Genomic DNA, 72,089 nt, shown 5'->3' on the forward strand with positions numbered 1-72,089 from the left:
TGGGGCAAAGACAGCATCTTCAACAAATGGTGCTGGCACAATTGGATGAGGGTGTGTAGAAGACTGCAGATAGACCCATGTCTGTCGCCATGCACAAAACTCAAGTCCAAATGGATCAAAGACCTCAACATCAATCCAGCCACATTGAACCTCTTAGAAGAGAAAGTAGGAGGTACCCTTGAACAAATTGGTATAGGAGACCTCTTCTTGAACATAACTCCAGGGGTACAGACACTGAAAGAAACAATTAATAAATGGGACCTCTTCAAACTTAGAAGCTTCTTTAAGGCAAAGGACACAGTTGACAAGACCAAACGGCAGCCCACTGACTGGGAAAAGATTTTCACTAATCCTATATCCGACAAAGGGCTGATCTCCAAAATATACAAAGAACTCAAGAAACTAGTCAACAAAACACCAAATAACCCTATTAAAAAATGGGGTACAGAACTGAAGAAAGAATTCTCAATGGAGGAAATCAAAAAGGCTGAAAGACACTTAAGAAAATGCTCCACATCCTTAGCTATCAGGGAAATGCAAATCAAAACAACTTTGAAATACCATCTTACCCCTGCCAGAATGGCTAAAATTAGAAACACCAGTGATGACTTATGTTGGAGAGGATGTGGAGAAAGTGGAACACTCCTCCACTGCTGGTGGGAGTGCAAACTCATACAGCCACTTTGGAGGTCAGTATGGCGGTTCCTCAGGAAAATGGGAATTAGTTTACCACAGGACCCGGCAATCCCCCTCTTAGGCATATACCCAAAGGATTCACATCAATGCAACAAAGACATGTTCAACTATGTTCATAGCAGCACTATTTGTAATAGCAAGAACCTGGAAGCAACCTAGATGCCCTTCAATTGAAGAATGGTTAATGAAGATGTGGCACATCTACACAATGGAATACTACTCTGCAGAAAAAAATAATGGCATCTTGAAATTCGCAGGCAAGTGGATGGCACTTGAAGAAACCATCCTGATTGAGGTAACCCAGTCACAAAAAGAGGAACACAGTATGTACTCACTCATATATGGATTTTAGACCTAGATCAAATGATCACCAGCCTATAATTCACATCACCAGAGGAACTAGGATACAAGTTGTATTCTAAGAGATTCATATAAAGTCCCTCACAGAACTGGGAAGGGACAAGTCCCCCAGACCTTAGGTATAGTGGGGGAGCACAGCTAATGGAGAGAGAAGTAGGAGAAAATGAGAGGGAGGAGAGGAAGGCATGTGCGACCAGGAGGATTGAGCCTGGTTAGGAATGGAAAATAGGAAAGAGAGAGAGAGACAGAGACACAGAGAGAGAACATAAAAGAGGGAGCCAATATTGGTTTGAAGATAAAGTTGAACACAAAGAAAGGTCGAGAGAACTACAAGACTGCTCCCAACTAACAATCTCAGCTTCCGTGGAAAGGCTATCATAAATGCCCTGCCCGGAGAGTGAGATCAACAACTAACTTCTCCATGGAGTCCTCAACTAATGCCTGTTGAAAACAGGAGCAAACACCCATACATAAACACTGAGTCAAACTAGAATCCAGAAGCAGATGGAGAGGACAAGACCATGCGGTAGAAGTACATAGAGACAGCTTACCTGAACAAGGAGGAGCTAAGGGCCACTAGACTGATAGCTGGGAAGCCAACAGGGGTCTGACTCGGACCCCCCTGAATATGGGTCTCAGCCAGAAGGTCTGAGCAGCCTAAGAGACCTCAGACAGTGGAGCCAGGATGTATCCCTGGTGCACAAAAGGACTTTGCAAACATATCTCCCATGGAGGGATAACTGCCTTATTCTAGAGATAGGAGAGAAGCCCTAGTCCCTACTTCACAGGACCTGTCAGATCTACATGACCCCAACTGGATGGCATTCCCCTACATATTGTATTGTGGTGGGGGGTTGGGACGGGAGGGTGTTTAGAGTGCATGGGAGAGGGTAGAGAGGGCAAAAGGGAGGGAAGGAGGGAGGGAGGGAGGGAGAGGGAACTGGGATCGACATGTAAAATAATAATAATAAAAAAAAAAAAAAAAAAACGCTTTGACTCCAAAATTTAAGTTGAAGAACAAGTTACTGGGGAAAAGTATTTCTATTTTTGTTTCCACAGAAAATGAAAAGATGTGGATTCCTTCCAGACTAATGTGGTTTTATCACACCAGACCGCCTGAAACAGAGTACAAGCTGATCCTACATTCCAAACAGCTGGACAAAACAGCCCTACAGACTACAGCTAGGATATCTGAATCTTCTTCGAATCCCCCAAGACAGCGCCCCTTACCAGCAGGAAGTAGTTTGGAAAGAACGATGCCCAAATTCCCAAATATTGTGTATAAATGTTTGTTTTCATTTAATTGGACTTTGTTATATAAAATTAAATAAAAAATACTGTATATGCATAAAAAAAATAAAAACCTCACAACATTAAAAAAAAAAAAAAAAAGAAAACTCCATATGCCAAGCTACTTTCTGATTCAGTTTAGGAAATATGAGGCTATGGGAAGACACTGAAATATAGGGAAATAAAACATTGTTGGTGGTAGGGTTATATTTGTTGTTACTGCATTCCTTTATATACTGACATATCCCAATTTCTGATGATGTCACAGCAATGTAAATTATATAACTTTCCTTTGTCTCATTATTTCCAGGTGAGGACAGGTTTCAGGTATAACTTACATTCATTATTACTATTGTGCTGTCCTGTATGTGCCCTTGAGTTCTTCCTCCCTTTCCATCTAGTACCCCAATCAAATTCCTGTATTGAAGAGCATGTCTCCCTATTGACAGATAAATTGGCTTAAGACATTTGCTATTATAAAGATATTAATGTGTAGTGTCTTATTGTAGTGCTTCCCTCAGATGTGAAGAACCTGTAGTCTGTTGTGGACTAGAATATTTGTTTAACTATGTAAAGTTGTGTTGCTTTTATATATTCATTCTGTAGTTGTTTAACTACATAAAGATGTATTGCTCTTTTACCTTGCTTTCCTAAAGCATCTGATTGTTTAGATAAAAAAGCTGAATGTCCAGTAGCGGGGCATAGGGGGATAGGTTGGGCTGGCAAACAAAAAGAATATGGGAACTAGCCAGCCAGACACAGTGAACACAAAAAAGTGGGATGTATAGTATGTAGATAAGGTAAATGAGCCAAGAGCAGTACATAAATTAATAGAAATAGGTTAATTTAAGTTTAAAAAACTAGCTAGAAACAATCTCAAGCTAAGTCTGAACTTTCATAATTAATAACAAATATGCTTGTCATGATTTGAGGGCTGGCAGTCTAAGAAAGCCTGCTATAGTAGTATATCCACACAAATTATGTAAAGTTATTATTGAAACAAATTATATATTTCCTTATTATATGCATTTATAAGCCCTTTAATCTGTCATTTTTATAAGTGAGTTTTTTTGTGATTGAATTATTAATCAGCTTTCTGTTATATTAGCAAAACTGCAAGATAAATCACCTTACATGTGAGGGATATTTATTGCTTAAATTAAAGTTTAGAGGTTGCAATACAATACATGATTAGTTGGCCTCTCTAGTTTTGAGACTGTGGCAAGGCAGCTTATAGACCGTATAAACTGCAAAAGTTGCTTACTTCATTGTAGCCTAGAAGCAGGGTCCAGGGTTTCATTGTCCTCATAAAAGGCAGTCTTTCATATGACTAAAAGATTTCCAACTAACTCCTACCTTTTAAGGTTTGCACCATCTCCCAGGAGTTTAAGAAACAAGAGACCACATCATTATATCATGGCCCTTTCTATGATGTCCTATTTCCCAATGATAGCTGGTTTCAACAATTTTTTAATTCTTATTCTCTCATACATTGTATACTGACTGAAGATTCCCCTCCTTTCAATCCTCCTAACCCTCCCAAAGTTCCTCTTTCCCAGGTTCACTCCACCTCTCTTTCTTTTCAACTGAATATGATCTAACAAGTTACAGTAAACAAGGTTTCAAAATATTAGCACCATGGCTTCCCTTATTAAATAATAATCCTCAGTGAAGAGGAATTGAACACTGAGGTGCTAAGAAATGATACATGGTATATATCTGAACATCCAGATATCTTCTGTGAAGGCAAGGGCAAGCTTATAACATACACATTAACTACTGTTAGTTTCTGTGAAGTTCAATATAGATTACATAGTGGACAAATGAATGCCACAATGATACACTGACACCCACTGTAATTATCATAAGGTCAAACAATAGAAGTAAAAATTTAATTGCTACTTCCCAATAATAGTTTGATTATAAGAAACCAAAACTGTCCATAAATGAGAAATATAGTTCAGTGGCAGAACACAAGCAAAGAGAGATAGTGTTTGTGTAATGTATAGTCCAGGAAATTAATCATTAGAAGTTTATTATTATTATTGTTATTATTATTATTACAAATGCATTCTCTTCATACAGGAGTACTGATAATAAGCACTACTATGTATGCACTTCCCCTATCATATCATAGTTTAGGAAAAGGGAGCCCATACACAGCCTTGTTGGTTGGTGTCATTGTGTCTATGAAAAATTTCAATGTACAGATGTAAATCCGAGTTTACCTTTCTCAAAATTCCATGCCTTGAACTTTGTTTCGGGTTATATGACTGTTATGTAACACAACTTTAAATTTCTATTTTAAAATAAGCAGTTTATTTTTTTTCAAAAGTAAAGGAAAGTGGTTAAGCTTATAATATAAGAAACAAAGATTAGGTTTTCCACAAAGTGAGATAGTGTTTAGGAAATGTTGCAAACTTTATATATCCAGGAAAGTGCTGTGGCTAGTAGAGAGCAGCTCAAATTCAGCCACATGTACTAGGCATGACTGCAAACTATGTAACTACATAAGTTCTGTTTCTGTGACCATTTATAGACCAGATGTCAATACCCAGAGATTATTCTTCTTTTTCCAAAATTATTCACAATGTCTGGGGCTGTAGACTCAGAACAGCTTCAGACATTCAAATATCAATTTCTTCCTCAGCTGGGGAATGCAGATTAATCAGACTGGCAAGTTAAACCAAAGTCACACAAAGGGTAATATTTGATGTGCTTAACAAGAAACCTTTATGCAACTGTTCCCATCAGTCAGACTTAAGATAATACGATGCTATTTTTACTGCAGCTTGGCTTTCTGCAGCAACTCTAAAAGGCTTATGATCAGTTCTAATTGTCCATAGATATTTCCCTACTCTGTCAGGAATCATGGCTGAATTGTGTTAAGAAAGACATAGATAAGAATGTACAAACAAAGCTACATTCACTCCATCTTTGACTGAAATGAAAAAGGCATAACCAATAACCAGCTTCCTTCCTCTTCATTCAGTTCCATTTAGAAAGACCCTTAAGCCTCATCAAAAGTGTGATGTTTCTTGATTAATATAAAATATATTGAAAATTTATTTTATTATTAGTTGTAGTGGTTGGCATTATGGAGAGAAAAAGAAAAAAAAACAATTGACATATTTTGAAGAGTTTTCCCAAAGTGAGGGAGGATAAATTTTAGTAGTATAATTTTATTTCATTTGTCTATCTACCTATATATACATATTTAAAATTTTTATGGAAAATAGATTATTATCTCAGACAAAACATCCTCCCTCCCTCCACTCCTCCCAGCTTTCCCTACTCTTCCTTTCTGCTCCAGATCCAGTATCCCACGGTTTCTTTTCAGAAAAGAACAAGCATCTAAGAAAGAGCAACCAAACACAACAAAACAAGACACAATAAGACAAGGCAAAAGACCTCATATTGAGGCTGGACAAGGCAAACAAGTAGAGGAATCTCCCTGAGAGGAGATAAAGGAGTCAGAGAAGCACTTGCTTCCATAGTAAGGAGTCCCATTAAATCACCAAGATAATAGCCATAATATATATGATTTACTCTTGTGCTTTCTGTAATAGACTGTGACCAGCTCTCACTTGGACTGCTGCTGTCATCCTTAACATAATATTGGTCCTATTTCAATTAAAATTTCATTTGAATTAGACATACACCCTGAAATTACACAATTCACAATTGGACAACTTCACAGATAATTGTAATGTGTACTTGATTATCTAGCATTTTTCCATGGATCGTGATGGGGGGAATATCTTCAGTCTTAGAAGTGACCTCATCCCTGATTGTACTTACTGCCCTTCTCAAAAACAACTGGTATACTAGTAAACTGGGAGCACACAAGCAGTATAAACCTGGATTTAAATTTTACACAAATGTTTTCATATGGCCAACTTTCTTCAACATTTGGCATCTTTGTTGAACTATTTGATGTTAATCCTCAATATTGTTCATTGTAACAATTACTTTTATTGCTATAAATAATATTTTTATACTTTATTTAAGCATCCAATCTACACTGTGGAAATATACTTTTGGTTTCTGAGAAAGATAATGGATGTAATTCTGCTATTAACTACAAGTATATTTGTTTTGGTGTACATGTATGTGTATGCATGTTGGATAAAACAGCTAAAATAAAAATTAATGAGCAACATGCTGACAGTTTTATTCAAATTTAGTATTGTGGCTAGTCTCTAGTTCTTATACCCTTGTAAGAATACATGGAAATTTTGTAAATATAGTTTAGTAAGTATTCAATCTGGGGTTAGCAAGATGTTCCAGTGACTAAAATTACTTTCTGTGTAGGCTTAAATAACTATCAGAATTTAATCCCTAGAATTCACATATATGGAGTAAGAAAACTGAGTGCAGAAATTAGTACTCAGATCTTTATCAACATGCTGTGGAACACACCATGTACAAGCACAATAATTATAATTAAAAAAATTAAATAATAATTGGTTTACTTATGTATGATTATGTAATGGCCAGTTTTAATAACTGCACACTGGCCTTACAATAATGCTAATAATTCACTGGTCATTCAAAGGCATGAACAATTATTCCTCTATTTCTCAGTTACCTTTTTATCAATTATTCTAATTGAACACACAATTTAAATTTTTTGTACATATAAGTCTTATTATACAGACTTGCCTGTCAGAAAATAGCTCATAATAGGCTATATAAATTGGCATAGGACACTCAGTACATTTTGTGGAGCTCATCTTTATTTCCAAATGTGTATTCTAGCATTTGACACAAGCTGTATTTTGTAAGAGGAATTTAGATTTCTTTTCCCTGGAAAGGTGGAGAAGGAACTGCTGACATAAACTCTGGTAAAGCAAGCCTGATAATATGTGATGATTTTAGTTTCCATGTCTTACATGAGCCACAGAAAAACATTTTATATAATTAATTTGTAGTGGCCCTGGATTGCATATTCTGAAGACTCAATATCCAATACATAAAAACACTCTACCTCCAAATATAGAAAAATCTGAACAGTTCATACACAACTCACAAAAGAAACTCCTTTCCATCACATCTACCTCGGCCAGCAAGGAAACACGACCACGACTCTTCTTCAAGCAGTTTATTCAGGAACCTTGAACATCAGCTTCTCCCTCCCCCAGCCCCATCAAGCCCTTAAATGTGTGCTCACTGCCCAATCAGCTCATGCCACCTGGCGATCCCGGATAGGCCACAGAAGGAGGAAGCACACCAGATCCATCATACACTTCCAAATAAGGCTTGTTTACAGCTAGGCTCAGACTACCTGCCATCCAGTCAGGCACCATCTTGGAGCTGTGGCTTCCCACACCTTTCCTCTTATGTAGTGTTTCTACACACACACAAACACAGACATGCATGCGCATATACACATATGCAGACACATGCGCACATGTATACACATAGGCATATGCAGGCACAGACATATGCACACCAGTTCAGTCATACTTCCAATTAAATTAAAAAAATCACAAGCATTTATCTTCATATAACTTTCATATAACTTTCAAGACTATATCCATTTCCCTCGTTCCACTAAAGAGGGTGAGAAGAATACAAGCCTAGTGATGGGCACCTGATGAAAAAAGAAATTATTAATGTGAAACACTTGGTTTCATTTTAAGTAACTCAAAAGATGGCTAAAAGCATTCATTCAGATGCAGACTATGTTCAAGCCAGAAATTCTCCAGCTCTGTCATTAAATGTGAAATGGTAGAAAGAACACTTTATTTTATTGTGCTCTGGTTTCCTGATCTATTTCACAAATCCATACATAAAATTATTTTAAATAGTTTCTGACAATTATTTTTTTTTAATCTGAGTGAATTTCATATCCCAAGTGTTACTATCATTGACTAAGAACTATATGGGTAAATTCCAATAGTTTAATTGTTTTGGTAAAACAAAGAATTTTTTGAAAATATATACTATAAGAATAACAGCTACTACTAAAAATTACTATTACACTTTAGTTCTCTACACCAGTTGATCTTGCAGTCACATGCCTTGCAATAAGAAAAAAAAGGTTACTAAACAAAAAAAAAAAATCAATCCTTTTTGAAACGAATCACAAAGATCCTATTGTGGTAGACATTATAGAAAAGAAATGAAGGTGTGGTCAATTTAGTGATTATGATGGATTGAATAACAATGGATTCCATAGGCACATATATTTAACTACTTAGTCATAGTGAGTGGAAATCTTTGAAGGGATTAGGGGGATTAGGAGGACTGAAGTGTGACCTTATTGGAGGAAATGTGTCACTAGGATTTAAAAAGCCCATGATAGCCCTAACCCCATCTCTGTGGTTCAGTATATAGCTCTCAGCTTCTGCTACTGTACCATGTTTCCTGTTATGAAGATAATAGACCAAACTTCTGAAACTGCAAATAAGACCCCAATTCAATGCTTTCTTCATATGAGTGCCATTGGTTATGATGTCTCTCCCCTGAAATAGAACAATTACTAAACCAGTTACCTTTTCATGATGCAATATACAAAGAGTGGCCTCTACCAATGTTTTTGAAAACATGGATTCCATACTACTGATGAAGTATGAGTTATCTATGTTCAAGGTGAGCTGGGTATGTTAAAATTCATGACATTGCCATTTAGAATTTTATCACTCATTCAACACTTCTAACTTCATTAACCAGAAGAGCCCTTTTGGTTATAGCTGTTAATATCACTTTACAATGGCTTCCATGTAGGACAAACAAATGATTCTGGTTATATTGCAATTGCATTAAGGCTATCTATTCTTTATCTTTAAAGATAGGTTCTCATTCATAACTTAAATGTGTGTTTCTTAATATAAATATATTATCATTCGTAGGTTGAGTAAATATATTAAGGATATTTTAGGAGCTACATGAGTATAAAAATCATGGAAACTGTGATAGTCAAAAGCCTCAATTAGACGTGCAATTGTGCAGAGAGGAAAAATATTTAGCAGGTAGATTAGAGAGAAATTTCTAATTTATTTGAAAAACAAAACAAAAAAACTGTAAATAGCCAACTATGTACTTGGCTGCAGGTCTATACCAAGACATTAGGAAGAATATATGGCAGCAAACCTTTTTCTGACTCATGCTATCCCTGTCCACTAACCATACGACTCTGAAAGCTCATCCACATAATGTATCTAAAAGTTACAATGTTATAAATGAACAAGTCGAGTCTACATATCATGGCATATTTTAAGAAAGTTTCTCAAAGAAATGCCATTTTGAAGAGTCTGAAGTTAATAATAGTGATGTCTGTATTAAAAATGATTTATTTGTCAAGTGATTCCAAGAAAAATTTAATGGGATAAGGAATAGCCTTGAAAAAAGAACATTTCATGTCATTGGTGTCTTATCTCCTAAATGCTATTTCTGTCTTACATTATGATATTATTTTATATGAGAAGTATTTCTGAGACTCCATTTCTGTCAAAGTTGATTAAATTAACATTAAGGCATTAGTGCATTTAATGGCACTGTAGTTGTATATAGATAGTCCCTGTTGATATATTGATACACCCTATTAACGGAATATTGAAGGTACATTTTCCAGAATGGTACTGTTGAGTGGTAGTGGAAACTTTAGAAAATGAGGCCTGATGGAATGTCTTGGTTATTAGTGCAAAGGGAATATGTGGGAAAGGAAACTGCAATCCATCTTCTTCCCTTTTTCTTTCTGAGTACAGCATTTTGTGTGAATCTTTCATCCCAGATACAATGCCTACTTATTGGCTCAGAAGCAAAGAGGACATACAACCATGGACTGAACCTTCAGAAAAGTGAGACAAAAACACTTCCCTATTTTTACATCAGTTATCTTGAGTGTTCTGATACAGCAATGGGAAGCTAATATATCCAACAAGGCATATAACTAACTGTGTTGACTTAAGACTATTATTGAACAAAATACAATCTCATGATGTCTTGTTTTCAAAATAAACTATTTGTAATGTATACCTTACAGGTTAATTAAAAATATATAAAAAATTTGCCAGTAACTTTGATGAAATTAAATAAAGAAAATATTTTAGTCTATTAATTGATAATATTATAGATTTGGAAATACATACTCTTATTTGTAATTATGCCCACTGTTACCAATTGGAATATATCCTTGGATGTCTTTTAGTTTTCCATCCAAAAACGTTAAATGAGACTTTCCTGCCTACTCATAGCCATCTGCCTATGTATATAGAGGGAAGTCGTAAGCCTGAAACTATTCATGCTTCAAAATATTTGCTTTAGAGGACCTCTAAGTGTAAAATTCTTAGCAATTTTTGACCATACTTTCTCAATTTTTATAGTCTTTTTTCTAAAATAACTCAAAGTATCTGTAATAATTCTTAATACGCCCAAATACAATACTCTTGAGTTGTGTTTCACTTCTCTATTGGTCTTTGCAACTGTAGGTTGTAGATAATCTTTGTTTCATTTACCACTGAATATCATATACAGCTCAGAAGAACTGCTTAGTTTTTTTCTGGAACTTTCTAGGCAACCCATACTGTATAAATAAACATTAAATCCCATGGACTTCTTTTCCAAAGCCCAAGAGCTCAGAGCACAAGGCATACAGATGTCTTCACAAAATACCTTCAAGAACAAAATGATGAATCATCTCTTCAATGGATGAACCCTTCAGATTTTCTTTCCTTATTGTAGTACTAAATATAACCAAGATCATGAAAATGAATTCCTACTGAACAATATTTTGGAAAAGAATCAGTGAATGAATGGATAGGAAGATGAATAGAAATACTCAGCTCTGCATTCACAGGGTTAGATATACTCATATGTGTGCATCCGTAATCTTCCCCTGGAGTTACTATGACTACAAGCAGCTGAACTGCCAAATTTCTGCCTGAAACTCTAAATAAGATTCCAGGTGAGGAAGCATCCTTGGCAGAGACCCAGCAGACCCAACAGTGGTTAACAGGAGGTAATCTTCACAAAACTAAGTGAAAATCAGATTCATCCAACTGGAACTAATCTGTGACTAGAAAGAAATCACTAGCCACCATAGTTGGTCAGAAACAGAACTGAAACAACATAATTTAATATGGTCATATATAAGAGGTAGTTTCAAAAGCAAGTATTTTAATTGTTACTAGAAAGCCACAGCTCAATCCTCTTTATTGTACCAAGGGAAGACTATTCTAAGTCTGCAAAACCAATTGGAAGAAATAAATAATTAAAACCATGCCTCTCACTGTAAAGATACTTGATTTTACTCTAAGGAAAAAAAATGGGAGTTATTAATGGGGAGCTTTATCAACATCTATTATGAAAGTTCTAAGGTTCAAGACAGACTCAGATGTGATTTTTGTTCTAGGTAATATATTTATTGAACAAATTATTTATTGAATAAATATATAACATAGTAGTAGTCTGGAAAAAGTTAAAGTCTATGAGGAAGAGAATGAGTCCATTTAAAGGTATCAGATAGAGTGCTGAAGTCCTTTACTATATAGTTGTTGAGTAGCCTGCAGAACATGTTTTCAGCCAAGCTGTCAGATTACTGTCAGGGAGAACGATAAAGTTTAGCATTTTATTGAACATTCTATGGGACATATCACTTTTAGCCTTTGATGACTTAAGATGCGTGTTAAACTTTCTTTGGGGAAGAAAAATGTACAGATTCACAGACAGTGACAATATTGTGTCAGACATTTCTTTACCAACAGTTTGCTATAGTAGAACTAGAAGGAGGCTGTTTCACATGAAGGTGGCCCTAAGATCCCCTACCTAATACCAGAATTGTCAGTCTTTATGTTGGTGTCATGGCAAAAAGAAAATAATCTCTGGGAGAACAACTTCATCACCATCAACTCATAATGAAGTTCTGATCTTCTGGCATGAGTGTTGCTGCCAAAATATTATTGGGAAAATGTCAGTTCCTTGTTCGTTTGTTTTTTATCTTGTTCATTCTTTACTAATTTTCTTCATTTCTCTCTTAAGAAATGAAAATGTTAAGAATCCTTCATTCTCTAATCACCTAAATAACATTCAAGATTGAAGGTAGTCTCTTGAGCCATAGTTTGACTCATTCTTTCCACATAGCGCCTTATACAAGTACTCAAAGTTTTTACTACTTATCATTATAACTCTTATTCCAAGTCAGTCTTAAATTCATCATCATCTGTAAAATAAAAAGACAGAAAATTACATATTCACTTTGTCTCCTTCTGTGGCACTCCAGCAAGCACAATGCCCATTGGGTGGTAGAGCCAGGGGCAGAAGTGGCCTGTGGAACTAGGTCTGAGGAGGAGCCGGGGAACGTTCTTGCTGGAGGACGCAGAGAGGAGAGCATCAGGTGGAACTTGTTGGTTTCTAGGTTTTAAGTTATTTCTCCCTGAATAAACATCTATTTGGCCTATCTGTTTATCCTGGTCCTTATTAAACCGCACTATACAAGTATTATGGATGCAGTTCATTCAACATCAGAACAATTTACCAAATATTATTCTCAACCCAAATTCACAACTCTGATCAAGTTATATGATCTTATATTTCTCATATCCTTGATGGGAGACTTACAGTACTATTTAATCAATTGCATATTGTAGTATGATTACGTTTAGAGGCAGCAACTCACTATTGTTATTAGATGGAAATTTACTGCCTAATTCAAACTTCCTTCATCTTTAGCCTCCTGGGTATCTTGGATGGCAGATGGGCATCACTTCATACAACTAGTTACTTAAACTAACATGAAAGAAAATAGAAGAACAGAAATTCAGAATATAACACAAATTGACACTCAGTGTTTACTAGTAAACAAAGAATTTGTGCAGTAATTTTGGTAATTAACCTCTAGTCTTGTTTCATATTTAGCTATTTTCTATTTTACTGATTTTGAAAATGGTCTTCATCAGATAAAAATATTCAAAAGATGTTGTATGTAATAGGGTTTCATTAGTTTCTGAAATTAGTATTATTTTAATGATAAGTACCACAAAGAAAGAAATCTGGTAGGCATCCTGATCAAAATTAAATAACAAATTGACATTCTTGACTCTAATTCCTGATTCTGTTTGAATCAAAGCAAACACATTTATGTAGTTGCAAAAAAATCAGCTTTTAAAGGTTTTAACTCCACTCACATCACAAAGTTCTTAAGTTACAATGCCATTTACTTACACATTATAGTATCCCGATCAGGAAAGACAACATGACAGTATGTTTACTTTGCTAATATTCAGGGTGCTCATCAGACATATGCATTTTCAACTTTTTGGCACATTTGTCCATCTTATAGATACTAATTATCCTCTTACAGTGTTAAGGTTGTGAATTCATGTACGCTTCAAGAGAATTATCATGAGAAAGCCCTATTTCTGAATGTTTATTCAAGTATTGAAGATGAACATTGTAGGAGACATGCTTTGATAATTTAGATTATTCTAAGTCTTTATAAAATGGAATGAGATACTTGTAAGGCTTTTAAGAATGTTGAGTTGTACCTGAAGAGTGATGGCACACACTTTTAACCCAGCACTTAGGAGGTGGGGTCCAGTGGATATCTGTGAGACCAAAGCCAGACAGGTGCACAGAGCTAGCTCCAAGGCAGCTAGGATGATGGTACACAAAATACCTTGTATCAATCCCCAACCCCAAAAAGCATGCTGAGTTCTACATATGTATGATGATACTTGGTAACATTTTTGGATCATTGAAGCAATTTCCAGCAAGTAAGCATTGAATGTATATTTGATTTCTGTTTTCTATTGGTATTATCTTCATGGAAATCTGTTGCTAACGATTAATCTTTCATAAATTATTTTCTATAACTTGAGGACCTTTCATAATGCTTCATACAAATAGATAGAAGTAACCAGGATTAGCATGTTTCAAAGCCCATTGGCAAAATATCTGTAGGAAAATGAAAAATTAATGCTGCCACATGCAAATTTATTTGCTTTGAGTAAGTGTGCTTGACAATTTCAACGAGTAATTTGGGTTTCATACAAATATTCCAACTAAAATTGAAACAAGTATAACATATTCTTTTAACCCCAAAATGATAAAAAGTAAATTAAAAATAAGTGAATACCAGCAGACTTTTTTGTATAATAAATTTGTAATCAGGGCCTGATGCTAACTAAGGCCCAGTGTTGAAGAACAAATATTCTCAAATAATCCAAAATTCTTTTCTTGGCATTAAAGCTCTAGAGGGACCAAATACTTCCTTCTGCATTGCTAAGCATATACACACAGAGACTCACACTTAAAAAAAAAACCTTTATGACATTAAAAGTATTTAATTTCAGCCTTGAGTTTGATTACTTTTTCCATCTACTTTCTTCTATAGCTGCCTTGTGCGCTTTTAAGGTCATAGCTAGTATAAGAGCTCTATGATTTTTCTAATAGAGGTGCTTAGTACTATGAGCTTGCCTGTTGGAACTGCCTTCATTGTAAGCCATAAGTTTGGGTATGTTGTATATTAACTTTCATAAAATTATAAAAAGTATTTAATTTCTTTATCTATAGTTTTGACACAATTTACATTGAGTATTGAATTGTACAGTTTCTATAAGTTTGTAAACTTCTACTTTTTCTGTTGTTGCTGATATATACCTTTAATTCTTGGTGGTAAGACAGGACACAGGGTACTCTTTCTATTTACTTGCATTGTGTCCAAGGATGTAATCAATCATGACGAAGTTTCATGAGGTGCTGAGAAGAAACTATTCCTCAGTTAAAATCAATAAAATAGATACAACACACACACACACACACACACACACACACACACACACACACACACACACATATACAAACTACAAAGAATCAGTGAGATGATTCTCGGAGAAAAAATCAATAGGATTGACAAACATTCATCCAAACTAACAAGAATGTAGAGAAAGAAGATTCAGATTGATTAAATTAGAGCTAAAGGTGTGGCATAAGAATAAACACAGAAGAAATCTAGAAAAATCATAAGGATATACCTTAAAAACTAAATTGGAAATCAAAATATAAATCAAGATCAAATGAAGAATTTTAATAGATATCTAACCCTTAGTGAAAAAGAGATTAAAAGAAAAAGTAAACACACAAACAAGGAAAGACACAAAACCCAAAGCCCAGGGCAAGATTGTTTTAATGCAGAATTTTGTCAGATTTTTCAATGCCAGTACTCCTCAAATTATTTGACAAAAAAAAAAAAAAAATAGAAACAAAAATAACTCTGTCCAATTCATTTTACAAGGTTCTAGTTACACTGTAACCCCAAACACATAAAGACCCACTAAAGAAAAGTTATTAAACACAAATTTCACTTATGAACCTACACATAAATTTCCATCAAGAAATTGTTTGTAAACCAAGTTTAAGAACATATCAAAAAGATCATCTACCATAGCCAAATAGGCTTCATTCTTAAGGTACAGGCATAGTTCAACATACATAAATTAATTAATATACTCTATGATATAAGTACACTGAAAAAACAAAAGCCACAAGATCATCTCTATAGATACAGAAAAGGCTTTAATTAAATATAACACTATTCAATAAAACGTCCTGGAGACATTAGATATACAAGACACATCAGCCTCCTAAAGGCCATCACAATAAGTTCATAGCCAACAACAACTACAATGGAAAATCAAAGAAATCCAACAAAAAATAAACAAAGCCAGGCGTTCTACTCACCCCATACATCTTCTATATAGTACTTGATGTTTTAGCTAGAGTTATAAGAAAACTGAAGCAGATGAAGGCTATATAAATTGGAAAAGAAAAAGGCAAATGTCTTTATTTATGGATGATATGGTAGTAAACATAAGTCACCTGAAAAAAAAAAAAAAAACACCGAGGAACTCTTATACTTTAGAAATGTAGCTAGATTAAAATTAAATCAAATGGAATCAGTAGCCCTTCATTATTCAAATGTCAAATGGCCAAGAAAGAAATCAATGAAACAATACTTCTTGTAATAGCCTCCAGTAAAATATCTTGGATAACTCTGGTTTAGAAAGTAAAAAAAGAAAAACTTATGTGATAAAAAATTTAAGATATTGAAAAAAGAAATTAAAGATAGATAAGAATGTGGAAGGAGACATTCATGCTCATTGATCTGGAGGATTAGCATAGTAAAAAACAACCATTATACCAAATAAATGCACAGATTCAATGCAATCGCCATTAAAATTCCAGTGCAATTATTCACAGATCTTTAAATAACATTTTTCTGCTTCATATGGAAATGCAGAAAAAGCTAGAACAATCATGACTAATAATAGTACTACTAGAGATGTCACCACTCCCTTACTAAAATTGTGCTATAGAGACATAGTAATAAAAACAAATTCAATTCATCAAATTCAAGACACAGACATAAATCTACACACCTATTGACACCCAAATTTTGAAATATAGCTGGAAATACATATTGTAAATAGACATCATCTTCAACAGATTGTACTAGTCATAATGGTTGGCTGCATGTAGAAGAATGCAAATAGATCCACATCTATTGCCCTCCAGAAAACTCAACTATAACTGGGTCAAAAACATTGACATAAAACTTATAGGCTGATCTTAATAGAAAACAAATTTGGGAGTAGCCTGCAACTCTTTGGCACAGAAAAAAGACTTTCTGAACAGAATAGAATTAACACAGGCACTAAATTCAAGGTGAATAAATGGATCCTCACAGAAATGAAAAACATCTGTACAGTAAAAAATCATCATTCAGACAAATGGAAGCCTATGAATGGGAAAAGATTTTTGCCAAACAAATAGATGGCTAATATCCAAAATATGTAAAGATTCCCATCCAAAACCCCAAATTTTCCAAAGGTACTATATATTAAGGAATAAATAACAATAAGAAGAGGCCACAAATATAAACAAAGAATTCTCAAAGCAGAGCACTCAGATGGCTGGAAAATCTCCAAGCAATTGTTCAACACCATAACTAATGAGGGAAATGCAAGTTAAAACTACTTTGAGAATCCATCTTATTCTGTCAGAATAGCTAAGATCAATAAAACAAATGACCTTTCATGATGGTGAGGCTGAGGAGTAGGGAAACATTGATTGTGGAAGTGCAAACTCCTGCATCAAATATCAGTGTTACTGTTGCTTATGAAGACTGGAATCAATGGACTTCAAGATTTAGCTATACCTCTCTTGGGCATATACCCAAAGTATGTTCCATCCTATCAAAAAGACATTTTCTGCTCTTTACAATATCCAGAAATAGGAAATAACATAGATATTCCTCAACAAATGAATGGGTGTGTAAAGAAAATGATGTATATTTAATGATGTATATTTACACATTGGAATATTACTCAGGCATTAAAAAGTAAAATCATAAAATTTACAGGAATTAGAGTGAAATGAGGAAAAAAATCAATCATCCTGAGTTAAGCAATCCAATATGCTATGTATTCACTTGTAAGTAGATATTAGCTGTTAATATTTACCAATCTGCAATTTGTAGAACAATATGTTTTAGGTATATAGTGATATAGTAATGGGTATGGAGGCACAGATCATGCTCTCTACTAAAGGAAACAATAGTTTTGGATTGATTAGAGGGAACTAGAACAAGGGGATCAGATGGGGAAAGAAATGAAACAAGAGGATGTGGGAAGGAATATAAGAGGCCAATAACTGTAATGGCCATTTGAGCAGTAATATGGAAACCTACTGCATTTATGTTTTCTGAAAATGTCTAGATACATGAAGGTGATCTAAATGAAATCAACAAAATAGTCATAAGGGTTATATGTCCATAAAATTCTTCCCCTCAAGGCACAGAGAACCCTGGGAAAGAGCAAGAAGAATGAGTGTAAGAGCCACAGGGAATGGAGTACATCAAGAAAACAAGGCATTTGTATCAAAATGATGAATGCACATATGAACTCAGAGAGACTGGGGTAGTATGAACAGGTACTGCACCAGATGAAAGAGAAGTGGACACATGCCCCCATTCCTAACCCAGAGCAATCTCAAATTGTTAACTACTTGCAAATGAAAATTTGGTTTTAAACTTTTGATTCTCACTGGGAAAAAAGTACTCTTACCAGTAGGGTACATAAGTAATGGACAGCATAAAACAATCACATAGATATTTTTAGAGGTTCTTGTTTCATAATGTTATGTCATTCCCGAGTGAGCTATGAGATAATGAGGACGTTTCAGCATCTATATTTAATTCCTTGTGTCTTTGTCTTTTTGTGAGTTTTTTTTTTCAGCTTGCTGGTTTCATACATTGCAGGTATTTTTATTTTATTTTATGATTATGATTTAGATTCCCACTTATTTTCTAGTGAGAGACAGAAAGGAGATCAATTCAGATGGTTTCCATTCAATTCAGATGGAAATGAAAGGGAACTTGTATTATTATAGGGAAAAATATAATCAGTATGTATTAAGTGAGTAAAAAAATCTGTTTTCAATAAAATAAAAAATGAAAAGAATATTAATAAAAACTTAAAGTATTCAAATATTCAATTATTCAATATTTATAAAAATGAATTCTATCAAGATAATAGAAGCTTTGTAACAACTACTAGTTTATTCCTAGGACATTTACACTTCTTGAGACAAATGTAAGCAGTGATAATTTATGTTTAAATTATTGATAAAGGTAGTTTTATGGAACTAAATGAATGATAACAATAATTCACAATATTACTATAAACTTATCATTTCAAATATATGTGATAAGTTTTTGCAATATGAAATAATTACATGTTGTTTAAAATGTCATCTACAATAAACCACCTTACATTTTGACTTTTAGATGCTCAATATCATCAGAGATTATTACATAATATTAATTCACAAAAGTAAGATAGAGGCAAATATAAAATATTTGAAATATGATTTGTTAGTAATAATGGGGACTAGGTTAACTTGTACTGGATTCTTGGAAGATCACTGAATAAAAGATATTCTTTTGTCACATGTGTAAGTAATATTTCTCCATTCTGGGTAAGAACTGTGTCCTACATTTATTGCTAAAAGGTAGGTCTGGCTTCTGGGATTTATAAGAAAAAGTAATAAGGAGTCATATTTTTAGCTATCTAAAAATGCTTATGATTAATAGAAGTTGCTGTATAGATATACATTAGTTGCTGAAATGGAGATTTATCATCTGACTGGAAATGCTCTAAGAGCCAAAAAAGATCTCAGAAAAATCCTAAACCTGGGCATGTTGAGCCCCTTTTAAGTTGTTCAGGGTTTCCCACAGTATCCTCAAAGCTATTCCTAGTGCCCTTGTTTGTATTTAGAAGAAGAAGGCAAGACACTACTGAAGATTCTTCACACTTCTGGCTTAGGTCTGAGAGGAATCTGTGCTAGGGTTGCTTTGAAAGCATCTTCCCTGAGGATTTGCTTTCATGAAACCAAAAGGTTCTAGCTCCCAAAGAAAGGAAACACCAAATTTCTAGCCATATATGTTCATAAACCAAAATCACCAGCATGTCATGAGGGAATTCACGATTGCCACTGGAAATCTAGCCAACGATACTACACTAGTAAAGTCATGGATTTTTAGAGGGGAACCTACGACTGTAAATTTACCAAATCAGCATATTCCTTAACTATATTCTATAAAGGTGTTCTTATACTCACAGTAAAGTGTAGACCTCACTCTTCATCAAGCAACACATAGAGAGCACCACAGAAAACCACAATAAATTTAAATAGAAAATTCTGGGACCCAGCCCCAACAGATACTTCTGTAAAACAATGCCTATACTTAACGGTGAGTTAAACACAAAAAGAGAGTTCACAATAAATGTAAGAGCCAGAGAATAGGGAAGTTTGCTGTGAGACTGTGTTATTTAGGAATCGCTGAAGCTACACAAATACAGTTCGAATAACAGGACTGCTTAAACATGAGCTAAACAAGCAGAACAACAATAGATATGCCCATGTTAATTAGGAAAAGACCACAGAACTCAACCACAAAGAATTACGGGCAAATAATGAAAAATGAAAATCAGACGAATTGACTTCCCCAGGGCAGAATATACCAAATCTTTATCCAATATCAAGTAGTCAATTCTGAAAAAATATATACAAAAACATTGTAAAATTATACAGATTTAGCTCGTTTGAGTTAGGATTATAATATAGATAAATATATATAGATATAGAAATAGGTAAAACATATATATATATATATATATATATATATATATGTAATTTTAAAAGGTCATGAATTATAAAGAGAGCAAGGAGGGGCATATAGAAAGGTTTGGAGCAAGAACCTGAAATAGACAAGGAATGTAATTATATTATAACATCGAAAAATAATTTTAAAAGAGCTTAAAAGTTATATTGTATTCTAACAAGAGAAATGAATAAAAAGTTTAATTACCATGATTTCTGTTTGAGCAATTTCAATTTGGTGACATTGCATAATGAACTGGAGTATAGCAAATAAAAGCAGGCTTTGGTAATGAGCCTAGAAGATAAAAGATTGGCTTTTTGCTATGCCAACATTCAAGTGATTAGAATAAATCTAAGTAGAGACTTCAAATAAACATCTGAATTAATAAACCTGGAGTCTAGCCAATATGTTCCAGATGGAGATATAAATTTGGAGTCAACATCATTGGGTTCATATGTGAAGGCATGGGGCTGACAGAACTGAGATGTAAGTGATAATGGATTTGACTCATTGTGATTATGAAAAAGAATATGGTCTACTTGAAGCCAACATTTACATCACCTCTGACAGTCCTGCATTCATTGTTTTGTTTTAGTAATACAGGGTTATCATGAGTGGGAGTTCACTTTTGGTTTATGTTCTAATAAATTCTAATCAGATATTTTAGCACCATGGCCATTTCTCTAAAGGCTTCTTATGATTCTCTATATCTAAAGACGTTTATGGATGTTTGAAATTGTTAATTTTTTATACACAAAATTCCTCCAGTTTCAGTGAGTTTATCCATATCCATTTAAAGTTCATTTAACAAGGCACAATTTTCTCAATGTGTAGATTTTAATTCTTCTCAAAGGAGAATAAAAATATTTCTCAAAGGAGAATAAAACTAAAAAAAATATTTTAAAAAGATAGCATTCAGTCAATACAGTCACATATATACACACACATAAACACATAGAAAATATATTTTGTAATTATAATATGAAGAATCATTGAGTTGAACTGCCTTTAGTAAGAGACTTGTCTGTTGAAATTGGCATGTGCTTTGGAGGAAATACTAAATAAGGCAATAGTCAAAGATCCACTGTCACAGACTCTGATTCATTATTTATTATTTTCCTAATACTGGCTGTGCTTCTGGAGCCACACATTGAGGAGCACTTTGAAATAACAATACTTACTTTCTTTATGGCCTATTTTAATAAATATAGGATACTAAAATATATTCACCTATTAATAAGATCATGGTTCTTCCCAATTGTAGTAGATAATGTTAGGAATTCTCTCTTTTTATATCATTTATTTATTCATTTAAATGTCATTTTATGACCTGGCAACCTCAGATGCTCCCTGGGACACAGACATCTACTACACAGAAGACTGAGACGTGAGTAACCAATATCCCATGTGGCACAAACAGCTTCTAGGCTTTAGGTCCCAGGGAAAAACCCCAGGCCCTTGCCCTACCAATCTCAACCATATTAGCAGGTTAGTAAGAAAGACTCCTGCAGCCTGGTTACACCACCAGTGCCACCATTCTGACCCGAAACCTATCCATGCCCCACAACTTCAGTAGCTTCCTGGGACACAGATATCTCCTGAACGGAGAGGACTGAGAAAAAGGACTGAGAGGAATGGATCAAGAGGCAAAGGCATTGTCTGCACCATCAGGAAGAAGAGATGGGTAGATGTCAATACAATAATATATCCAGTAACCTAAAGAGCAATATGGTGACACCACAACACAGTGGTACTCTACCAGGAAGAACTGAAATCCCAACACTTAAGAAGCAGAAGAAAATGACCTTAAAGTAACTTAATGAATATGATAAAGGCCTTTAAGGAGGAAATAAAGAATTCCCTAAAGAAATAGAGAAAAGACAAGCAAAAACTTGGAAACACTCAATAAGTCTCTTAAAGAAAGCTAAGAGAAAAAATCATGTCAAAAACTTGAGAAATGAAATAGAGGCAATTAAGAAAACACAAAGTGAGGGAATTCTGGAAAAGGAAAATTTTGGTAAATTAACAAAAACTACAGATGGAAGAACAACCAATAGAGTGAACAAGATTGATGAGAGAACCTCAAATGTTAAAAATAAAACAGAAGAAATAGATTCATAAGTCAAAAATGTTAAAGCCAACAAAATCTGCAGGAAATATGGGGCACCATGGAATGAACAATCCTAAGAATAATAGGAAAGGATGAAGCATACCAACTGAAAGACACAGAAGATATATTTAACAAAATAATACAGAAAAACATTGCCAACTTAAAAAAAGAAATGCCTATGAAGGTTCAAGATAATTATGGAACACCAAATAGACTGAACAAAAATTTCCTTTTGACACATAATATTCCAAGCACAAAATTAGCAGAATGAAGAAAGAATATTAACAGCTGCAAAGGAAAAAGTTCATGTAACCTATAAAAGCAGTCCCATCAGAGTAACACCAAGGTTCTCAATGAAGACTCTTAAAATCAGGAAGTCTTGGATAGACATTATGAAAACCCCAAGATACCACGGATACCACCCTAGACCACTATGCCCAGCAAAATTTTCAATCACAATAGATGGAGAAAATAAGATCTGCCATAACAAAACCAGATTTATTTATTTATTGTTATTATTATGGTTTTTTATAAAATAAATTTTATTTCAATTAAAAATTTTCTTATTTTATATATCAATCCCAGTTCCTTCTCTCTTCCACTATCCCATGCCCCCAACAACCCCCCACATACTGCCCCCTATCCACTTTCCAGGGAGAGTGAAACATTCCATGGGGAATCATCAAAGTCTGTCACAGCATTTGGGGCAGGGCCTAGGCCCTCTCCAGTGTATTTGTATCTAGGCTGAAAGTATCACTCCATTGGGAATGGACTACCAAATCCATTAGTGCCCTAGGGATAAATAATGGTTCCACTGCCAGAACCCTCATAGACTTATCAGGACTCCTAATTGACACCCAGTCAGAGGGCTTGGTTTGTTCCTATGTCAGTTCCACAGCTGTCAGACTGGGTTCCATGAGCTCCCACTTGCTCAGGTCAATTGTTTTTGTGGGTTTTTCCAGCCTGATCTTGTCCCACTTCTCCCTCTCTACAACTGTATTCAAGAAGTTCAGTTCAGTATGGATCTCTGCTCCTGCTTCTGTCAGCTACAGGATGAAGGCTCTAGGATGCCATTTAAGGTAGTCATCAATCTCATTTTAAGGGAAAGACATTTAAGGTAGCCTCTCCATTATTGTTTAGATACTCAGTCAGGGTTATCCTGTGGATCTCTGGACATTTCCCTAGTGCCAGGTTTGTCTTTGAACTCAAATTGATTCCCTTAATTAAGGTATCTCTTTTGTTGCTATCTTCTGTTCTTCCCCTAACTCAATATGGTATGTACTCACATATGGATGTTATACATATAGCAAAGGATTGCCAGCCTACAATCCACAAATACAGAAAAGCTAGAAAACAAGGAGGACCCTTAGAGAGGCATACATGGTCCCTCCAAGAAGGGGAAAGGGACAAGAGTTCCTGTTCAAATTGGGAGCACAAGAGAGTGGAGAGGTGATGGGGAATGTTCTTCTGTATATATGTTTGTTTTATTTGTTGATGAATAGAACACTGATCAGCCAGGCAGGAAGTCATGCAGCATTCAGATCCTGCCACTAGCTAACCATAAAGGTCTGGAGGTCTGTAGAGATAGGCAGGAAGTGGCATTGCTGGGCAGAATCAGAATATAAGTAGGGACAAACATAAAATTGCTGCCTTCTTTGCAGAGATGTAGCAGGCAAAAGAAGAAGCAAGGCCAGAAGCATTCCTGGTAAGCCAAGACCCCATGGAAACACTTAGATTGATAGAAATCAGTTAATATTTAACACAGAGCTAGTCAATAAGAAACTCTAGTAACAGGCCAAAAGTTTTATATCTAATACAGCATGTCTGTGTGTTATTTGGGGCTGACACTGGGACCAGGGTGGCAGGTTAAGTACTCATAATAGCGGATGGGGGAGGGGGGAAGAATACACCATCTTCTCAGCAACCCATGGAACTTTCTATAAAATTTACCTTATGTTTTGTCACACAGCAAATCTCCACTTATTAAAATAATATTTAAATAACCTCCTGTATCTTACCTGTTCACCATGGCTTAAAGTTAAAATTCAGCAACAACACATAATTCTAACAAACTTAATAACTCATGCAAATTGAATATTTCCCAACTCAATCACCTTTGTTCAAGGAAGAAATAAAGAAAGTAATTAAAGAATTCCTAGAATTCCATGAGAGGGAATGTGTATCATACACAAACTCGTGGATTATTAAGAAAGCAATGCTAAGAGGAAAGCTTATAGGATTGAACACCTTCATAAAGAAGTTGGAGAAATCCCATACTAGTGAATTAAGAAAACACCTGTATGCTCTAGAACAAAAAGAAGCAAATTCAACCAAGAGGAATAAATGACAGGAAATAATCAAATTGAGGGCTGAAATTAATAAAATAGAATCAAAGAGAACAATATAAAGAGTCAAAAAACAAGAGTTTATCCCTTGAGAATATTGAAAGGCAGACAAACCCGTATCCAAACTAACCAGAAGAGAGAAAATATCCAAAATAACAAAATCAGAAACAAAAGGAGAACATAAGAGTCACTGAAAAAATACAGATATCATCAGATCATACTTTAAAAACCTATATTCCACAAAATTGGAAAAATTTTCAAGAAATGGACAGTTTCCTGGATAGGTTCTACATGTTAAAAATAAATAGAGACAAGACAATTTATATAGTCATATAACCCCTAAGGAAATAAAACCAGTCATTAAAATTCTCTCAACCAAATAAAAGCCCAGGAAAAGAGGGATTTAGTGCAGAATTCTATCAGAATTTCAGAGACTATCTAGCTCCAATACTCCTTAAATTATAAACAGAAGGAACATAGCCAAACTCTTTTAATGAGGCTACAGTAACTCTGCTATTCAAATTGCACAATGATGCAACAAAGAGAGAGAATTATAGACCAATCTCACTCATGAAAATTGATACAAAAGTAATCAATAATATACTGGCAAACTTAAAACAAGACCACATTAAAAAAGAAAATATCATCCACCATGACCAAGAAGTAAGCTTCATCCCAGACATACATGTTTGGTTCAACATATGGAAATCTGTCAATGTAATGTATCATGTAAGCAAATTGAAAGAAGAAAAAGATGAAGAAGAAGGAGGAGAAGTTACAAAGAGGAGGAGGAAGAGAAGAAGAAACATTTTCATCTTATTAGATGTTGAAAAGCCTTTGACAAAATCTAAAACAACTTCATAATAAAGATATCAGAAAATAGAGCCCACATGCTCTTGGATAGGTAGGATCAACATAATAAAAATGGTAATCCTACCAAAAGCAATGTACAAATTCAATGCAATTCCAACCAAAATCCAAACACAAGTCTTCACAGATCTTCAAAGAATAATACTCAACTTGATAGGAGAAAACAAACAAACAAAAAAACACAGAATAGGTAAAACAATCCTGAACAATAACAATAAAAGAACTTCCAGAGGCATCCCCATGACTGATTTTGAACTCTCTTATAGAGCTATTGAAATAATAATGATAATAATAATAATAATAATAATAGTAATAATAATAAAAAAAACAGCTTGATATTGGCACAAAACAGAGCAGTGGATCAACGGAATTGAATAAAAAAAACTGATAGTAATTGACACACCTATGAACACATGAATTTTGACAAGGAAGCCAAAATGGTATAATGTAAAAAGGAAAATATCTTTAGCAAATGGTGTTGGCAAAAATGGATTTCAACATGTAGAAGATTGCAAATGATCCATATCTATTGCCATGCATAAAGTTCAAATCCAAGTACATCCTCAAATACCTCAACTTAGTTCCCACTATACACTGAACCTGATTGAAGAGAAATTGGAAAGTAGCCTTGAAATTGTAGGCACAGGAGGTCACCTCCTAAATAATAACAACAGTGGCACAGCCACTGAAATCATCAATAAATGGAGCCTTCATAAAATGAAAAAAGTCCACAAGGCAAAGGATACTGTCGATAAGACAAAACCACAGCCTAGGATTGGGAAAATATCTTTACCAACCCCACACCTCACATAAGATTGACCTCCAAAATATATAGAACTCAAGAAACTAGGCATCAAAACACAAAATAACTCAATTGAAAAATGGAGTACAGGCCAGCAGTTTCTGTGGGTTCCTCCAGCCTGATCCTGACCCCTTTGCTAATTACTCCTCCCTTTCTGCAACTGGAGTTCACAGACTCAAGTTTTTAGCTGTGAAGCAAGCATAGGACAGAACCAGAATTTAGGTATTAGTTAAGAGGACTAGGCAGTCTATGGAGCCTCTGGTAGTGGATGAGTGTTTATCCCTAGTATACTAATAGGCTTTGTGAGCCCATCCCACATAGATGGATACTCTCTCTGCCTAGTCACATGGGGGAAGGCCTAAGCCCTGCTCCAAATGACATGACAGAATTTGAAGATTCCCCATGGAAGACCTCACTCTCCTTGGAGAACAGAAAGGCAGAAAGGGGATGGAATGGGGGTTGGTGGGGAGTGGGGACAGCTGAGAAGGAAGGGGGGTGCAGGAACTTGGATTGACATGTAAACCAAGCTTGTTTCAAATTTAAATTTAAAAATATGAAAGGCAAAAATAAGAAAAGAAAAATAGACTACAGAGCTAAATAGAGAATTCCCATCAAAAGAATATCAAAGGCCAAAAAACATTTAGGGAAGTGCCTAACATCTTTAATCATCAGAAAAATTGAAATCCAAATGACTCTGATATAATCATCTTATAGCCATCAGCATAGTTAAGGGAAAAAAATACTGAGGACAGCATATGTTGGAGAGGATGTGGAGTCATGGGAACACTCCTCCACTGATAATGGGAGTGCAAAATTGTATAGCCATTTTGGAAATAAGAATGATGGTTTCTAAGAAAATTTGGAATAAATCAACCTCAAGACCCTGAAGTTCCCTTTTGTTTGCTGGAATGAGACAAAGGGCATCCGGAGGCATCCTTGGGACTGGAACCGGGTGGTGTTCACCTGTCTCTGTTGTAAGTTATTTCTCCCTGAAAAAAAAAAAAGAAAAAGAGCAAGGCACAGGGATTGGTGGCAAATGCTTTTTTAGTCCCAGCAATAGGGAGAGACAGAGGCAGGCAGATATATGTGAGTTCAAGGCCAGCCTGGTCTACAAAGTTAGTTCCAGGACAGCCTCCAAAGTAATAGAGAAACAATCTTGTCTCAAAATAATAATAATAACAAAAGACATTGTAGGCTTCACTGCCAAAGGATCCCAAGCAGAATGACACAAAAGCATACCACATCAGTTTGAGGAGATACTACAACACCAGAAAGATGACAGTTTAAAACAAAAGGACTGAATATCACATAGAGTATTCCAAGGCCAGATAAGTTCTAGGTGTTATACAAAAATTCCAGGATCCCATAGTCCTGTATTATATGAGAATTTACTTTTAAAGGCATAGGGAAAAATTCAAAGTCTCCCCACAGAAGCCTGGAGGTAAAAGTTTACTTTGCACTCATACTTTTCTTACATTCTAGATGAATTGGTTTGATTTAAGTGTATAGGCTCAGGCAGAGGAGTTGGCAGCAGTAATAATCCCCATTGTCCATGATCTATAATAGTGTCAAACTGAGGCAGGTGGTGATTACTTGCTAGAAGAAGAGATCAATATCAATGATATGGTTGGAATATTTGAGAAAGTGCATGAGTACTTCTATACTTCTCTTCTGACCCTTAAATTTCAATCATTTGAAGTAACACTAAAGCAGGAATTGTATAAATATTTCAAATCATTAGAAAACAATTGTAATGCCAAGTGAAATTCATTTAGGCACCATGGAGAAGCAAAAAGAAACACCATTTGCAGATCACAGTAAAGCTAATCCAAAATAATAGGTGTATCAAGATAACTTGTTTAGAAAAGGTTACCGCTTCACACAGGCTTTATCTTCTATATAGATTCATCCATGATGGAGATTGAACACAATTTCTTTCTTTCAACTTGTAATTTTTTTTAAAGAAAAATATAGCCAAGGGAGTCATACCACTACAACAAATGGAACAAAGTGAAAATATCCAAAAGGAGCAGCAGAGAATATTCAATGGAATAGATTCTCTTACCTGGAGCAAATCAAAGAAAAGAGTTTTGTCCAAGTAGGATGGATATGCAATAATGGTTTATGGAAAAACTATACAGATGTTTTTATCTGATTTCTTGCCAAGATGCATATAACATAATTTCACACAATTTTTATTATCACCAATAAGTAATACCAATATATTGTTTGATGTTATGAATACAGTGGAGAATCAATATCAAAATTCCCATTTATTACATCACAGCATACACATACTCACACACACACACACACACACACACACACACACACACACACACACACACACTCTTAGAGTTTGTCTTGTTTGATTTGTTAGGATATTTGAGTCAGATTTGTGCTCAGTGCCTTGCCATCCTCTCTGTGGAACAGAATGATACAAATCAGGAATAGACAGTGATATTTCAATGAAACACTTATTTAGAAAGTCCTGGAGACTGCTACCTGAACAAAATACCAGTAGTACAGAAACTGAGATTGACAATAAAAGGTACATTCTGACACTGAGCAGCTTCTGTAAGGCAAAGGACACAATCAACAAAACAAAATGCCAGCCCACAGAATGGGAAAAGATCTACACCAACCCCAGATATGACACAGGAATGATTTCCAAAATGTACAAAAAACTCAAGAAACTAATCACCAAAACACAAATAATCCAATTAAAAAGTGGGGCATTGTCTTAGTTCGTGTTCTCTTTCTGTAAAGTGCTGGGAGATGTCATTCTGTATATGTTTCTCATAATAATAATAATAAAGCACTGTTGGCCAATAGGAAAGGAAGATAGGAGTGACTAGGAGATGAGGAGGAAAGAGGAAGTAGTAAGGAAGAGTCAAGATGGAAAGTCTAGAGAAAGCAGAATGCCGGCCGGCTCCCGGTAAGAAAAGACCACATGGAAATACATAGAAATGGGTTAATAATTAAGACAGAGCTAGATGATAAGAAACAAGTAACTGGCCAAGAGAATTGTATCTAATACAGAGTCTCGGTCTATTATTTGGGGCTGGTGCAGTGGCGGGACAAGACCAGGCAGCGGGCAGATAAACCGTACTCCTTACAGTGAAGGGGTACCATGACCATGGCAACTTTTACAAGAAGAAAGCATTTAATCGAAGATTGCTTACAGTAGGCACAGTGGAAAAAACCAAATGAAATACCAGTTGTGGATCACAGTAAAGCTAATCATGAACACCAGGGCAAAGAATATGGTTGCCTGCAGGCAGACATGGTAGTTGAAGAAGTTGAGAATTGTACATTCAGATTCATAGTCAGGGGGAAGAGAGAGTGGGCTTGAGGCCCTTGATATTGCAAAGTACAACTCTAGTGACATCTAGCAAGGCCACAACTCATAATTCTTTTAGTAGTGCCCACCCTCTGGTGACCAACCATCCCAAACTATCAAATCAATGAGCCAATGGTAGGCACTCTTAATCAAACCACCTTAGGTACTTAGACTTGCCTTTAAACATTCTGGAAACTCACTTTTGAGTTTTCATAATGGATGAAAACCACTTCCAACAGCTGTAGCCTTAAAGTGAGTGTCTCACTTTTGCATGGGGTAAATACTAGTGCCTCTACTATATCCTCTCATATGGTTCCTTTGCCTTCTTATTTCCTAAACTCAAGGTAGTTTCTTGAAGTATAATTTTCAAAGAGGATTTATTTCTACTTTACTTCATGATCAGAGAAATTTGAGATAATTTAGTATTGATCTCTGCTTCTACAAAATTCGAAACATAAGCCCAGCTTCAATGCCATATCTTTTAAAGTTAAATGGAGTCATACAGTGAGATATTAATATAACATGATTAGTGTCATTTTTTTTAAAAAAGAGAGACAAAGAAGTATATTCATTAAAAAAAAAAAAGGCCAAGTGAGGACAGGGTGGACAACTGCAGTCCTTAAGCAAAGAAAAGAGACTTCAAGAGAATCCAAGCAAGCCTACACTGGCATCTCCTATATTTATTCTCAGGAACCATGAGAAAATGCAATAACTAATTTAAAATTACAGTCTATTAGTGTATTAGTGTAGCCAAGATATCCAAGACAGGCAGCAGAAGGTTAAAAATAAATACACAGATCAGAAATGGTAATTTTCAGTTATTACCATGAAGTTATTGTTCCATGTGTGTGTATATATGATAGAGTTTGAAAGGCAGAAAGACATGGAAGATTCTTCATTACATTTGGTCCCATTAAACATCTTCATAATCACTGACTATATGACTCAGTGTGTATGGAACTTGCCATGAAATACTGCTGACCTGAGATTGCTTTCCAGAACTCATGTATAGGTGGAAGACAGAACCAAATTCAGACAGTTGTTCTCGTACTTCCACATATGTGCTGTCACACACACACACACACACACACACACACACACACACACACACACAGTGCAGAGAATAGTATTTGATAGAAAATTCTTCATTGAAAAATAAAAATTTAAAGTCTTTGATACAAAAATGAAGTATAACTGGTTTATAACATTCTATGATATTCATACAATCTTATAAATTTATTTTGCTAAACTGCATATTTCTGCTTCAGTAATCTCATAAATAATACCAGAGTACATATGAGAATTTGTAAATTTAAAGACAAGAATGTACACATAGTTGGCATTGTACATTTTATGAAATTACAACTGTTGATAATTTATTATTTATCCATTTGTAAAACATGTCATTTCTACTAAGAATGCAAGCTTGCATGAAATATAAAGCATCTGGTATAGATCTGGTACAGGATCAACCTAAAAGAAGCCTTGGATCCCACAGTGGAAGATGCTAGTTGCCCTATAACTAGTGTACTTGTTTCTGGAGGACTCACCATTCTAAAAGCAGGCAATTTTTCTGACAAGTATGCACATTATTATTATTATTATTATTATTATTATTATTATTATTATGTTAGCTGAGCCTGTTCCCATTACTTTCAGCAGAATGAGCATGAGTGTGGGCAAACTCTCTCTTTCCATTTTTGAAGTATCTTGTGCTAATGTCTGAGGCCTCATTTTCATTTTCATAGCACTGTATGTTTGTGATGAGATGCAACATTTGTAATGTCTTTACAGATTTGTATTGTTTCATGTCTCTCTAATCTGGTATTGCTGCTTCCCTCTGGATTAGGTCCTAGTTTGGCCCTCATCTGTATATGCATATAACCATTGCACAAATGGTTCTGCTCTAAGAGCCTCCTATTGCTTATACTTAGATTGAATAAGGCTCCTGTATGGATATTCTGTTCTGATTGTGGGCAATTAAGCTGGTCACATCAGTCTGATTCTGAGGTGAAGTCTTTGGGAGATGAGTAGGATTAAAATTACTACACAGTAGGCTCCAAGATTTAGTGATGGTAGATGCATACAAAAAGAAGAAGAGGGAGTGATATTAAAAGGGGCAAACCCACATGCAGTATGCTTCTTGCCTCTTGCAACACAATATTTTACATTGACTAATACATATCAGTAATAAGATGGCAGATACACTCTAAAGCCACTTCTTCCTGAGCCTTGTAAAGAAAATTGCCTCATATGTTTCAAAATAGTAACAAAATCTACAAAAATCAAACTTTGTCTCATATACCCCATCTAGTTTCCACTGGTCAGCAATGCTCCTGCCTGATCATCTGCCCTCCTCAATCTGTTAGCACCACAGAGGTCCTTTAACCCTTTGTCCTCAGGAATAGTATGTTGTATGCAGTGAGTTTATAATCTAGGCTGGTAGATTTAATGGAGGAACAGTAATATGTAACTATATATAAGTTGTATATAATGTACATGTGTCTACCAAGGATAATTTAATATTTTGTTTAGAATTCCTATTATTTTTTCAACTACTAATGTTAAACTGAAAAAGTTTGGGTTTAAAAAAATGTGTTTATACTTTCTCTTTAGATGGTCACATTTAATAATACACTGAGCTAGAACAGATTTAGGCAGTTTTATAGTCACTAGGGGTCACTCTTACAATTTTGAATCTTGTGAGCAAAAATAAGTTATTTGCCTTAAAATGATTTAATTTTAACATTTCTCTCTTCATGACATGAGTTATAAGTCCCTGATGAAATTTGATGGGTGTGTTTGCCAAAGTAATTTACTAAATGCTATGTGTACTTTATTGTACTAACTGTCAATGTGATGTTTTTTCTTAGTGTATATATATATATATATATATATGTATACATATATATATATATATGAATTACAATGACTGAAAAATCTGATCCTGTAATCATATACACTAATGAAAATCAATATAATACCTCATCAATTATGTTCTCATAAGAACATTTTGAATTTTTAATGTTGTTACGCCAATCATTAGAGACTTTTAAAAGGATTGGACAAATGTGCTCCTGGAAGATGTAGCCATTCTTTGTGTGAATGCATTGGTAAGTTACCTGTGCAAATACAGGCAGAACAGTGGGCACTTCAAATCACCAAGTGTCACCTCAACAGAAATCTTAATCACTAACAGGCTGGGAGGAAAACCACAGACATTTGAAACTCTCAGGGGACAGCAGAAAGAGGAACAAATCTCTTTTTAACTGCTCCATGATCATCTCATTCTCTTGCCCACTCCCGAGCTTCCAAGTAATTAGTGCATGGGCTATCAATCTTGGCTCTTCAAGCAGGAACCAGCTCATTTGTCTGTGGCTTAGATTTTCTATCTTTGAACAGCAGGAATTTACAGCAGTAGGACACAGACAATAGACCTTAAAACCCTGCATGGGAAAGTTAACACTTTGGTGTCATCAATAGGTAGATTATGGCATATATACATTCAGAAGGATTAGCAAAGATGAAAGTAGAGGAAGTGCCTTAGAAGACAGAGGTTGTGATTGTGTGTGGCTCATAGTATCTGCTTAGAGCATAAAAGTCCCTGGGTTCTAACTCCCATGCTTTAAACAAACAACAAACATCAGCAGCAGCAGCAGCAGCAGCAGCAACAACAACCCTCACACTCACGTGTGCACACATGTGCGCGCTCACACACACACACACACACACACACACACACACACACACACACACACACACAAAACCCAACTAAACAGACAAATAAAAACAAGTTAGAGAACATATAATTATTGAGAAATAAAAAACTACCAAAATATTTAGAGTAGAAAATTGCAATGCCTGGCCTCCTTGCCTTTTCAAAAGTATACATACCCTGAAAAAGCTGGAAGCTTCTAAAACTAAGGCAATTGGTTCACAATGGGATCTGAAAAGAAAAGTATGCAAACATATGTAAATGCACAAAAACCATATCAAATGCATAAGCATCTACTACATGTTTATAATGTATACACACTAGAATATGTATCCATGTGTCAATATGATTCCAAATCAAAGCTCAAGAAAGCTGACATTCTTATTTATTATTTGAAGAAAGCATACTTCCACAATAAAACTTTCAGGAATGTTTGACATAGTATGCAACTGTAAGACATGATAGGATATTTAACATTGGATATGTCCCAGACAACGAAAGAAGTTTAGTTACCATAATGCAGCAAAATCCAATTTCCACTCATTCATTCTCCCTGCAAGGCATCATAAGCCATTTATTGATTTTTCTGAAAGGGTAAATAAGAAGGAAAATGTTCAGTTGAATATGAAGTCAGGCCATCTAATTTCAGAAACAAACGTGGGCAATGGGTCTTGATTGACCATATTAGAGGTTGAAGCTGCACTGAATTAAGAAAAAGAGAATCCAAAGCTTAATTTTTCTCAAATCAAGAATAAACAACCCTAAAGATCAGAACTCAGTCTGGCTACAGGAGAGATGATCATCACATGTGTCTCTCGTGGTCTTCTAGATTTCAGTTGCCTCCCACCATGCTCAACTTAACAGGCAGCTACATTGCCCCAAAGTTTTGGTACACAGCAGATAGAATAAGAACTGCAATGAAAGTGGTAAACACAGATAAGGTTTTTAAAAGAATTCAGTGGCCAGCTTGGGAGTTAAATCACCAATAAAATATTTAGAAGGGATTTTGTATGGTGTGTTAATTCTACTTCTGCAGCACTTATTGATGAGGGGGGCAGAGGAGGGCATGGGAGGGTGGCAGGGAGAGGGAACTGGGATTGATATGCAAAATAAGATTGTTTCTAAATTAAACAATAAACATTATAAAAAGAAAATCTTCATGCTAAGTAAAAATGTTTACTTACAATTTAATCTAATAATCTTGATTTCAAAATTGAATAAATTAGCAGAAAACGTTTGGCTGTTCACCTTTAAGAACTATGAAAATGTTTCTGCCTCTCACACTTATTTTAGGGCTTTGAGGTCTTCATAAAAGTGATGTTGCAATTTTGGATTTGAGTGTCAAAGAGATAGTGTAATCATGTGCAAGCAGAACTCTGTTGTCAATGTCATTTCTCATCCTACAAGACCAGATTCTTACTATATGAGATGGATCATAGTACATCCTCCTTGAAATTTTGGGAAAAAAAAGATAAAAATGAAAAAAACCAAATGTACTTGCATGAGTAAGTTATCACAGAAACTGACATGTATCAAGCACTGAACAAATAACACCTGCTGCCAAATAGTAAACATCATCAATGCATAGACTAAGAAAAATCTTTTGCAATGTTCTTAGTTGATTTCACAAAATACTGCAAAGACTGATCTTTCTACTTGCTTGCAGTTGTTGGAGGAGTCAGTCTTCAGCACAAGGTTTTCCAAATCCTACTATGCTTCCTGTTTCATTATTTGAAAATATTTGCAAGAAAGGATTACAATCAAAAATCTTTCCATTCACAGGGAAGTTATAGATATGGACTGTCTGGCTTTGCTTGTCTCTTGGACTGGTGACTTCTATGATTTATTACAGCTCAGATATTTTAAATCCTGAAATAATGTACATTTCTTCAAAAGATGCATGGTTATACTCTTCAGGAGGTTTTGGCTGAGGGATGGAATATATATGTAGTTTGTGCAAATTAAAAGCAGAAATGCAAATTCAGGCCAGTTTTCTTTCTTATATTTACTATTGAAATGATAAAAACTCACCACAAGGACCAACTGAATTGATAATCCAGCAACCAAAAAATATTTCAAATGGTCTCAGTCTAATTTGTTATGTATGATATTATACATTTATTCAAGCCTAGATATCCCCTACAATCCTTGATAAATTGCATATTTTTAAAAGAAAATCATATTATAGAAGCATCAAATTTTGTTGAACATCTATTTTAAGTTTTTAAAGTTTAGTTTTTAATGATGTCATGTATCTTTTTCATATATCAGGTTTCTCATTTCTGGGCAAATTGTAGCTCTATATTGTTCCATGTCAAAATTAAATGAGCCAAAATAATGCAGTGGTATTGTCCTTCACAATATAGTTAAAGAATCTATTTCTAAGCTCAGAATATGCTGATATTGTTAGATATTGAATGACATTGAAAATATACAGCAGCTGATTAATCCAACTTTCAGGTAAATTCCAGATGCCAAAAACATATCCACACATTTGATTTATGTTCATATTAGGCAGTCAGCCCATCCATACAATTTCCTATCCTTTCAAAATGTAGAAAATCATGTATCAGAAGCTCATTTTCTTCTTGAAAGCATTTCAGTAATTCCCTACTTTTAGGCCTACATGTATTTAGAACATTCACAAAGTTAAACAGGAGACTTTGTCAACTAGCAGTGTACATTAAAAATGGTAGATTCTTATCCTTCATAAATTATTTAAAACAACAATGTTGCACAACATCTGGGCCCCAAGGAAAGAAGTAGCTCTTACCTTATATGATGGCAGTGACTAGAGATGCAGAGACAGGTATGGAAAACCCTAATTCCAAATGAAATTCTCCTGAGCATTATTCTATGTGAAACAGATATGGATAAATTACTAATTACCTGTAAAAGGAGGATCACATCATTGTGTTTAGAATGATTTTGCTACTCAACAAAACAGAGTCTAACTGGAGGACCAGGTAGGTTCTCAACAGGGAAAGAAGAGACCATCTTGATAACACATGTAGAACAGCATAATTTAACACATACAGATTTGAGAGAAAATGCACTAAGTTAAAATAAGAAGGGGATGAATTAAACAGTGGCCATTATTATTATTAATCTATGTATTTCCACATGGTCTTGGCTTACCTGGAGAATTCCTGATGCATCATCTCTTCCTGGGCTCACATCTTGACTACTGTCTGCCTATACTTCCAGAATTCTCCTCTGGTAGCCCCACCTAGCCTTCCTTCCTGGTGCCACTAGCCACACACTGTTTTATTCATCAAGCAATAAGAAAAACATACACAGAAGGTAAATATATATATATATATATATATACACACACATATATATACAAATATATTTATACACACACACACACACACACACACACACACATATATATATATATATATATATATATATATATATATATATATATATACCTCAGCTCTTCAACAAAGTGTATTTTAAAATCTTGTATTGGACCATCAAGTGAATATGTAGCCCTTTGGTTGGTAAATTATATAAATTACTCTTTATTTTTAACTTAATTTTATTTAGTGTGTGTGCCTGCATGTGTGCGGGCATGCATGCATATGTGTGTGTGTGTGTGTGTGTGTGTGTGATGGTATGCATACATTTCTGAGGGAGGGAACCTCATCTGTGCCTTAAGCCTCCTATGGCAGTCAATGGAGAGCACTGAGGAGCTGCTTCTTACTCTTTACCTTGTTGAGGCAGAAATTCTCTTATTTTTTCCATGCTGTATTCTCTGGGTTCACTACTTTGACAATCTCTATGGGATTCTTTGGTCTCCCTTCTCACAGTATCCCTACTATGGGTTTGCAAATGAATGCCAGTGTATCTGGCCTTTTAATATTGGTTTGTGAGATTAAATTTAGGTCATCTAGCTTACTTTGTAAATACCTTTGTCTGCTAAATATTCAAAGCACCCCTTAAAAAATCTTTTTAAAGGACATTTTATTCCATTCATGATTAGAAATAAGACCCTGGGAAATGGGAAAGAAAAACCAAAAACGTAAGAGAAGGCCAAAAGTGTCACTGATGGTTGGAAGCATAGGCAGCCTAACTCACTGAAATCCTGCCTGATCGATTCTTGTGAAATGCATTATCCAGATACAAATGGCCAGAGCACATTAACAATCATAAAAGTCTTGGCAACAAAGCTGTTTGACTCCTAAGCAAAACAAATGCTTCAAGCCCTTGCAAACTGCAAGGGAATTAATTTCAGTTCCCCAATGGTACAGGGAGAAAAAAAATGCCTCAAGTATATTTTCTGCTGAGTGCTTCCCTGGATGCACAAACCAGAAAGCCTGAGTACATATTGTTAATGAAATGTATAAATATTCTACCCATTCAGAAGAAAGCTTCACAGTAAATCCAAAGAAGAAAACAGCTTTCAGAATAAAGGCAGAGTGGAAGAAGAGTCATAGCATATTCAGAGTGAGATAACAACACAGAAAACCATGTGTATTCCAACCAAGGAAGCACTTAAGCAGTAGGGAGTAAAAGTTTATAAACCCATCATCTTCACTATGGTTTTTGGAGAATCCAAATGCAATGCAAATAACCATTTGCAAAGTGTGCTGCCACACAGGCTCTCATTTAACCTACATAGTTCTAACAGGTTACTGCAGTTGCCCACACTTAATAGGATTACAGATATTTATACTTGAAGATATTGAATAGCTAATTTAATTCTAAAGTCTCTGTGGTACAACAAAAACTGAACTGTTTGTTTCACATAGAGTGCACTGCATATATTGCCTTGTTTCATGTTTAAATCTTTGAATATAGAGCTGACAATGCAGTTCAGTTTGTAGACTGTTTTCTTAACATGCAGGAAGTCCAGTGTTTGATCCTCAGCAATATACAAAATAGATGTGGACATGCAGGACGGTAATGTAAACACATGAGAAGTAGAGGCAGGAGGGTCAGAGGCTCATGGTCATTATCCAGTACATAGTGATCTGGGAGACAAATCATAGCTAGATGAGATACTGACTAGGAAAAGAAAAGAAAACCAAAGCTTAAATATTGCAATTTTATTTTGCCCCAACCCAATGGATTCCCAGTGTGTTGCCCTAAGATGATCAGTCAAACTGTGTAATTTTATGCTGGTTCCATGGTTGCAAAGGTAAATTAATTCAAAATGTCAAGTAAAATGTCAAATAAAGTGTCTCTGGGTTTCAGTTTAGCTGGGACCAAATCCTTATAGTTTTGTCACTGGAGTAGATATTAAACTAGGGTGAGAAGCTACTGGAAACCACCTCTTTGTTTGTATTTTTTTAAGTGCAATTAAATATTGTCTTTCCCAACTATTATTTTCTAAAGCATAATTAAGACCTTAGCACATGTAATATGTTGCAACTGCTACGTTTTTATACAAATGCAGATATATTTCTATGTTGTGGTCTAACTCAGAACTAATATGAGTTTTCTTAAAATGTAGAATTATAGGAGACGTATTTTACCTTCAGCTTACAGGAAAAAGAAAAAAATGTCTATGATGAAAGTTTAACGGCAAGGCTAAGATCTGTGCGTCATAATATTTGGAGAAAAAAAAGTGATATTAGTTCTCTTGCCAGAAGATTTCAATCAAGAACCCATTGAATGCTATCCCTTTGGTAATAAGGAAAGTCTGCAGATATAAGCTGACATTCACTTCTTTATAAGCTTCTAATTTAAAGAATGTGTCTAGAGTTTGTACAAAGTTTCATTATATGAACTGCTTTCAACCCTAGAGGAAGGTTATTTTGCTACTGATCCCTAGGTAGATTATTTAATCATCACCAATTTTAGTAGGTACATATCATGGCCAGAGCGAAGCATGGGGTGTAGTTTATTTGCAAAAAACTTGAATAAACCTAGTCCAGTTTTCTTTAGACTTGTGTACCACACTTAGTCAGAGAAGAGTCTGAAGCAATGTCCTAAACTTCCTTCCTTGGAATACCTCTAACATTCAGAGGTATTCCTTTAAGTTGATATTGGCCGTCAATAGATAAATATATTCTATTGTGCAACATTCACATATAGTTATTTTCTTTATTTCACTAATCACTAGATGTCTTACATTGCTCTTACAACATATAATCTAAAACCCTTCTCATCAATTCAATTTGTTTTTCAGTAATATAAGGTGTAATTCCTTCCTCGTGTCATTTTCCTCTGGTATGTACATATGGTTCAAATTGAGTTTGCAATCTAAATGTCATGTTTGGGGAAACTTGTCTCCCATATAATGTTCTTGCATATATAGCAGAATTTTTTAAGAGGTAGGTCCATGTTAGAATTAATTGGGTCATCTGTAGATATTAATATATTTTTCATGATTCCCTGAATATATTATTATAGTATTTACATGTATAAAATACTGGACACATGTTAGGATAGCAGGCAGAGGGTCCTGCCACCTAGCCCGACAACTTGAGTTAAATCTCAGAACCTACAATGTAAAACAATTGATTATGGAAAAATTGTCCTTTGTCTACAATACGTAAGTTGTGGTACTCATCTACCCAGACAAACATATAGGTGTGTACACAAATACATACACACACACACACAAACATAAATAATGGGGAAAAATGTCTAGGCCTGTGTTCTGTGTCCTGAAACTCTATGGCTTCCTATCTGAACGTGTGATTGCTCTTACAAATATGTGGGCCCTTGTGATGCTGTTTGTCCTGAAGCCTTCACAGGTAGTTAAGAATCTGACATTGTCCAATCTTAGGTGTTTATCCTCCAAAACTTGTACCAACCAAGCCCCTTCTGTTCTGTGGGAGAACCATTATTGGTGCTTAATAGAGAAAGAGAAAATGAAGCCAGGAGCACCCTCACATGGTTCTTTGAAAATCTATACTCAGAAGTAGCTCCATACCCCAAATGGAAAACAGAACTACATTCATTCCACAAACGGTGTGAATATTTTAAAGTTACTGTTGGAATGAAGGGTGACTTCCTTATCATGAAAGCACCACCAATACAAAAGACAATATCTTGGTTAATATCTGCTCCAAAGTGTAGGTTCCATGTGGCAGCTGTTTCCTACTTCCACAGGTCTGTTCATGTGTTCACTTGTTCCACAGTGAAGACCTACAAAGCTCATCTCCACATGACCTTCCTTATAAGTCTTTCTCTAATTTTTGGATAGACTCTGCTGTTTCACAGTGTACCACCAGAGCCCATGTCTTTCCAATTTCTAGTTATATTTGCTTAATGATAGATACATTTCCTCAGTACCATGCCAAGGCAATTACATTTAGCAATCCAAAAATGGCTGAAAAAAAATACCTGGAGTAAATACCTTTGTCAGTATGCTTTACACTTTCCACATAAGAGAAATTAATATAACCTACAATTAATCACAATGCAGTCCTGAATGTTTTTTGTTGTTCATGCTCAGGAGTATTTTCTAAAACATGTCTTCTTTGTAGCAGCTAGGCCCTGCCACCCCTGTGCTTGGCTGAGTTTTAACTTGTAACTTCCCTGTCACTTTTCTTGCTCTTCTGTCTTTGTAAGCTTTGTTTCCTGATGGTAATTGGAACCTCCTGCCACTGCTGTAGCCATGCTGATGCTGGGACCACCATACCTACCTTCCTTTAGTAGTAATATAAGGGCAAGAGCTTCCACAGCTCTTCTGTCAACTTGGGAGACACTAACTTAAACATGGCAGAAAGGAGATGAGAGCTTTCAGCTCTGCAGCACACAGAAATGAGTAAGCTAATTAAGGTGTCCCCCTTTATGGCTATGTTTCAAGAAATCATACACTTGAAAGTTTCCTCTTGTCTCCCTTTCCCTTCCATAGCTACACACAAAGGGAACATCTCATCATTGAGGGCATATACTATCATTTTATCTCATTTTCCTTTCTTTATATATACTCCTAATATCTGAAACACCCACGATATTGAAATGTAATAGTTAGAGCCCATATTCCCAAATACTTTGAAGGTTATGGCACGAAGATCAGGGCCAGCCTAAGCTGGCCAACTAATTGGAAAATGGGGTGGGGTATGAGGGAACTTCAGTGATAAAGTGATTTTCTTCATGTACAAAGCTTTAATTTCATTCTCCAATATGGAAGCCAAATAAACTTTTATTACAGAGTTGAGAACTGATAAGAGAATCAACACAGTACAGAATTTAATGGGCTACACATTAGATAACATTGGGATCTTAGCATGGCTTTTCTGTAAATCAATATACCTAGTACTCCTTTAGCGGTATGTGCATGGATTTCCCTTCTCTAAGAAAATTGTACTCACAGAATTGTATTTTTCCTCTAATACAGAATATATACCATATCTCAATGATGTGAGTGCTACGTCAGCCCTATCTTGCAACTCCCACACATTCCTAGCCTCATATCATGAAAATATGGAGACATTCATGCTTAAAACTGGAAGGAATAGGACTATGTGATGGCAAGCATGAGAAAATTACATTCTGTTTTCTTTCCCTTTTTATTTTTACCTGACAATGTCAGGGTGATCTTAACTTTGAATGTTTTAAATAGTTCTGAATACATTCTCAAATACTCAGCTACTGATGTTGAAAGAGAAATTTCAGGTGATGAGGAAAATATTTTTTTTTTCTGTATGAAATTTGGGTGGCTTCCCTTGATTGATGACAATTTTATTATGCAATAACTAAGAAAAAGGTCACTCTTTTAGGTCAATCTTGAGAAAGGTGTATAGTTCAAAGCCTTTTTCTTATTGCAAAAAGGAATTACAATAGAAGTCATGAGATAAAGGTGAAAAAGTTGTCATTTATGCATGTGTTCTCACATGTATATATAAATGCTTTGGACAGTCTCTGACTGTTGTGTTTTCAACCTCCACTCACCTACCCACATAAATCTGCCAGGAATTTGAATGTTTTAAAATACTTACTTTGACTGTACCTATAATAAACTGGCATAGGATTCTTCCATACACAAATATTATGTTTTAATTGGTCTTAAATTAGATTTGTTCATGCATATTTTTTAAAAGCTCCTAGGTGATTCTAACACTTATACAGCATTGAGAAGACATGCCTATAGCCTTAGCTCAACTCTGTCTTTTGCTGGTACCATAAATAGCAACAGTATTATTTCAGCTGCTAAAGATGTAATATTGTTTTCCTTAAACTGTTGACTTGAAAGTGATTGGCACTTGTCTCTGTCAAGTAGTAATGGACCTGCTCGTACACAGGTTCCCAAGCTATCAGTCAAGAGTCAGTGAGCTCTCATTACCTGGTGTCAGCTGTCTCTGGCGGTTTTTCCAACATGCCTGTATATTTCAAGGATATATTGACCTCAGTATGGAAACCAGGATATGTGTTACATTGGTTCAGGGGTTTCACATTTGTATCTACAGGAGAAGAAAAGCTTTGGATACCATCTAAGTTGACCAAGATCCATGTTGAACAAGGGAAACATCTTAATGAAGAGAAATGACAAGTCATTCAACAAATTGGTTCCCATGAGACGTGCAGGTACTTCTCAAAGATAGGGGAAGTGTTCTGTTCTTGTCCTTACAGGAAAACAGAGGAACACCTATTTTCAAACAGCCAAAAGACACTGAATATGTAGGTTACCTACCTGCAGAACTGAAGATAGCGTTCCAGAATGAATCTGATTCATGGTAAAAATATTTAATTCTAGTAAACTATTTATACACCGAAATCTATTTCTCTTTACTATCTAGTATTCCTGTAGTCCCAATTCATGTAAACCAATCAATACTTGGAGTTAGATTTGGCTTTCCTTCTCTAAATTCAAGCATGTTTTTAAGATTAAATTCACAGTTTCTGCCTTATATCAAGAAGTCAATTGGTGTAAGGCAGAAGAAAATAAAATCTGGGGACTCATTTGCTTATACACAATTTTCTCTCTGAAATCCTAATTTTCTCATATGCACTTTAATGCTTATTGTTGCCTTTCCCTATATGCATGCCTTAAAACTTGAAAATTTTACTTTGATATTGATGTTTAAGTTTTCCATAAGGAATAATAAAAATTCCTAACAGCAAGCATTGAACTCTCCGGAACGAAGATGGGGCCCCACTTCGTCATTTCCACTTGCCTCAACATGATTCATTGAACTACAAACATCACCCTAAAACTGGTTTGAGACTGTTTTGCTTGAGACAACTCATAACTAGCTAGCTGTAATGGTGCAACTTCTTATTACACCCTGGCTAGAATTTCAGATAGAATTCCAATCAAGCATTTCCTGCCACACTGTGACTAGCTATATATGTCACAGCCAGTCCTATCGAGAAATTTGGTTGCTAAAAATTTTCTTCATATAAGATCCCATGGAGCAATCATCGTCCCATTTCAGCAGGAAGTAATCTGAAGTTAATGATGCCCTCTTTCCCTACTCTTGGCATTTAGGGATAATATTCATCTTCCTTGGGTAGGTTTTAGTTACTGAGGGTTGGGTATGGAAGGTGATGCTTAGACTCGGGTATCTCTTTTAGACAGGAATAGGGTACAGTTGGGAAAAGTGTGATGTAGATGGGATGCTGGTAGATTATCCTATCTTCTTGTGGATTATTTTAGTAATAGTGAGATATTAGTATTATATAGCTTACGTTGTTATATATTCTTATTTGAGGTAACATATATAAAACTTAATTTTGCATTCCCAGAAGAATTGTATATTATATTTAGTCATATTCTGTAAAATCTATGATGTTTTCTGCACATTATCCTTACCATATTCTATGGATGTATACTTTTACTTATGTTCAAGACCTTTTATGTATTGATAAAATAGGATATTTTTATCATGCTGCCCTTTATACTTCTAACTCTGGTCTAGACATTTTACTTTACCTTTGTTTTAGGGATATGTATGTATGTATGTATGTATGTATGTATGTATGTATGTATCTTAGGCATTTTTCCCTGCTTTAATCAGGGAAGTTTCAATCAGTTTTTTAGACAAGTTCCTGAGTATTACAGATTATATCCACCAATGTTTCCCATACCTATGAGATTAGTGAGATATAGATGCTTAATCTTCCAATAATTCATAGACCTGCAGAACATGGCATTTAAATGTTTTAATATTAGTACACCATTGACATGAGACACTATTACTCCCAACAGCATTTTCCCAAAAATATATTGGACACTGTTGTTGATCATTCTGGAGTCGATTCTCACTTCGGCTATCGGCCTCTTGGGCAAAGAATTGCCCCTACCTCAACCACTGATTTGGATTTGTGGTCCTATGTGCTTGCAGGAGACAGATATAGAAGACTGATGAACTTTGCCAAGTCAGGGTAAGACAGCCTTTGTACCTCCCTGCTATTGTTGTTGTCTGTCAGGTACTCTTGGCCATAGCCAAAACTGGCTGTACCAACATTGCTGTGAGACCTTGGCTGAATGTTCAGGTAGCTTGCTGTTTCTGTCCTTGCTACACCTTTTGGAAATTGCCCATCCACACTTCCTGTCTTTCCTAGTATTGTTATTTTCCTTCTCAGGTCTTTGATGAGGTTGAAGATTAAACTATCACAACTATTATTCTCTCTTCCTAGTTCAATATATTAGGTACTAGACTTAAGCTTTCCAGCTTAGGACAACTCTATTGTAAACTCTGTTTGCCTTTACCCTAGGACTAGGTAGGCAAGTCTTAAGTTTGTATGTTCTCGATTTTCCTTTTCTTATAGCACACTTGTTATTCACTGTTTTGTATGTAGTTTTTTTTTTTTTTAATCAAGCCTAAATCTTTTCTTTAGACTAAAAGGGGAATTGTAGTGAGATATTTACTTTGTCTGCATCTGTGGCACTGACCACGCCCTTTGGGAGTGGATATAGGGGCAAAAGTAACCTGGGGAACTAGGTTTGATGAGGAGCCCTGGAGTGCTCTCTTGCTGGTGCTGGTATAATGTGGACAGGGGAACATCCAGTGGAACCTGCTGGTGTTTATCTGTCTATGTTTTAAATTATTTCTTACTGAAAAAACATCTATTCGGCCTATTTGTTTATCCTGATCCTTATTAATCCACGATGCAGACCTCTTAATGGGGATGACAGTTACATGTTTTGGTCAGTCTGAGGCCACTGGCAGTGAGAAATGATTTTAGTGTTTTGACATAAGAATTGGAACCAAAAAGAAGAATAAATAATTCAAAGCAATCAAATGTTGCCAAGAAAAGCTTTCACAATATGTGAATTAGAAGCTATACAGAGAAAGGTGTGGCACTGGTGAGAAATACCTACAAGTTTTCACTTAATGCAAAAGCTATGATAAATTATAATCTATGATAAATTATAATTTAGTAATTGGAATGATTTATTTCCACATCTAGCCATTCTTCTCGTCTATGGAATTTATAGAAAATAATACCAGTGAAGAAGTTTCCAATATTCCAAGTCACTTTATTTAAGTTTACAACACAGGAAGGACATAAATATCTCAAAGCAATATGAAAAAATGTTAGAGTTCAAACAAATTTAGAAGTAAAATTCTTGTATGTGCATGTGGCTAACTAATTGAGAAAGCAAATACTGGTCTCTCTGATGTCATAGGAAGTGTTTTGCCTATCATCCCCTGCTTCTGTGAGTAGAACTATGACCTACTATTTTTTTAATGACAATATTTTGGATTAATGAATCTCTTTTATATATAAACAAATATGGAATATGAATGCTTATACATATATAAGTACATGCACAAAAGTATTTCTATGCAACTTTATCAATTTGACTAACTAAAAACCCAAGCATTGGTTTCTGCGAATCATGTATATATGTGAACAATAATTTTAAGCTAAACTTTTGGGTACCCAATAGCCCAGGCAAGTTGGCACATTAAATTACCCACAACAACTCCTAGTTGTTAAAAATAAAGGAGACTTGATAAATCACTTAAACTATAATCATCAATACAATGGGAATTGAGAACCAGTCCACTGAAGGTTTTGTTGTACGTATTAATGGCCTCATTGTGTATAACATACCTTTTTATGTATGAATTATATCATTCTTTAAGCTGGCTCCTCTCACATAAATGCTGCTTCATCTGTGGAGTGGGAATAATCTTTGTCACTTCTACATATTCTCAGATATCATAAATAAAAAAGTGTAAAGAATGATCCATCCATCACCATCCCTGACTTCAAGCTCTAGTATAGAGCTACAGTACTGAAAACAGCTTGATATTGGCACAAAAATAGACAGGTAGACAAATGGTATTGAACTGAAAACCCTGAAATTAATCCACATACCTAGGAACACCTGATTTTTAACAAAGCAGCTAAAATTATACAATGGAAGGAGGAAAGCATCTTCAACAAATGGTGCTGGCAGAACTTGATGCTTGCATGTAGAAAACTTCAGATAGATCCATATCTATCACCACACCACACAAAACTTAAGTCCAATTGGATGGACATAAACCATAGTGAATCTTTTAGGAAACAAATTGGGAGGTACCCTTGAAAAAAATGGTACAGGATACCACTTCCAGAATATAACTCCAGCAGCTAAGATACTGAGATTGACAATAAATGGGACCTCCTGAAACTGAGAAATTTCGGTAATGAAAAGGACACAGTCAACAAGACAAAATGGCTGCCCACAGAGTGGGAAAAGATCTTCACCAACCCCACATCTGACAGAGGGCTGATCTACAAAATATATAAAGAATTCAAGAAGCTAATCACCAAAACATCAACTGATCCAATTATAAATTGAGGTAGAGAGCTTAGAACAGAATTCTCAATAGTGGAATCTAAAATGGCTGAAAGATACTTATGAAAGTGCTCAAAATCTGTAGCTATCAGGGAAATGCAAGTCAAAACAATTCTGAGATACATTCTTACACCTGTTAGAATGGTTAAAATGAAAAATACCAATGACAGTATATGCTGGAGAGGATGTGGAGAAAAAACAACATTCTTCCACTGCTGGTGGGAGTACAAACTACGACAGCCATTTGGAAATCAGTATGGCAGTTCCTCAGGAAAATGGGAATCAGTCTACTGCAAGATCCAGTAATTCCACACTTAGGCATATACCCAGCAGATACAGATTCATGCAACAAAGACATCTGTATGATGTTTGAGCTCAAGTGGAATAGATTCTATTTCCAAGCTCTCTTAGGCTGTTGGCTGAATCAGTGTTCTAAGGATGATGGGGCAGATAAATTGTGTATTTTGCTGGTTGGTTTTTGAAGGTCATGTTCATATCTCTAAGTTCTGTTGTAGTCTTTTGTTGCATAGCTCTGTCCATAAACAGCTCATAATCTAGCATTTCACCTCTTCAGTACCATCAGGAGAGATTCAAGTGAAGATACTTCTATATGCTTGCTAGGCATTGTCAAATACTGAAACTGTAGCATGCTGTGTTGGGCAGGGTTAAATCAATCAAGTGATACTCCATTCCTTTTCTTGGGTCCCGTGTGCTTGAACAAATTTCAGTTCCCCTGACACTAAAGTAGGTAAATGTTCAGGAACTGTGAATGGCATATATCAAGGATAAGGACAAGAATGTTCAATTTTGCTTGGTAGAAATTAATTAGTATATAAATCTATTTAGAATATGTGGGCTTGACCCTGTTAACCCATTATTGGTAAAGAAACAGAATTGCATAGAATCTAAGTTGCAATGAATCCAAGCAAGAAGATGTTTACTTATCTACTAAGAGAGTTGGGAGGAATCACTGTTTAACATGCACAGAATTTCAAGTTAATGCTTGAAAATATTAGTTCACACACACACACACTCACACACACACACACACACACACACACACACACACACACACACACACACACACACACACACACACACATACACACACACATCTATGTATTTGGTTTCCAAACTTTTAAAACTTTCCTATCGTGAAAATTTTTGTAATGTATGAATTGGTAGTGGTTCAAGATCACCTCATTCACTTTTTCTGCATGAAATCCAACTCTATAACATATATATATATATATATATATATATATATATATATATATATATCATATAAAGTTCTCATGACCTATAGAAAAATGGAACATTTGTTATTTCTTTTAAAGATTTGAATCTTTGTAGATGGATGAAGTCAACAAATATTATTACCACAGGATATTGTTGTTTCTGAGATGTGCTCTTCAACAAAGGACCAAAGTGCCAGTTTTGCTGGAGTAGAAGTGAGTAATATATCTACAATTTTTATAATTTGCTCTGTATCCTCAGTGAGTTCAATTTTATATAATGAGTTTATTGGGAAACTTCGCCAAGAGGATAATTATATCTAAATAATTGCATTGTGACATAACAGATAGTTAAAAATGTATAAAACATTTTTACAATTCACTTTACTGGTGACCAGTCTATTACTTAATGGCAGAAACACAGAAAGTGTTAATGTAAATTTAGAGTAATGTCAATAGGCCCATGTCCAGCACAATCTTTGGGGGCCCCTTGTTGCCAAAGTAGTAATGTTCACAGATGAATGCATCTTAGGCTGAAAGCAATTAGTGGCATAATGCAAATGAAGAGACAGACAGACAGACACATAAAGCACTAGTCATGATCAAAAACAAAAATATTAAAATGTATTTTGAATTTGCATTTGAAGATATTTTCTCATATTCTTATCATAAATAGTGGATGCTCCTGTTCATAGGAGCACCTGGGACTCCTTAGTTTGAGTGCTGGCATGCAGCAACCATCTTCCTGCATCCTGTTTGCTTTCTCTGTTTTTATTAATTTAATTTGTTAGCAATGCCTGGAATATAATTGGTACACATTTAGAAATAAGTAATAAAATTTGTACATTCAATAAAACTGTCTACTTACAAATCACTGAAGTGCTTGTAGAACATCTATCCAGGACATTCTGGCCTTGAGGGTTTCCATGGAGAAGTCTGGTGTAATTTTGATAGGTCTGCCTTTATATGTTATCTGTCCTTTTTCCTTCACTGCTCTTAATATTCTTTCTTTATTCTGTATGTTATGTGTTTTGATTATTACATATTGAGTGGTCTTTTTATGGACTGCATAGAAAATCAAGAAATATTCTAAAGAGGAACAAGCAGGAGTCAGATGTCTCAAGTCTGATAAAGCCATACTAAGAGGAGCCATGAATTCTGATATAGGATTGTATGTGGTTGATAAAACTTTGAAAGATTGGTGGTTGGATCCTCTAATTTCACATTCAAGCACATCTGACAGAGAGACAGACACAGAGATACATAGTTTACCTACATGATAACAACTTTCTGGTACGTGAACATCAACTGACTAACATGAATATATATGTGTGTGTGTGTGTGTGTGTGTGTGTGTGTGTGTGTTTGAGTGTGTGTGTGTGTGTTGATATACATGGCTACATTCAGTTTATTTATAACACTTTCATGAGACATAAGTAACTTTCCATACAATCCATGCATCCAAAATATGCCTTAACCTATTGATTATTTTCTTGGATATAAAAAAGTTGCTCCTCTATGATCAAAAACAATATAAGACAATACAGAACTCAATAGAAATCTCATTCTCATTCTCAGTCACTTGTCAGCAACTATCTCTGCTAGCTCTTGGAATTCATTTATCTAGAAAATTTACAGTCTGTTTCTAGATATTAGCCCTATCTGAACATTAATTAAACTCAATACAACATCTGTGGAGGAAATTTGTGTGGTTTAATATGTGTGTGTGAACACACAGCTGTTTTGTGTATCAGGGGTGGGTGTGGGTGTGTGTTTATGCATGTGTTTGTGCATTTTTCAGTTGCCACAGTAATTTCAAGGAAAGTCTACATTTTAGTATGCACCAGTGTATTTTTTACTATTTTAATATGTATGAATGTTTTGCTTGGATATATGTTGTATGTACTACAAGCATACATGATTCCATCAGAGTCTAGATACAAATGGAAATAGAGTTCTAAAAGTTTGTGAGCTGCCTTACTGGCGCTAGGAACTGAACCCAAATCATGTGCCAAAACAGCATTTCATTATCTGCTAAGCTGTTTCTCCAATCCTACATTATTACATTTTTATCAAATGATTCTTTATTATATGGATGTAGCAAATTTAAAAAATAGTTTATTATTTGTCAAATGAAGGTCAATTGGGTAGTTTCTATTGTAGAATACTTATGCTATTGCTATAAATATACATAGTAATGCTTTGTATAAGCAAATGCTTTCATTTCTATTGGTGTATACACATGAGAGGAATTACTGGGACACATGGCAAATCTGGGCATAAAACTGAAAACTTCCTGATGGGTTTACAAATCATCAATAGAATTTCATGTGAGCATAGTACTATTTGAAGATCCCAAATTCTCTACACCATTGCCAACAATTGCTAGTAGATTTCTTTTTAGTTCTGGCCATTTGAACTTGGATGTAGCTGGCTGTCATTGTAATTTGGATTTGCATTTTCCTAATGACCAATGCTGTCAGTAAATGGGAATTACTTTCTTTGGACAATTGCCTGAATAAGAAGGCATACCTATTTATATATTTTGAACATTGTTTAATTATCTTTCCTATTGAGTTATGAAAGATCTAGTTATAAACTCACATTTGTAATTCTGTAAGTTAAAAGAATTTTTCTATATTCTGCATTGCCATTTGTGTTCTGGATGATATCCCTTGAAACAAATGTGTTTTAATGGAGGCCACTTATGTGGGTTTTTTTCTTTTGATAATTTTTATTTAAATTAGAAACAAGCTTGTTTTACTTATCTAACCCAGTTCCCATACCCTTCCACCCTCTCCTGTTCCCCACACCAACCTCCTCCAGTTACATTCTGCTCCCCAGAGAGTGAGACCTTCCATGGGGTGTATTCCAGGTTTTCATATCATATGGAACAAGGACTAGGGCCTCCTCCATGTGTCTAACCTGAGAGAATATCTCCTTATGTGGAACAGACTGCCAAAATCCTAACCAAAATAACAAAGATTCACTTCTGTATTTTCTTCTAAGAGAATTCTTGTATAGGTTTCAAAATGAAAACTTAGTATATTGTGAAAATGTCTAACTATCCTTTATATGAAACTATCTAATTGCTTCATTATTGTGTTCAATTTTATTACTTTGGTATCTTTTAAGAAACCAATTCAATGATCTGTGAGGATTCACTTTTATTCTCAATTTCAAGTGATTGATGTGCACACATCTTTGCAATCTGCTCCTAAGGAGTTATTTAGATTATATGTTTGTAGTAAGTATGGAAATTTTAAAATAGCTGAACAATATTAATTTGTACGTCCTGTATCATTTAGACAGTCATTTTAAATTAGTTTCAAATTGTTAACTTCCGCAAAAAAGACAAGGTCATGAATATTGGGATTTCACAATTGGTATACCTTAGCTTTCAAATTTCCATCAGTCAGTAATATGTCCTAATCCATGCATATGGGCTGTCTTCCTAGGAATTGAACTATCAAACTCTTTATATACTGCTGTGGTAACTGTCTTACTTAGGGTTTCTATTGTTGTGAAGAGACATCATGACCATGAAACTCTTAAAAGGGAAAACATTTAAATGGAGTGGCTCCAATTGTGGTTCAGAGTTTCAATCCATTATCCTCACAGTCAGACATGGTGGTAGGCATTCAGGGAGACGTCATGCTGGAGAAGGAGTTGAGAATTCTACATCTTTGATGCGCAGGAAACTGAAAGTGAATCAAGACACTGAGCATATCCTGAACACAGGAGACCTCAAAGACTGTCCCAACACTCACAAATGTCCTCTGAAAAGGCCACACCTATTCTAACAGCACTATTCATAATAGTGCCACTCTCAATGACATTATGGAAGACAATTACATTGAAACTAGTGGAGTATCATATTTAAAACTATGCCTTTTTATTATAGTTGTTTCCTTGTAATGCCTAATGCTCTTGCTTAAGAATTCTTCCTTAGTAGCATGTTGGATTGCTCATCAGTAAAGTACAGAAGTGTATCTGTTTTTTATATTTAACTTGTATTGTATCATTATATTGACCTTATTTATTACTTCTAGTACTGCACCCTCCCCATGTGTGAGTGTATGTGTAAATTCCTTAGGTAGGTATTTTTTTCCTTTGTTTTTTTCTTTCTTTTTTTCTTTTTTAAGTCCCTGGATAGTTCTTATTTATTCATTTATTTATTTTATATAACCAAGTCCATTTAAAAGAAAACAAACATTTATAGACAATAATTGGGAATTTGGGCGTTGTTGTTTCCAAACTACTTCCTGCTGGTGAGGGGTGCTGTCATGGGGGATTCTAAGAAGATGCAGAAATCCTGGTTGTAGTCTTTCAGGTTGCTTTGTCCAGCTGTTTTGAATGTAGGATCACCTGGTACTCTGTTTCAGGCGGTCTGGCTTGATTAAACCACATTAGTCTGGAAGAAATCCACATCTTTTCATTTTCTGTGGAAACAAAAATAGAAATCCTTTTCCCCAGTAACTTGTCCTGAAACTTAAATTTTGGAGTCAAAGCATTGTTTTTTAATTTAATTTATTATTTTACATGTCAATCCCAGTTCCCCCTCCCTCCCTCCCCCCTCCCTCCCCCCTCCCTCCCTTCCAACCTCCCTCACTTTCACCCTCTCTGCCATCTCACATCCTCCCATCCTCCCACCCCAATTCCATATGTAGGGAAATGTCATCCAGTAGGGGTCATGTAGGTCTGACAGGTCATGTGAAGTAGGGACTAGGGCTTCTCTCCTGTCTCTAGATTAAGGCAGTTCTCCCTCCATGGGGGATGTGTTCACAAAGTCATTTTGTGCTTCAGGGATACATCCTGGCTCCACTGTCTGAGTTTCCCACAGGACCCAGCAATACCCCTCTTAGGCATATACCCAAAGGATTCACATCAATGCAACAAAGACATCTGTTCAACTATGTTCATAGCAGCACTATTTGTAATAGTAAGAACCTGGAAGCAACCTAGATGCCCCTCAATTGAAGAATGGTTAATGAAGATGTAGCACATCTACACAATGGAATACTACTCTGCATAAAAAAAATAATGGTATCTTGAAATTCACAGGCAAGTGGATGACACTTGAAGAAACCATCCTGAATGAGGTAACCCAGTCACAAAAAGAGGAACACAGTATGTACTCACTCATATATGGATTTTAGACCTAGATCAAAGGATTGCCAGCCTATAATTCACACCACCAGAGGAACTAGGATACAAGGTATATTCTTATAGATTCATATAAAGTCCCTCACAGAACTGGTAATGGGCAAGTCACCCAGAGCCCAGGGGAAGTGGGGGGGGGAGCAGCGAATGGAGAGAGAGTAGTAGGAGAAAACGAGGGGGAGGAAAGGAAAACATGTGCGACCAGGAAGATTTAGCCTGGTTAGGAATAGGAGATAGGAAAGAAAGAGAGAGAGATAGAGACAATGAGAGAGAACATAAAAGAGGGAGCCAATATTGGTTTGAAGATAAAATTGAACACAAAGAAAGGTCTAGAGAACTACAAGACTGCTGCCAAATAACAATTTGAGTTTCCGTGGAAAGGCTACCATAAATGCCCTTCCTGGAGAGTGAGATCAAGAACTAACTTATCCATGGAGCCCTCATGTTGGAAACAGGAACAAAAACCCATACCTAAACACTGAGTCAAACTAGAACACAGTTGCAGAGGGAGAGGACAAGACCAGGCTACAGAAACACATAGAGACAGCTTATCTGAACAAGGAGAAGCTAACCGACCACCAGACTGATAGCTGGGAAGCCAGCATGGGACTGACTCAGGTCCCCCTGAATATAGGTCTCAGCCAGAAGGACTGAGCAGTCTAAGGGACCTTTGTTTTTTTTTTAAACATATTTTTTTATATTGATTCTTTGGAGATTTGAAATCATGCACTCCAATGTCACTTCACAAAATCTCAATATCTGCTCTTTCCTTTTGTAGTGCCACCCCCAAGGAAAACATAGAGAAATAGGAAAATAAAAATAGAATATTAATTAATACAATAATATAAAATAAAAACAAGCAAACAGAAGTAAAAAAATAAACAACAGAAGAAATAAAAATAAAATTCACTGTGCTCTTCAGTCTTTCCCACCTCTCTATTGCCTCTACTAGTCTTAGTGGCATTGGGAGCTATAATGTATCCTGCCCTATACTCTTTTATTAAAACAGCTTTACTTATTCATTATGTAGCATGTTGCTGGCAAGATTCAAGGTCTCTGACCCATGGTACACCATCAATGCTAGATCCTCTCTGAAACTCTTCTCAGATACCCTGCTGTTGTGAAGATCCTGCAAGTAGAGATCTACATGCCAGTTCCTCCATATGTTGTAGTAGGTCAGAGATGAGGTAGACATTGGATAGGGCCAACTCAAAGCCCTGGATGTGTTTTGGTTGTAGCTGACTTGGACCACCCCTCTCAGGTGAGGAGCACAGCCAGCTTTCCCATGCCCCTGATAAGAGGTGTTGTTATATCTCCTAAGTGTTGAGGCCCAGCTCTCCTATGAGAGGAAGGCACAGTGAGGGGCAGTGTCATCTTAGCATGGTCCTTGTACTTCAACATATGGTTCAACACTTGACTTAAATAGGCATCTTTGGTAACAAGGGCAAAGGAAATCAACTCAGGCCCCAGCTGCATCAAGCACAAAGACCAGACAGTAGATACTTGGACCTGGTTGCCATAATGGGCCTGTGTGGCAGCACTGGGCTCACAGATTGAAATGGGTTAAGCAATAGTGTAGTCCCTGAGACCCAAGCATGGCACCAGGTGGTGGCACAGACTCTGGCCGATCTCGCAGCATTTGATGGTAACATGAGTCATGGATATAAACACAGATCCTGGCTGCTGTAGAGTCACAGATCCATATATGTCCTTGGCCCACAACTCGTGCATCGACTTCATTATAGCCCCAGGTGGCAGTGCTACCCACTCAGATATGTATAGCCCTGGAGCAGCCTGATCTCAGCTACCAACATGGCCTCAGGTATCATCACAGACCCCAGACATCTGCATAGCCTTTGGTGGTAATAGGAGTTATAGAACCTGATTCTGGCTGCTGAAGGGTTGTGAACCCAGACATGCTTCTTGATAGCAGCTTGGCCTGAGTAACACCCTGTGCTTGGTTGTCAGTGTAGGCCAATCAAATTAGTATGACTGAGGCAGCTGCATGTTCCTAGATCTTTGACATTGTCATAGGTGGTATCACAGAATCCAGGCATTCTTGTGGACTTTCTTGGCACCATGAATGAAGACATCAACACACAACCTGGATGTGGACAGTTCATTGACCCAGACATAGTTTTGGCAGTAGCCTGGGCATGTATATCGCCATGGCCCTAGGTGTTAACAGAGGCACCTCAGATAGGCATTATCCAGGCTTCATGGTTGCCCTTGGATAGCAACATAGTCTCATATATATATATATATATATTTTCAGTCCCCTCATGGCTAGGAGTGTTAAACATCTCTTAAATGGTATTTGGGCCATTAGAGAGTCTTTTATTGAGATTGATTTTTAGATCTGTACAAGATTATTTAATTAGAATATTTGGTGTTTTGATATATATTTTCTTGAATTCTTTATATATATTGGAGATCAGGACTCCATAAGATGTGAAGTTGGTATAGATCTTTTCCCATTCTTTGAGCTTCTCTTTTCCTATTGTCAGTGTTCTTTGCCTTACAGAAGCTTTTCAGTTTCATAAGGTTTCATTTATTAATTGTTGATCTCAGAATCTGTGCTATTGGTGTGTTATTCAGAATGTTGTCTCCTGTGTCAATGTACTCAGGGATAATTAACACATTTTTTTTCTATCAGGTTCAGTGTATCTAGTTTTATATTGAAGTCTTTAATCCACATGGAATTAAATTTTGAGCAGGGTGACAGATATGGACCTATTTGCATTCTTCTACATAAAAACATCCTGTTAGTCTAGCCCCATTTTGTTGAAGATACTTTCTTTTTTTTTTTTTTTTTCCTTCAATTGGATATTTTGTGCTTCTAAGTATCTATAAGTGTGTGGATTTATGTCTGGGTCTTTTATTCAATTCCATTTATCAATATCTGTTTTTATGCAAATACCATGTAATTTTATTACTGCAGTTGTGTAGTGTACCCAAAAGTTCTATATACTGTGTGGTTGTTTTACCCATCCTAGCATTTTTGCATATGAAGTTAAATATTGTTCTTGCAATGTTTGTAATATTGCATATTGGCTTGTCTATTATGTTGATGTTCTCAAAGAACCAGCTCTTTGTTTTATTGATTCTTCCTATTGGTCACTTTGTTTCTATTTTTTTGATTCAGACATCAGATGTTCTTTTTATGTCCTGCCATCTACTTCTCTTGGGTGTTTTTGCTTCTTTTCTCTTGGAGATTTCAGGTGTGCTGTAAAGTTTCTAGTGTAAGATCTCTGGAAATTCTTCTTGAAGGCTCTCAGTGCTATGAAATTTCATCTTAGCAATAATTTCACTTTGTCATATGACTTTTAGGGTATTGTGCATTCATTTTCATTGATTGTTTTTAGGTGGTCTTTAATTTCTTTTTTTGTCATTGTTGTTTTTGTTTTGTTTTGTTCTGTTTTGTTTTGTTTGCAATTTCTTCTTGACTCATTAGTCATCCAGTATAGAGTTGTTCAGTTTGCATGAGTTTGTAGTTTTCTTGTTATCTCATTGTTCTTAATATCCAGCTTTAATCGTTGATGATCTTATAGGATTATTTCTACAGGTATCAGTTGAGATTTGCTTCATAACCAATTATGTGGCCAATTTTAGAGAAGGTCATATGAGGTATTTGTGTGAAGTTTTCTGGTAATATCTTTTAGGTCTGTTTGAATCACAATGCCTCCTAGCTTCATTTTTCCCTGTTTAGTTTCTCACAGAATGGCCTGACCATTGATTAGGATGTGATGCTGAAGTATCCCACAAATAGTATGTAATATTAGGTCTATAATTTCAGCTTTATTAATGTTTCTTTTACAAATGTTGATGCCATGGCATTTGAGGAATAGGTGTTTAAAATTGAAACATCATCTTGGAGGAATTTTTATTAATTTTGGTTTGAGTCTATTTTGTTAGATGATAGCATAACTACATCAACTCGTTTCCTAGGACAATTTGCTTGTAAAATCTTTTTGCAACAGTTTACTCTGAGATAAATTCTATTTTTAAAGTTAAGGTGTGTTTCTTGTATGCAGCAGAAGGATGGATTCTGTTTTTATATCCATTCTTTTAGCCTGTATCTCTTTGTTGAGGAATTGGTTCCATGGATATTGATAAAAATTAATGACCAATGATTGTTAATTCCTGCTATTTTGTTGCTGATGAAGGTGGTGGTAGTATAGGTGCATGGGTGTGTGTGTTCTCCACTTAGGATTTTGCTGGTGTGGTATTATCTATTGTCTGTGTTTTAACAGGCACAGTTAACTTACTTGTGTTGGATTGTTTCTTCAGGTACCTTTTATATGCCTGGGTTTGTGAATTGATATTGGTTAAAGATGACTTTGTCATGAAATGTTTTCTCCATCAATGGTGATGAAACTTTTGCTGTGAATAGTAATCTGGACTGGTATCCATGGTCTTTTAGAATGTTCAAGACATCTATCAGCCCAGTCCCTTCTTGGTTTTAGAGTCATTTCCTTGTTCTTGCTGTGGTGAGATAGTTGGGTTCTGGTTGATCCACATTGTTCTATCTGTTGTTGATTTTATTCTTTCACTAGCATTTAGCCATCTAGTTTATGGTTTATTATAGGTCTAGGTCCTCATTTCAGAGTTTGTATTTGTTTGATGGAATAATCAACTATACTTATTTACAGTTTTTAAATGTAACTCAATCTTACCCTCTTGACCCTCAGTAAAATCTATACTGTGAATTCTAGAAGGAAAAAATGATACCTTGGAAACTCATTCAGTTCAAAGCAGGAATATATATTACAGAGAAATAATACAAATCAGATTTAAATTGTTTTTCATTTTAATTTTAATGCTGATTTTGAATATTAATGGAATATTGAGACCAGATTTACAACTATACTCATTAGTTGGTAATGGATTATCAAGTTTAATGAAATGGATTATATATGGATTATATATTGTTTACCAGGAACAAGTAGAACTTTGATATGCTTACAAAAGGCTTGATCTAAATAAGATATCCTTACACAGATTCTCCACTGATTTGGAACAGGAAAAAGATCTTAGACTTTTAGAAATTAATTTTTATAGTGTTAATGTTTATAAAAATCCATTCATCATGATATGGCTCATATGATTATCAGTCATGACCTATTAGAATATATGCAGAAAAATTTATATCAACTGCACTCACTTCTGCTGCCACATTTTCTGAAGAGTAACACAACTCTTACCAGAGAGATTCTGAGCTGGTAAGCTATAGAGGTTTAGGGCAAGATGATTCTTTTTAAATAATGCAAGTAGAGTCAGCCTATAAACTGTAGCCATGCATGTATAATCATCCATGGCTTCTATCTACTTATCCAAAATTTAATAACAAAAAATCACTTTAGTCAAAAACCATCATTAGTTGGAAAACACTTGCCTCACACATAATGAAAACTAATACATACTTACTAAAATTAAAAGTAAGTCAGAATGTACATGGTTTCTAAGCAAATGAGCTCATGTGAGTTTCATTACTGCTGTTAAGTTTTCTCATTTTAAGTTCTAGGGTGGTGTGTTCATCATATTCAATCATTTTGATGAGCTGAGATCTAAAAGAACACAGCATTGAAAACTTTATGAGCTTCAAAACTGTTCTACTTACAGTTGGTGTCCACATGTTTAGATGTGAAATTCTTTGTGTTTGGCTTTTCTATTTTACACACACATAAAATTCCCTGTCATCTCTTAAAGTGTCATTCACTCTGGTATCTTTCATGTTTCATATCCTTATGGTCACTTATCAATAAATAACACATGTGATAAAGGCTCATACATATGGATCATGTTAACTGTGTGGTAAAGAAATACTTTCAGCAACACAATTTCATTGTTTTATCATGGAATAGCACAGTTTAGTGGAAACACAACATACATGAAATACAAATGGACATGAAATAGATTCCTGTTGTTTACACATCAAGTAGAATCTGTGAATGAGTATGTTTCTTGAGTCCAGAAGTCTGACTTTTATACCTGTCATTTGGTTCCCCTTTTTCTTGTTGATTATACAAGAACATGGGCAGGACTTAGTTATATTTTCCTTTGCAAACAGTACAAAAGTACTTGGTTAATAACTGTTCAGTTATACAAAAAATTATACTTAGGGAATTATTAGTGTATATCCATATAAAACCACCTTCAAATAGGAAAGTCACTGTTAAGATGGAATATTTCCACAAATACTAAACTATTGTAGGTATTAGGTTCATTTTTAAAACAGAAACTGAGACTCATAAATTTAATATTTAATCCAAAGTTAACTGTCCTCATCCTTTCTGACTGTAAAGTACATGGTGGTAACCATTTTCTCCTTGGCTGTATGTGTATGTGCCTCTGAAACTTGATCAGTTCCTAATTCCTGAAGATAGCTCATCTCCTTCAACCAAATGTTCCCTTGCCGGAATGAACCATCCAAATTTCTATCCTTGGCTCTTTTCTGACAGAAGTTTAGCACTCTCAATTCCCCAACTTACTATCTCCTAATACATTCTGAGATATACATATACTTAATTATCTCATGAACATGGAAATGCTCCAGACTATGTGGTTACTTATAGAAGAACAGGTAAAACAAAGATATTATTTTGTATCCAGAAATTAGAAGAGAGTGTATACAGTATTAGAATAATCAATCATAAAATAACACTGAAGACATCAAGTTCATGAATTTCATTCTAAGCTCTGCCACTCACTGTATATGATGATGGGCAAGCCAATTAACTTGTCTGTACCTCAATCTTCTCATTCATCCAAAGAGTCATTCATTGAATTAGCATGGTATGTTTCCTGTCCTCTGAAACAATAAGCAGCAGGCTTATTGAAAGCATCACCTTAGCTTGTGTGTGGAAGTGGCTCATGAGAACCTAATTGGAGAAGATGCTCAATTTTGTTCTGTGCCAGAATCAATTGCACCAGAAGGAAGAAGGCATATAAACAGCACCGATTGTGCTTATTTTCCTAACAAAATATCCCAAAGTGTGAGAAATCAGAGGCCTAAGCTCAGTTGGCAATCAATAAAACATGAATTCATCCTCTGAATGCCTTTCCCTAGTTCCCTTCAGGTTCCCTGTAATGAGTAGATAATGAGCTATAGACATAGCCAGGGGTGTCTGGGACTTTCTTCTAACATAGGGTTTGTTAGTGGGACTTTTGCAGCTGAAAGGCAAAATATTCCAAGGGATATTCAGCCAACTGTCTCACACCCAAAGCAAACTGCCATGGTGTTATTTTTTAGGACGGTAGGTTACCTAAAGGGATCCCCTAATGGGTGTCATTCACTTATAGACAGAGAAATTATATTCTGATGTTGATTCATTAGTTATTTACTTATCAGATCATGAAAATATGTATTAACAAATCATAAATAAAGCCCCATGTTGCTATTGTACAACAATATTTTTCCTGCCTTTTTGATGTATTTTGTAATATAATCTTTCTTCCATTTTCTAACAGCTGCTGTAAACATGCACAATGTAATTGAGGCATGATAACACTTTCTCATTTTTCCTTAAACAAACCTTATGTGTGAATGGCACAACAAGCTTCTTTCTCCTCTTAACGCTAATGAATCTGCAGGACTTGAAAAAGTTATCACCAGTGGAGGGCTGGAGCAGTGATTGACCTCAAGATGGAATATGACTTTGGTTAGTGGTGACTGTAGTGTTTGGAGAGGAAGATCTGTTGAGTTCAGTATTTGCTATTGGCATTCATGAAATGAACTTCCCCCACAATAGAGAAAGGAGATAGTGGTACATATTGTGGTTCTTGAAATAATGCATCCAGGGAAGAATCAAAAGCTGCATGTATAAATAGTGCTGGAATTGGTTGTAATGAATAACCAGATGAATACCTAACCAAAATTTAATTATAGTGTTAGGGATGACATCTCTTTCTCTCTGCCCCTCTCACACAATAGAGACTAAGTGAAAGTAAAAGGACTTCTATTATGTATGTCTAAAAGAAAGGGAACATAAGGAAAAAGAAAAGCTAACAAGAGGCAAATATGATCAAAGCACACTGTATATACACTTGGGAATTTAATAATGAAAACCCTTATTTTGTGCAATCAAAAATAAATTTGAAATTGGATAAATATTGTGTGTGTCTATGTGTGTGGGAGGAGGCAGAGAAAGAGAGAGCCATACAGAGAGAGAGAAAGAGAGAGAAGGGGGAGGGAGAGAGAGGAGTACAGTGTTCCAAGTCAGAAAAGGCTTGTGTGGTTTGAATATCTGAGTGAGCAGGGGTTTAATTGGTTGGATTTGGCTGAAGAAAGCAATGTACGAATCAACTTGATTTGCCTAGGACATTCCTATATAAGGCCTGAGAATAGGAGGAGATGAAGCCAAAACTGCCAGTTCTCATACCTCAAATATGAATCCTAACCTTTTAGGAAAGAGCACTACTACTTGTGTGAAATGTAATTTGAAAAAAAAAAAAAACATGCTTGTTGGACATATAGAATTGGTCCAGACCTTAGCTTACCAACTTAAAAAATAAATTTGAAGTTGTCTTTCTTTCTCTGTAAAATGGTGCTAATGTTAAAATGTTCCTATTGGACAGCTGGTGATCAATGACATTTGCATATATACAAAGGACACTTATTGGACAGCAGTAAGCAATTGACATCACTGGGACATTGTACTGAAAAGCACCCCAACCACTGGCATGTTTATATAAATGGTTTTTTTCCAGAATGCTCCTCCAATTTCATATGGATAACTTTTCATACTTCATGTGATTGTTAAATATCACATAATTGAAAGGTTCATTCCCAGGATTCTATCTTTCCTACTCAGCACTATAATCCTGCTATTGTTTCTGTTGCCTCTAATCAATCTTGTTTCAATTGAATGCTTTTCTCCATAGGATTTCTGGAGCTTCTCTGTCTCCCAGTATTTATTTTTCAACCTGCAATCATGTGTTTTTAAATAGGTACTATAATTGCCCTTGATTTACATTGATCTCAGCAACCTACACTTTAGCAAACCTTGATTCATTGGCACTCACCATTTTATGCCATATTTTGTGGAAATCATATGATTCTTTCCTCTATACTTACCCTTATCCTATTACTCTAGAAAGACCTGATGAGCATACATATATAACACATAATAGTAAAGACCATTATTTAGACAACCATTGTATTCCAGTTATATTTGAAATAAATTCCTGAATGCCATTTTTCAAAGTGTCAATGACTCCAATGTCTTGATATTTGATCAGATGGAGAAGCTCACTTTCCAAAGCTACAAACCTTCAAGATAGCTTTCATGAAAGTATGAGAATTTGTATTCCTAAATGAGGTTAGCTTTGTATTCCTATCTGCTGTTAGTCTTGTATTCCTATTTGCTGTTAGTCTTGTATTCCTGTTGGCCATTAGTATTAACACTATATCATCAAGACCTAGTTCAGATATATTTTATCATTTCACTTCACCCTTGTGATTTTTAATCATCAATAACTGCTATTAAATTAAATGTGTTCTCAAAGACACAATGTGACAATGTGTTTAGAATTTGTTTCACCACTTTGGAGTGTCTAATGCATTTTCTTTATACGCCTCGCAAAATAGAATCCATTCTACATTAATTTGCATGCTTTTGATCATATAGGATTAGCCAGGATTATAATATAATTAATGTTAACTTTATTTTAAAACTATGCGACATTCTAGCACTTTATTAGGAAACTGTGATTCAGTAATTTATGGATGGAATTTTGGGAAAATAGTCTAACAAGCACTTGTGTTTTTTTAAACAACAGATCTAATATTCATATGGATTTTACATGACAGATTTTAAATGACATTTTTTTAATACTGGCAGAAACAATGAGAGCTTATAGCTGGTAGAAACTGAAATGTTACATTTTTTTAAAAATAATTATTAATGCTTTCTAAATTAAACAGATTACAACATCCATGACAGTAATATACATATGTCTTTGTATATTTCTGATATGTTTCATCTTGGGGGAATATCACTAAGTTATAAACCGTGCTGCACAAAATAAGTGTGCTGCACAAAATAAGTGTGCATAAACACCTGGTTAGAGACATGAAAATTGAAGTTTCAGGTAGGGGTAGAAAATGAAACTATCCAGTCACTTTTAAACTAGCCAAATTCATCTTTGTATTCAGGTTGGTATGACAGCCAAGCCACTATGACTTATGAAGTAGACTGGACATATTTCCACAGTCTCAGCTGCTTGCCCTAGTTAACATTCTCCTTGAATGACCTACAGAGTTCTTAACTTCTCACTGGCTTAAGCATCTCTGATGCTTCAAGTTTAAAAATTGCCATACACACATAAATAATTCAAGCAAACAACTTGATATACTGGAGTGCATTAGGGCTAAAATAACCCTCCCCATTTTGACTAGTGTAGAAAATGATCATCATTTTCTAGAAATATACTCTGGGATTCATGTGGTGCTTGGTACATTGAATTTCTTAGCATTTTGCCAGTCCTGAAACTCAAAAAAAAAAAATAATTAAAAAAACCTCGTTGTAATCATTGCAAAATAAGCATAAATGAAGATTTAATTGGTATTTCTTCACAAGTTATCTGCTTCATGATAGTTTTAACCCCCTATTTGGAGAATATCCTGTTTTCCATCAGTGTATTTGTTATATGTACTTGGATTCACACATAGTCAGAATCCAAAGGTCTTCACAGTAGGCTTCAAGCTATATGATCATGTCCTTAACTTGAATTTGAACTTTCCAGCAGAGGTGTGTCTATCTGACACAAAGATAGCTACTAGAGATCACAATTTGTAGTATTTACAACCCATTTCATAGCACCTCTTCCCTGATCTTTATCAAGCTGTGCAGTCAACACTCAGTGTGCCTGAGGACATCAGAACTCCTGAAGATTCTCATCTACTATCATGCTCATACTAATACTTCTTGATGGATGTTCTTCCTATTTTAATATGGCTAATATTTTATCTTTTAGACTTTGGCTACATATCAGCTAATGTAAAGAGTCATTCCAAAATTTTATTTTTCCTACTTTCCAGATTTCTTTTCACCTATTTTTCTATTTTGATTGATCTGTGGCATGGACTGGCAAAAATTTCAGGAAGATATTTTAATAATATACAGTTCTTAAAGTTTGGGCATACTTTGACCTATACTATATTTGCTCAAGACAGCCATTGCCAATGCATATACAAAGTGTATTTCTCTATACCAACACTGTTTTAACAAACACAAGATATTCAGCCAAAAGACAGGGTTGTAAGGGGTAGATTTTTCCGCCCACCACTTGTCTTGTCCTGCCACCACGCCAGCCCCAAATAACGCACATAGACTCTGTATTTGATATAATGCTGTTGGCCAGGTACTAGTTTCTTATCGGCTAGCTCTGTCTTAAGTATTAACCCATTTCTGTTAATCTAAGTATTTCCACGTGGTTTCATCTTACCTGGGAATGGGCTGGCATTCTGCTCTCCTTGGTCTCTCCATCTTGACTCCTCACTTAATACTTCCTCGAATCCTCCTTGCCTCCTAGTCCCGCCTATCTTGCTTTCCTATTGACCAATAGTGCTTTATTCATTAACCAGTATGAGAAATATATTTACAGAATGACATCTCTCATCACAGGGTGGTTACTCTTACATCACAGTAGTGTTTATAACTTGTAATTGTGATATATTGAGTATTACACATCATGTGAGAAAACTTTGTTGACTAAAAGATTTTGAGAACAAAAAGATATTTCCTTGTTCTTCACCGTGTTGCTATTTACTAGAGTAGATGATCAATAAGTAGGTGTTGAAAAGTTTAGTTATTTAAAAGTGATTTTGACTTAATTATTTTTCCTAATATTTTCACTCATTGCTGTGGTACACATTCCCACTTTTAATCAGGTGACATTGTCAATAGTGATGCAATCTACATACAAAATGATCAATGTATTGACTGGTTCAGTCAATCAATTGAATCATAACTATAAATGCTAAACTAGATTCCAGACACTGTGTGTAGAACTTAACCTAAAAAACAGCATGAACTAGACCTAGTCACTTTCACATGAAGTTTAAAGTTAAATGTTTACGTACATTAAATTTCATGTCTTCTAGTTTTGAACGCAATTGACTGTGATTTTCCCTGTTTGTAGTTGTTTGCAATAATACTGAGTGAGCAAGTGATCTCACATTAATAGCTCCTAATTTGTCTGAATAATTACTATAAGGCATCTCCTCTCCAGGCCCATTCTCTGTGATTCTTTACTACTTAAGCATACTTTAATTCACTAATCAAAGTCACTGTGCTGTGGTCTTGTTTCTAAGAATCTTTCTTCATTGCACAATGATTTAGGTTGTACCCAAGATGTATGTTTGATATTCCTTTTTGCACCATCAAGTCCAAACACAATGTTTGTAATACCAAATTCACAGTTTAATGATTGATGAGTAGGTCTCTTCTATAAATAAAAATTTCACAAAATAATACTGATTCTTTGGATGCATCTGAAGTTTCTGAATATGCAAAGCATAAATTTTGGACTAGTCAAATTATCTTAGGTAAGACATAAAATAATGCTTAAGCTCCTCACCTCATGAATGTTGAAAAGCTGTTGGCCGCTTTTGTGCCAAATAGGGCCAGTGCAAACAACACTGGCTTCAGAACATAAATAGATTTTGCAAAAAAAAAAAAAAAAAAAAAAAAAAAAAAAAAAGATAGGTATATGGAGCAGTACCAGTTTGTTTGCAAAGGCAGTGAGAGAAAAATCTAAAATCAAGAGGGAAACTTCTAAATAGAAAAATTTCTCAGGCTCCCTTGCTACATTTGTAGGAAAATATCCCAGAAGACAAGTGTTTTGAAGCAAGCAGCAGAAATAAAATTTTGCTAACTTTCACTAATCTATTTTCACTTTTCCCAGAACATATGTTTCACTGTAGTTTTATTAGCAAGTGGAGAATACACCACTGTCCAAAATCTGTGGTGTGATTAGCATTATTGAATGGCAGATTTTTGTGTTACTCATATTTATTTTATCTGTTTCCAAACCATCTGCTTCCTTCTCATATGTCTTACTCAGAAAATGATAAACTGACAGCAAAGGTGTGCATTGTCACTTCATTTCTAATAGTTCCTAGTTTCTTAGAGTTTAGAGATATGGGGGTTTTGTTTGTGTTTTGTTTTGTTTTATTTTTCTGTGTATCAGAGACAAAGCTCATGGCCACTGCTGAGGAATCCAAGCCTAGGAATTATTCACGCACTTGTTTGATTACAACTCGTGTTGTATATTATATATTAGATGGAAAGTGGTTACTGAGATAATAGACTGGCTCTACTTAATGCAATCTATTTAAGAATCTAAACATGAAAATGAGGTAATAGGAGCATAATATGATAAAGTGGATTTGGTTCAAAATTTGGTGTCATTGAGAAGTGAACAAGTTCATTCAAAAATGTATTTCAGCCTTAAATTGTATTCTGAAGCAATAAATTGTGCATATAAGAGGTAGAACAGATGCCAGTGAATATTTAAGCCACACTCCTACAATAACCTTCCTGTCCTTAGAAATAGCACTCTAGAGGCAGGTGGAGGCAGATCTCTGTGATTTTGAGGCCAGCCTGGTCTACTGAGCAAGTGCCAGGACAACATCTTCCAAAGCAATACAGAGAAACACTGTCTAGAAAACATAAAAAACAAACAAACAAACAAACAAAAGCAAAAAAAAAAAGAAAGAAGAAAATAGGAAATTCTTTGCTTTTGAGAAATTTTAGTTACTTGATTTTGACTGCAATACAAGCTATGTATAAACAACAAACAAGCAAACAAAAACAAAAAAAGTATGATATTTGCAGTCTGGTCTCTGTAATGACAAGCAATGAACATGAATGAACTACTGTGCTCCATAACTGCTATGTTATTATCTATCATTGTTTTCACTGTGGGTTAAAAATATCTTGCCGGGCAGTGGTGGCAAATGCCTTTAATCCCAGCACTTAAGAGGCTGAGGCTAGCAGATCTCTGTGAGTTCAAGGCCAGCTATAGAGTGAGTTCCAGGATAGGCTCAAAAAGTACAGGGAAACCCTATCACTAGAAACCAAAATATATTTATATATCCTAAATTGATACCTCAGTTAATGTTTACCAAACATCACAGCTGAGCTACAAACTACTTGGTGGGGTATTATTTGGTTTGTTGATCTAATGATATAATTGATTGGAGCTGATGGTAATTTTAACTCATTGCTATGCACTATCAATGGAGCAAGACTAATACTACATAGCAGTAGGATATCAAAACTGCTAAACTTCAAAGTACAGTTTCTAGAGATTGTGTAGTTTCATTAGGAAAACAGCCGGCAATTGGCTGCATATTGCAAACAGACAGACTCAGTACATGTAGTTCTACAGAGACAGGGCTAAACAAAGGTTCACACTCACAAACACCAAGGTGTTGAGCAGCAAGAGGTGAGATCAAATCAACAAGTAAATATAATGTTGGGGCTATGTTCTCATCCATTATGTTAGGCACTCTCTAGGAAACAGTAAGGATTAGACTATCTGGAAACATAACTTAAATGACATGGAGTCTGAAATAGTTATAACTATTAAAACTTCTGGATAATGTATCTATTTACTTATTAAATTAAAAATAATTTAAGATTAAAATATAATGACAACATTTCCTACCCACTTATTTTCTTGCAGCTGGTATCTCTCTACTTATTTCTTACTCTCCACCAGTCACAGCCTCTTTTGCTTTAGTTGTAGAAATGCATATATAAATACATACACACACACACACACACACACACATACAAATATACTAAATATATAAATTGAACTTGTTCAATCCCAAAAATGTTACTTACATGTATATGATTTTAAAATATCTACTTAGTACTGGATAACCAATTGGGGTCTCTTGACTGGATAATATTTTTTTCCTGATCTCTCAGAAATTTTGACTGCCTGTGATTTTGTCTTGGGTTGTTGCGTGATGAGATTCCTCTTTTCCGTGTTAGCAAGTCTATTGGTGATGTTCATGTTCAAATGCTGATTAGGCAGCCATACTCTTGAGAATTCAAAAGAGTAGCTTCATTGATACTTCTACGAGATACAGTCTCACTGCAGACTTCTGGTTCCACTGGCCCTTGTAACCTTTGTATTCTAGTTGTTCCCTGATCCTTAGGTGTAGAATTTGTGTGTAAATATATCAGGGCTGAATGCCACATGGCCTTTTGTTCTCCAAATTTTGATTGTTTGTGCTCTTCTATATTAAGTTCCATCATGTGATCATGTCACTAGATGCTGAAAAAGCCTTTGACAAAATCCAATACCCTTTCATGATAAAGGTCTTGGAGAAATCAAGGATATCAGGAATCTACCTAAATATAATAAAAGCAATATAAAGTAAACTAACAGCCAACATCAAACTGAATAGAGAAAACCTTAAGGCAATTTCTCTAAAATCAGGAACAAGAAAAGGCTGTCCTCTCTCTCCATATCTCTTCAATATTGTACTTGAAGTTCTAGCTAAAGCAATAAGACAACAAAAGGAGATCAAGGGGATACAAATTGGAAAGGAAGAAATTGAACTTTTACTATTAGCAGATGAAATGATAGTTTACTTAAGTGACACAAAAAGCTCTACCAGGGAACTCCTCCAGCTGATAAACACCTTCACAAACTGGCAGAATGCAAGATAAGCTCAAAAAAATCAGTAACCCTAATATATACAGACAACATAGGGGCTGAGAAAAAATCAGAGACAGATAGTCATTTATAATAGCCACAAACAATATGAAGTATCTTGGGGTAATGCTTACCAAACATGTGGAAGATCTACATAGCAAGAACTTTGTGTCTTTAAAGAAAGAAATTAAAGAAGATACCAGAAAATGAAAGGATCTCCTTTGCTTTGGATAGGTAGGATAAGCAAAGTAAAAATGAAAATCTTGCCAAAAGTTATCTACAGACTCAATGCAATCCCCATTAATATCCCAGCACAAATCTTCACTGATGTTGAAAGGATAATAATTAGCATTACATGGAAAAACAAAAGAACAAGGATAGCTGATGGGAGATGTCATTCTGTAAATATGTTTCTCATACTGGTTAATGAATAAAGCACTGTTGACCAATAGGAAAGCAGGATAGGCTGGACTAGGAGACAAGGAGGAAAGAGGAAGTAGTAAGGAAGAGTCAGCATGGAGAGACTGGGGAGACCAGATGCCTGCCCCATTCCCCGGTAAGATGAAACCACATGGAAATACTTAGATTAACAGAAATGGGTTAATACTTAAAACAGAGGTAGCCAATAAGAAACTAGTAACTGGCCAACAGCATTATATCAAATACAGAGTATTGGTGTGTTAATTTGGGCTGGCGGGGAGGTGGGATAAAACCAGCAGCAGGACTAAGAACCTTACTCATTACACATAACTAAGTTCCTTTCACAATAAAGGAACTTCAGGAGGCATTACCATTCCCAAATTGAACCTCTACTACAGAGCTATAGTCCTGAAATCAGGCTGGTATTGGCACAAATATAGACAGGTAGCCCAATGGAATCAAATCAAAAATCCTGACATTAATCCGCACACTTATGATTACCTGATTTTTGACAAAACAGCTAAACATATATAATGGGAGGAAGAATGCATCTTCAATAAATGATGCTGGCACAACTGGATGATGGTGTATAGAAGACTGCAGATACAACCATGTCTATCACCATGCACAAAACTCAAGTCCAAATGGAACAAAGACCTCAACATAAATCCAGCAACACTGAATCTATTAAAGGAGAAAGTGGGATGTATCCTTTAACAAATTGGTACATGAGACAACTTCCTGAACATAACTCCAGTAGCACAGACACTGAGATCCACAATTAATAAATGAGATCTCCTCAAACTGAGAAGCTTCTGTAGGGCAAAGGACACAGTGGAGAAGACCAAACAGCAGCCAACAGACTGGGAAAAGATCTTCACCGGTCCTACATCTGACAGAGGACTGGTCTCTAAAATATATAAAGAAACTAATCACCTAAACACCAAATAACCCTATTAAAAATGGGGTATATAACTGAAGAGATAATTCTCAATAGAGGAAATAAAAAAAATAATTTCTATCTCTTTCAAAGCATAGTTGTATGGTAAGATTTTGTAGCTGTACTTTTCTGAGTGCTTATTTATACATATTTAGAATACAATTATAAATTAAAATATTGGTATTAGAGTTTTCTTCAAGATCGATCACTTCTTTTGCTTGCTAATAGGTGGCTAGGTTTCCAGGCACCAAACACAATATCCTTCTGCTTGAACAGACCTTAAACCCAACTAAACAGCTATTGGGTACTGCAAAGAATAATGACCCTTTACATACCTTAGAATTATAGCACCATGCTGTTCAGTAGTATACTTCATAGGTATCATAGATTGGTAGAAATATTAGTTGCTTCTATCTCTTGCAAGTTTGCATGTGATGTTCCAATATTATGAAAGCTAGTTCTTAATGAGGTGTGTAATTATTTTTGCTTACTTGTTCTTCATTTTTCTTAGAAAAAGATCATACTAAAAAAGAACAGAATAATAGGGGAAAGGATAAAAGATATTGTTTAATATACCTAAAGATTTTGTGTTTATCCAAAGGAGAACTCAGGTTCTGAAAATTACAAATTTTGCAAGAGTATGTAGGAACTTTGCATGAGAATTGAAGTGAACAAAATTCTGAAACATTTCCCACATTTCTTTCACAAGTGTCAGAGTAACTGAATGGATAATGGACAATCTTATTATTGTGTGTCTGTTGCTAGTCTCTTATTTGTTGCATACTCTTTTCAATGCTGCAAGTGTTATGAACAGTAGGTGCTGTCTAGTGGGTAGTTATACATAAACGTTTCAAATTTAAAAGGTAAAATTGCACAAAAGGAATGGGTTGTGAGCCATCAGAAAGATGGGTACTATTTAAAGATATTCCAGGTGCATACATAAAAGCAAAAAGTATAGAAACAGCCACAGAGAAAAATAAGTTCAAATTAAGTGTCAAAACAAAGAAGAGAACTCAAGAATGTACAAAAGAGAAAAAAAGAGAATGGGAACAGCATTAAAGAATTGTTAATAACAGGTAACATACAACACATTAGTACAATGTGGGCTGCTTTCCAAGCATTACATCATTTGAATTTCATACACAAGAGAAATTGATGCAGTAGGCAAAAATGTTAAATACATTTAACAAATTGGAGAAAGGGCCTTAAGGATCATATAATATAAAGATATTGTATAAGTTTATATGG

Source organism: Phodopus roborovskii, unplaced genomic scaffold (genome assembly GCF_943737965.1).
Source record: "Phodopus roborovskii unplaced genomic scaffold, PHOROB, whole genome shotgun sequence".
In the NCBI taxonomy this organism is placed as follows: domain Eukaryota; kingdom Metazoa; phylum Chordata; class Mammalia; order Rodentia; family Cricetidae; genus Phodopus; species Phodopus roborovskii.